The sequence below is a fragment of the Adiantum capillus-veneris genome, chromosome 14, assembly GCF_014529385.1.
Source record: "Adiantum capillus-veneris isolate H3 chromosome 14, ASM1452938v2, whole genome shotgun sequence".
NCBI lineage: Eukaryota > Viridiplantae > Streptophyta > Polypodiopsida > Polypodiales > Pteridaceae > Adiantum > Adiantum capillus-veneris.
Window position 1 is genome coordinate 10,194,901 of NC_140944.1, and position 72,089 is coordinate 10,266,989.

The window sequence follows — 72,089 nt, forward strand, 5'->3', positions numbered from 1 at the left end:
GCGCTCCCTTTCTTTCTCCCTCCTAGTCTCCTACTCTGTCTCCACCTGCCACCCCTCTTCTCTTGATCTCTCTCTCCCTCCCAATGCCCCCCTCTCTCTTCCCCTCCCGCTATCACTCTCTCTTTCTCTCCCCCTCTCTCCCTCTTTTACAAAAAAAGAGAGGCACTAGAGATACTACTAGTGCTTTGATTTTTTTAAATAGCTCTCTGCACCCTCTCTCTCTCTCTCTCTCTCTCTCTCTCTCTCTCTACTCTTGCCACCCTTCCCTCTCGTCCTAGTGTGTGTGTGTGTGTGTGTGTGTGAGAGAGAGAGAGAGAGAGAGAGAGAGAGAGAGAGAGAGAGAGAGAGAGAGGAGGGGGGGGGGGGGGCAGGGGGTGGGAGGGGGTGACAATGAGAGAGAGGGGTGGCGGGCGAGAGAGAGACACACACACAGAGGGAAGACAGCATGAGAGAGGGGTGGAGAGAGAGAGAGAGAGAGAGAGAGAGAGAGAGAGATAAGGAGAGGGGTTATAGAGCGACTAAGAAAAGAGAGAGGAAGAAGGGAGTAGGAGATAGGAGAACTTTAGGGAAGGGATGGTGGTTTCTAGAGGAGGAGTTGGAGGAAGGGAAGATGGTTAGAGGAGTAGATGGAGAGAAGAGGTGGAGGAGAGGAAAGATTTTGGAGGAGGAGGCTGAGGAGGAGGAGGAAGCACATGGGCGGCAAGAGGAGGTAGACAGGGTGGCACTCCAAAAAAAAAAAAAAAAGCTCGCTCCAAAGCTCGCTCGAAGACCTAACTCCAACACGGGAATTCAAAAAAACTTAGCTTAGTGTAATCCCACCTGTAATTTTGAGATTTACCTTTAAATTTTAAATTTGAGGATGAAAAAACTTTAAACTTTAAACTGCAATTATAGTCATTTTACCTTTAAACTTTCTCCTAATGTAAGATTTTTGAGCTTATCAAAAACTTCTTATTTAGCACTACAACAGCTGCTAGCCCTCCTCCCTAATGGACTGGCCTCTCCCCATTTAGTCCGGCCTCTGATCTCTCTCTCTCTCTCTCTCTCTCTCTCTCTCTCAACCTTGGATGCTCAGGCGAACCCATGCAAAAGCTAGCTTCGAATGCTAATTTCTCTCTCTCTCTCTCTCTCTCTCTCTCTCTCTCTCTCTCTCTCTCTCTCTCTCTCTTTGACGCAGCCAACGTAGCACCCAGCTAGATCCGTTGTGGCCGACCGGCAACGCAAGGAGGGGGGATAGGGGGTTTGCTATGGCAGTAAGGTCTCGAGGAGGAAGATGGGGGATGCTTTGGCGGACTCTCTCTCTCTCTCTCTCTCTCTCTCTCTCTTTGCGGCACCATGCGTTTGCACACTGTTTTGCTTTGCTGCAGGGCACACTCGTCGGACGTGCACTTGTTCAGCTAGCATTGCTTGCTCAATGACTGAAAGCTGGTGCCCTCAGAGGATGCCTCTTCTTGCCTTGCGCCTGCCTTTTCAACTCCCCACATGCCTGGCCTTTGTAGCAGCTCTTCTTTTGCCACGTGGAGGGCCGGAATGCATGTCCGCTTAATAGATAGTATAGATTTATTTGCAAATAGGTAGGCAGGTGTGTAAAACATGCCCGCCCACCCCAAAAAGAGGAAGGGTGCCTGCCCATTGGTGTGTAAAACCAGATATACTTTTGTGTGTAAAGGCCATTGTGATATCTCTGGCCAGCTTTACAACAGCTAGATTTTGTTTCACCAAAGTTTAATAATTAGGGGGAGGTTGCGCATTTTCCATCGTCCATGTGTCAAAAGGTCGAACTCTTGTAGTCTTGTAGAGTAGGTAGACTCTAGAAGCATTGTGCTTCCAACGTCGCAGCTTGTTTGAACTTTGAACACACAAGGTAATGTGAGCTCACATAAATGACCGGGCTTTGTCGATTTAATGAATATTCTATAACTGACGAATAATTTCGCCAAATCATTTTTGAATCTCCCGTGGTGGGTGAACTTCGCCTCCTTGATCTCCATTTGGCAACAGGACCCGCGAAATAGAACTGTTCTTTGTATTGGACACGCGCGCGCGCGCACACACACACATCCACAGGTCCACAACCCATTTCTTGCATTTCACAATTCTCGTCCCTTTCCATCACATTTGCGCGTGCTCTCTCTCTCTCTCTCTCTCTCTCTCTCTCTGACACAGGCGCGAGCCCACACATACACCGCATTTTCATTGCAGTACATGAAAGAATCCAGGAGCGATCTGTGTGGGTACAAGATTTGCTGGCCTCATCAAGTAAGTAATATTCTTTTCTGGTGCGCGCATATATAGGTTGTTGCTAGTTCTCCTGTGTGTATTTGGTGTGACGAGGTGTTTTGATCTATGTCAATCAGGGCCATCAGTTTTTGGGTAGCGCATTTTCGATTTCCAAGCAGCTGCATTGCAAGTGCTTTGATTGTGGGTGCTATTCTGTTTGTTGGGACTGCAGTAGCCTAGAGGTCATGCATACATTTACCTCCGCGGAGCACTCAATCCTGATTGAGAACGATAACATCAGGTGTGCATTTTAGCCTTCCAATCTCTCAGAAGTTTGAACTTTGAACCTTGTGTATGTGCCTCAGTTGGCATACCCTACGTGTTCATACGAGGCAGTCCTTTGTGCACACCTACACTCACACCTCACCAATGAGCATGAACACTCTTCACCTGTTTCGATTGTGTTAATGCATTTCTGTATGTGTGATCAAGCGAGTGCACACGCTCTGTGTGCATATAAAAATCAATTTTATTTCACTCATTTGAATTTGTTGTTGCAGGCTAGCTCACACCAATTTTACATATCTGAAAATGGCATTTTAGCCTTACCATGGTTAGCAATCCAGGTTTAGAAGTTAGTAGCATTGTCCTCTGAAATTTCATAACGGGGCTTATTTACAAGGAAGGGCGGACATTTCTGTTCACATAAATGATTTCAGGTAGGGGTCAGCATGTTCACGCTCTTTTCAACATGCTATGCGCTTTTTTCTGCCTCTCTTTCTAATTCCGAAATTTTTGTTGCTTCTTTTCTTGTGGCTTTTCTGTAGATGCAGAATTTTTATTTGGTGCATATGCATAAATTTCATCCTTATCATCCACATAATGTTGTCCATCTTCTTTGTATTGCTAGGCACATCAAAAAGTTCCACATCTAAAAGCTCAACATACGAATATGTGGTAGATTTATCAGAGGATGAGTATGAAAGTTATGCAGATTCTTATCCACTCATCGGGCTTTATGACAGGCCACTACCTTGCTTTGGATGTGGCATGGGTTGGTTCTCGTAAGTGCCTTACCATGTATGATGAATTAGTCAAGTCTCAAGCTCCAAATTTAATGCTTTCCGTCTACGGTGCAGTTGGCTTTGTTTGTCCTTTCCAATCTCCCACACAGTAGCAGTTGCTGTGTTTTAATTTATGAATTGTTTTTCAGCAGTCCTTGCACACATTGTTATGACTATTCTTTTGCATGACCATTTTGAGTTGGTTCCTGTTCTTCATAATCTAAGTGGTTTTCAGTGGGTTACTTCGATGTTCTAATTTCCTGCACTGGAGTTTGTTTCTCTCGATCTTGCTTTTCATTGATAAGGGGCACGTGGAATTTATTTTCAGTTTGAATTTGCAGAATATTGCATTATTGTATTGATAGTGGAAAAATTACAAATAGGAGGTGCACGGCCTTCTCTCCCCGACACAATCTATCATTGCTTGGGGCTACAATTTCATACAATGTAGGGAGAAAAGGGGAGAAAGGGTGGGTAAGAGGGGGGCCTCTCACATAAATGCTCATGAACTTGGCCATGATTAGAAGCTCCATGTAAAGAATAGCTGATGAAATGGTAAAAAACCATACTTTGTCCATGACTGAAAGAGTCATAGAGGCTGTTGAGGAAGGTCTGCTAGCACTAGAATTATGGGGACTTCGTCACAGTATCTTGGTAGAAACAAAGCATGTTCTTACTATGAGTACCCTGTGTTACATTCTAGAAGACTTTTGGTGGGCAAAACTATTTGTTTTGATCGTAAGTTCAGATCTTTCTGACCTTACAAAGGTATGTATATAATGCCCTGATCACTGCTCCATGGAGGCACCTGTTGGGAAGGCCAGCCAAACTTCCAAACGGTTTGCCACTATGCAAGAACTTACGAACCATGCAATAGTTGGCTATAAGCTATTCGACGAACACTTGTTTAGAGAATCCTGTTTGTAATGTTCTTGTTTAATACCAGTTGATCTTGTTTGGGTCTGTTTGACTTTGCTTAAACATGGTGTAGGGTCAAGTGCTTAAAAATTCGAGGCATAGCCTCAGTTGTAAAACTCAGATCTAGTGTGTGGTCGCACACAGTTGTAACTCTCATGATCAATTAATAAAGAAATACTACTAGGGGCGCTCGACTCGAGGGCCAACACTCTGATGAGGAACTCTGCCTCTTCCGTCTCATCTACAAGCGCAAATTGTTATCTTTTTTGTTCATTTCTCGTTTGTTCGGAGTCGGACTCTGCCTCTTCCGTCTCATCTACAAGTGCAAATTGTTATCTTTTTTGTTCATTTCTCGTTTGTTCGGAGTCGGCATAAGTTTATGTTTGAATTGATAGCTATCACTCTTTTAAGGGGAGGGAATGTCACAATTGTGAGGAGCTTGAGGTGCGTGAGGAGCTTGTTGACAACTTGACGTGGCAAGGAGCTTCAGCCATTGAACGAGCTGGAGAGGTGCTTGCTAACATTGCAAGGTGCTTGTTGACATGGCAGGCTGAGGTTGTAACAAACTGCTGACGTGTCGACCTACTGAAGAACGGAGCTACCGGCCGAGGGGCCTAAACCCTAAAAGGAACAAGCAACAGAAGAAGTGTCACAGAGTGATGACGTGGTTGACCGAGAGCAGAAACCCTAACCCTAATTTCTGCCCAAAACCCTAACTGCTGAAACCCTAATTCTGGAGACCCTAACCCTAAAACCTGCAAACCCTAATTCTGAAAACCCTAACCCTAAAACCTGCAAACCCTAATTTCTGCCAGAAACCCTAACTGCTGAAACCCTAATTCTGGAAACCCTAACCCTAAAACCTGCAAACCCTAATTTCTGCCAGAAACCCTAACTGCTGAACCCTAATTTTGGAAACCCTAACCCTAAAACCTGCAAACCCTAATTCTGCTGCCAGAAACCCTAAAACTGCAGAAACCCTAACCCTAACCCTAAGGACAGATTTCTGCGTTTTGCGACGTGGCAGGCTGTACGGATTTCCATGATTTACGCTGGCAGCTTTTTGGCTTTGCTTTTGAACCAGAAGCTTTTGAGTTTTAAAGGCTTTTTACTATAACTGCTTTTCAGGCCAAGGGCCTTTAAATATGAGGCTAGGGCTCATTCTCTGGCATGCTTCAGTACGAAGGTGCACAGTTTGGAGTACCGGCTTGTACTGTGTTGATGCAATATAAAGAAATACCGAAAGGGGCGCCAAGGTTTGGGGCCAATACTCTCTGGGGTGGAATTCCGCCACTCCGTGTCGCGTGTCGTCTCTCTCTCCATTTCAGTTCAGTTGTTATTTGAAGTGCTTAAAGTTGTTCAGTCTGTTCTTTTCTATTGGCACGTGGTGCCCGCATTTGTGACAGTGGTATCAGAGCATCAGGCGTGTGCTTTTCTGAAAGCATACCGGTCCTACAAAAGAGCAGACAGAGCTTTATTCGAGGATATCTTCGCCCTCCAACCCGGACTTATTAAAGAGCAGACAGAGCTTTATTCGAGGATATCTGCGCCCTCCAACCCGGACTTATTAGCCACCCCCACCCTTACTTCATCGCGCATCGGGCGCGCTCCCGTCTTCACCGCAGTGTCTTACAGGGCATAAGCCAATTAAGATCACTTGCAAGAGAAGGATCCATATTTGTTTCAAGTCACTGTTTTTCTCAGAAGCAGTGCTATGCAGATGTTGATTTCTACAGCTACCAAGCAGCATACTCCAAGTACTTGGCAAGCTTTCAAGAAAATTTTTGCCCGAAGTTGTATGGTTTCTGATATCTTCCTTCAGAGTGCAACTTCTGGCAAAGTGGGGTATCCTGAAATGCTTGCCATGGAAACCCTAGCAGATTATAAATTGAAATTTCTCGACATCTCTCAGTAGATGTCTCTTCACGAGCAGATGACCTTGGAGGTTCAGTGTGATTGCTATCTCTTGGGACTACCATCGACGCCAAAGAAACACTGTCTGTCCAAGAGCTGATGGACCATGTTGTGCTCGGCTATGACCTCATGGAAGGAACCTAACCCTAATTTTTGGTGCAGGTTTCAAGATGGAAAGTCAGTCTACTTTTCGAGCTCGATTGATGTCGAGATTGCTTTTTAAGTTTAAGTTTTGTTTGATCTTGTTTGGTGATCCTGTTTGGAATTTGTTTGAAATGGATGGTATCTATTTTGAACCTGTTTTGGTGCCGATTTGAATTGTTTGACTCTGGTTTGATACTGGTTTCAATGATTGGTGATTTTACTCCCGGGTGGAGAAGTGAGAAATACTGTTTTGGTATTGTTTGAACCTCGGAACCACGCAGGCCGATGCCTGGGGAGCGTTTCGTTGTATGTTTGAAAACCTCCGAACGACGCATGCCGATGCCTAGGGAGCGTTTGGTTGTATGCTTGTAAAATAATTGTTGGTGTGACTCCCGGCCCGGACCTGGATGGGTATGTGGGAGGAGTATTAAGAAGTCTGAGCAGTGGTTACTCTCAGCACCTCCAAACGACGCAGGCTGCGGTCTGGGGGGCGTTTGGTTGTAAAAGGCCTCTATATCTCCCGGCCCGGACCTTTCTAGGTTATGCGGGAGGAGTGATGAGGGAGTCGTTGAATATCTCCCGGCCCGGACCTTGTTAGGTTATGCGGGAGGAGTGTTCATCAGCGGCTTTATGTTTCTATGTCCTGTAACATGCATATGTGAGCATTTGTGTTGCATTGTGATGTGCCAACGAGTGAATATTCCTAATTGGATGAGATTGCCTGGGTATGTAATTTTAGTGCATCAAGACACTCGAGGAAGATCAGTACGGTCTGGGTGTGATGGCTAATTTTACTACGCCGGAATATCAAGAGTTCCGATTTGGACGAAAGGAGAAGCTAACTCCTTGATCAAAACAGCCGATAGGAGCAGCTAACTCCTTGATCAAAAGAGCAGAAAGGAGAAGCTAACTCCTTAATAAAAAGAGCAAATTGATTGTCCCTCGGAATGTCCCTCGGAATGACCCTCGGAAATTTTTGAACTAACTTGAGTTGTTTTGCAGATATGCTGTAATCGCGGACGATTATTCTCTTTCAAGAAGGGGAGATGTAACAAACTGCTGACGTGTCGACCTACTGAAGAACGGAGCTACCGGCCGAGGGGCCTAAACCCTAAAAGGAACAAGCAACAGAAGAAGTGTCACAGAGTGATGACGTGGTTGACCGAGAGCAGAAACCCTAACCCTAATTTTTGCCCAAAACCCTAACTGCTGAAACCCTAATTCTGGAAACCCTAATCCTAAAACCTGCAAACCCTAATTCTGAAAAACCTAACCCTAAAACCTCCAAACCCTAATTACTGCCAGAAACCCTTACTGTTGAAACCCTAATTCTGGAAACCCTAACCCTAAAACCTGCAAACCCTAATTTCTGCCAGAAATCCTAACTGCTGAACCCTAATTCTGGAAACCCTAACCCTAAAACCTGCATACCCTAATTCTGCTGCCAGAAACCCTAAAACTGCAGAAACCCTAACCCTAACCCTAAGGACAGATTTCTACGTTTTGCGACGTGGCAGGCTATACGGATTTCCATGATTTACGCTGGCAGCTTTTTGGCTTTGCTTTTGAACCAGAAGCTTTTGAGTTTTAAAGGCTTTTTACTATAACTGCTTTTCAGGCCAAGGGCCTTTAAATATGAGGCTAGGGCTCATTCTCTGGCATGCTTCAGTACGAAGGTGCACAGTTTGGAGTACCGGCTTGTACTGTGTTGATGCAATATAAAGAAATACCGAAAGGGGCGCCAAGGTTTGGGGCCAATACTCTCTGGGGTGGAATTCCGCCACTCCGTGTCGCGTGTCGTCTCTCTCTCCATTTCAGTTCAGTTGTTCTTTGAAGTGCTTAAAGTTGTTCAGTCTGTTCTTTTCTATTGGCACGTGGTGCCCGCATTTGTGACAGAGGTGACACTCCATGTATGGCAGGTGGATACATCGGTGGACACAGGCAGTTCATGCATGGTAGGTGCACACATAGGCAGTTCATGTGAAACCGGCCCGTAGGGCGGTAGGCGTTGGCTTTCACCCGAAATTCTTTACTTTATACACACACACAGAGCACTTTGCAAAGAGAACCTGCGACGGGAGTTAACACTTAAACACACACACGGCTCAGAAGCTAGAATGCTCCGAGCAGACGCCGACAACCTGTAGGCCCCAAAATTGGCGCCCCTTTCGGTATTTCTTTATTCTTTAGGAGGGTAAATTACAAGGTAAGGTCTTGGGAATCCTTCACGTGTATCCACCTAGATACCATTTGATTTGGCCAAATTTCGGCAGCATAACAGCCCCAAAACTTGCGCGAAACCAATTCCCCTGCTAGAACTCGCTTGCACTGTCGTATACCCTCTGATTCCTGTCCAAAAACAGTAAATTCAGCGTGCTGTATTTACTGGTTTTTGCCCTGTTTTCAGCCCCAAACAGTCCCCTAACTGTCCTCTGCCAGTGGGGCACGATTCCCAATGGTCCTGCCGTCCGTACGGCTGAAAAACAGTGAATTTACAGCGCATACACAGCGCTGATTTTGCACCTGTACGGTGAGGTTATGACCCTCACCAATGCCTGCTTTGGAGCAGCAGTCAGCTACCCCTGTTCCTGCTCAAGGAGGCTCTTGCCTCAGCACAAAAGCATGAACCCACACAACTGTACATCAGTCAAATGAGTAGCCCTCTTGTGGGGCATCACATAACTGCACGTAGGGGAGAGAGAGAGCAGTGTGTAGTGTGCAGGGCATCACTCCTAGCACCACACTGTACATGAGAGGGAAAGAAAGCACTCCATAGCTCTTAACCTGTGACAAAAGCTGAAATGAGGCCTCTCCCAGCATAAAAATCAGCGCCCATTTTTCTGCAAGAGGAAAGTTCACGAAAATGTGACACTTGGCGCATTTTCAAGCATTTTCCCGTTTCGGGTTCGCCACTTAAAAATATCCCAACCGACGCGTCAGTTGACTTCGCGGCAGAGTTATAAAATGTTCCCCTAGTCATACCGGAGGTAATGACGCGAACACATTTCACGGCCCAAAATAGCAGTTCCCTAAATTTTAGGAGATGCTTCCGTTGGGCTCCCACTGGTCTTCTGACCATCTATCCTCATTGGGACCGCATCCAAAAATGCAATGTGGCCCAACTGTCGGATACTTCTTGTTGGTAGTCCCACCTTGACTTTACGCCTTAATTGAGTTCACTTCCTAGTATCCACCAACTTGCTAAGTGCGACGGGGGGACCTATATGATCTTGCTCTGAGCCTAGACATCCTCTTACCATACGAATTCCAGTGCCGACCTCTTCCCGTCTGCGGGTGAATCTGCCGTTCACATTGGCCATACAATGTCCGACCGTTTGCTACTTCAAAAAGAGGGTCTCAAAACAAATAAAATAAACCCCATTGGAAAGAAACCAATAACCAAGGTTAGCAGTTGCCACATCTCTGTGACATGGTTAATAACTGCCACGTCCTCGTGACATACCCCCCTCTTGAAATCGCAAACGTCCTCGATTGCATTCCATAAATACACGCCACTGATGATCTTGTGCTATCAACACTCTTTTATCATCGCATGTATCCGCAAGAAAGGTCGTAACATACATAGATACAAATGACTTAATGAGGCCTTCATACTTTTGCCATTTCTATCTATGGCACTGAATTCATATGTACATTTGATGTACTAGCTCTATCATTACCCCTCCTTTGCACACGTTGGGTTGGGGCATAAGTAGGCTGTAACCCAAAGGCTTCAAGGTAAAGCTGCAATACATTTGGTGACTCTGACAGTTCATGCTCTTCCATCCACTTTGCATCCATAGAAGGATAGTTCTTGAACTTCACCAAATAGCGTCTTGCAACTTGTCCTTTAACTTTTCTGTCCTTATGTGCCAAAACTTGCTCAGGTACCAGGATCTCAAGTTCCTCAACTTCTGGCTGATCCTCAACTGACATATCTTCTGGCACATCACCCACGAAGGGTCTTAGAAGACTCACGTGAAACGCATTATGAATCTTCCACGCATCAGGCAATTTCAACCTATAAGCCACATCGCTGATCTTGTCAAGCACTTGAAAAGGTCCATAGTAACGCATGTTGAGCTTAGGAAACAGCTGTTCCTTGCCCTTCATCTTCTTTAACCTTGCCTTTTCGAACCTTAAGAGAACCCAATCACCAGGTGATAGTAGCAATTCACGACGGTGACGATCAGCAGCCTTTTTTTGTTTTGCCTGAGTCTTCTCCAAGGCAACTTTAATCTTCTTATACATCTCATCCATGTTCTCAACATATCGATCTGCCTTAAAGATCTTGTCCTTTGTGTGCAAAATGGGAGGAACCTTTTTGCCGCCTTCAACAATCTCAAAAGGTGCTTTGCCAGTAGACGAATGCACCGTATTATTGTACGCATACTCAAGCATAGGCAAATACTGTTCCCACTTGCCCTTATTATCTGACACATAGCATTTCAGCAGATCTAAGACAGTAGAATTGGCCTCTTCTGACTGTCCATCAGTTTGTGGATGAAACGAAGACGAGAACTTGAGCGTAGTACCCATGTTCTCAAACAATCCTCTCCAGAACAAACTGGTCATGCGAGGATCACGATCACTGATAATCGATTGTGGCATACCATGGTACTTAAACACATTGTACATGAACAAGCGTGCCATCTGATCAGATTTTATCTTCTTCCTAACAGGGATAAAATGGGCCTGCTTGCTGAACGTGCATATAATGGTCCATATACCATCATTCCCTGTTGGTGTCCTTGGAAGATCAAAGATAAAGTCCATAGCAATGCTTTCCCATGGCTTATCCGGAATCGGCAGTGGTTGTAACAACCCTGGTGCCTTTTGCCTGTCAAACTTGACCTTTTGGCAAACTATGCATGCTCGCACAAAGGCATCCACATCTCTCCTCAAGGTAGGCCAATAGAAGAACGTCTCTACCGCTTTAACTGTCGCATCAATGCCACGATGTCCTGCATACGGTGGGACATGACTCTCTTCCATGACCTTATGTCGCAGTGGCCTAGTGACACAAAGTCTGCCATGCATCATCATAAAACCATCTCTGAGGAGGTAGTAATCGTGATGTTGCCCCTCTTGTAACTGTTCAAAGATCCTTGCAAAATCTTCATCAGCAGTATACTGTTCCTTCATGTCATCTAACTCATGATGATAAGGAATTGACACAGCTGAAATTTGTGGCTTTCTTGATAACGCATCAGCCACAACATTCTTCTTGCCTTCCACATGCATAATCTGGAAGTGGAACATGGAAAGAATGTTTGCCCATCGCATATGCTTTTCGGATAACTTTGACTGTGTCAAGAAGTATCGCAAGGTCTGATGATCTGTTTGGACAACAAAATCATCACCTAAGAGGTAGTGCTTCCAGCTAGAAAGCGCATGAATCACGGCCAAGAGCTCTTTCTCATAGACTTGCATAGTCCTCTCTGGCCCTTGCAAAATTCGGCTTTCATAGGCTACTACCCGTCCATCTTGCATTAGCACTGCTCCGATGCTACTGCCACACGCGTCACACTGGACCACAAATGACTTCCTGAGATCTGGCAAAACAATAACTGGATCTGAAGTCAACTTTTCCTTTAAGAGACTAAAAGCTGAAATCTCTTTTTGGGTCCATCTGAAAGTGACCTCTTTCTTTTGCAATGCGTGAAGAGGCGATGCTATCTCTGCAAAATTTCTGATAAACCTTCTATAGTAGGAACACAATCCCAAGAAGCTCCTGACATCGTGCACAGTCTTCAAGTCTGGCCATGTCTTGATAGCTTCGACCTTTGCGGGATCCATTCTAACACCATCCTTTGAGACTATGTGGCCCAGAAAGTGGATCTCTTCAAGGAAGAATTCACTTTTCTTAGGATTGACAAGTAACCTGTGACTGCGCAGCTCTTCGAACACAATGGTCAAGTGACGCCTATGCTCCTCTTCATTCTTCGAATACACAATCATGTCATCGAAGAATGTTCCAACAAACTGTTGATGCGAGCGGAAAATCCGGTCCATCATTCTGTTGAACGTGGCAGGAGCATTTGTTAGCCCAAACGGCATCACTAGAAACTCATAAAGACCAAATGTCGTTCTAAACGCAGTCTTGTGCACATCCTCTGGGCTTATACGAATCTGATGGTACCCACTCTTAAGGTCTATCCTGCTGAAAATTGCAGCACCCTCTAAACGATCAAGAATATCATCAATGCGAGGAATAGGAAACCTATTCTTGATGGTATTCTTATTCAACGCACGGTAATCAATACACATGTGCCATGAGCCATCCTTCTTCTGCACTAGGAGCACTGGGGAGCAAAAGGGTGAAGAACTAGGCTGAATCAGCCCCTTCTCTAATAACTCCTCAACCTGGCCCATAATCTCTTTCTGTTGTGCCGCACTAACCCTGTAGGGAGGTCTATTTGGTGGGCTACACCCTGGCACCAAATCTATCCGATGGTCCTCAGGTCTCTCTGGCGGCAATTGCGACGGTAATGAATCAGAAAAACAGTCACTAAACTTTTGCAAAAATGCTGACCTTTCTTTATCTAACACAGATAAATTTGACTGATCATTATCTGAGACATCACGTGCAAAAATCAGGTACACAGAAAGATGATTCTTTATTACAGAAGTGATAGCAGAAGCAGATACAATAGGGACTGACTCTCCTTTAAGCTTAACATCCAAGATGCGAGTTTTGCCCCTATGCTGTACAATGATCTTTTTGTTGTAGGCATCCAAGACTCCATGCACTCGGAACATCCACGGGATCCCCAACAAGGCGTCACAACCTTCCAGCGGCATGATGTAAAACTCTTCAGTGTCCACATACGACTGAATATGCAGACGCAGTTTTCCAATGATGGGAGTAACACACTCTGAGTGGCCAGGACATGCCAACCCTGCCTCTGCGGTGTACCCCATCTCTTCAGCTCTGATGCCCAGCTTCATAGCTAACTCTAGTGAGATAAAGTTGGCTTTGGCACCTGGATCAAAGAAGATGAGTGCCGTCTGATCCCTAACTTTACCCCATGCCCTGCATAACTCACTGGCATCTGTGCTGGGCCTGTCACCCACCATGTCTGGCACTAAACCTGCCGTGGGTTTAGGCTTCTTGCCTTTCTGGTCTTCTTTATCCTCTGAGTCAGCTGGCCTTTTCCTTTGTGGACAATTGATAGAAAAGTGACCAGGCTGCTCGCATATAAAGCATTTGTTCTCAGCCATTAGGACCTTCTTTTCCTCGAGCGACTTGCGCACAAAAGGCTTCCTTTTCTGTTTCTTTGCCTGCGCTCCAGAAGTCCCAGCTGAATCCTTGTCTTTGGTGGCCTGTTCTGACCCCTGTGACGCATCAAGAGCCGTTTTCACAAAGGGCTTCTTCGCTGAATTTTTCTTTTGTTGCCCTCCTTTGTCACTGCTCGGAAATCCACTGTCCTCTCCTTTCAACAAGGCAAGACCAGTGTTTGCAACTTCCATAAGCTGAGTAAGGGTAGCCACTCTGTTCTTTGTACAGTAATCACGAAGCCCTTTAGGCAACCCACAACAATACTTCTCTATCTGCTCTGTCAGTGGCACAAATCTGTAGGAGGTCACTGAGAGTAACGCTTTACAAAACCTCCTATTGTACTCCAGCAAGCTCTTGCACGAAGCTGCCGTAAGCTGGTGCCAATATGTCAGGACATCGGCTTCAAGTTCATTTGATAGCCAAGCAGATGCAAACATTTGCTTGAAGTAAACCCAAGTGGCGGGTGCCTGTCCTTGCATTAACAATGTCGTCCACCATGTAAGCGCATTGTCCTTTAAGAAAGTGCCAGCTTTCCTGACCTTCGAGGCCTCTGTAAAATTCCCTCCCGCATAAGCTATATCAAACTGCTGGAGGAAAGTAAGTGCCTTTGTATTGTCCTCGAAACCACTGAAGGTACTGAACTTTACCGCTGCACCACCTTCTTTGTAAGCCTTCGGCTTCTCTAGTGCCCCCAAGTTGTCATACGGAATGGTCTGCAACATGGGCACTGTTCTAGGCATGATCGGCACGTGTTGGCCATTCACATTTTGCGTCAGAGGTGCGATATCTGGCTGCTGTCCAGAAAAACCAGCCATGCCAAAATGACCCTGTGGCACCCCAAACTGGCCCTGGTTGCCGTGGAAACCTTGCTGCATGCCGATAGTACCATACATGGGGTTTGGCATGATGCCTTGCATACCCCCGAACACTGTTCCTTGTATGTACGGCTGACTTCCAGATGCATAACTAGCCATACTTTGGAACACTGATCCACCCCCGAAATACCCAGGATGTACCGTGGGTGGTGGAAAAACTGAGTGCATAGCCTGGTATCCTGAAACCGGCCTGTTCAATCCAAAAAGGGCGGTAGACTTTACTTTAAACCTTGATTTAGCTTTCACCCATTATTAGTCGTCTATTTTACCTGTACTTTCAAGACACAACAAAGGGGAGAGGGATACAGGCTGCTAGATTGCACCTGTATGAGTAGACGGACACCAGATTGGCCCCTAACTTAGGCGCCCCTTTCGGTATTTCTTTATTGTTCAAAAGAGGGAATAAACGCTGTGGTTCCCTACAAGCTGCCCCGCACAAACTCGGCTGAATTTCCACTGTTCCAGCCTGATTTCGGCAGCATAACTGTACTAGAACCCTTCACGGTCAGTATTCCCACGCATTGACCGACTTTCCCGACGCATACGGGCACTTTGCAAAACCTGGCGAGAATCTGCAGCACGCTGAATTCTCTGTTTTCAGCCCTGAAAATGCTCCAGATCGCCTGTACAGCGGTCCCCTTGTGTCCCCGAACCTCCTGGGGGTATTAGGGTCCGTTTAGGGCCAAAACCCTAAACCTGCAAAAATACACAGCAGGCTGTAATTCACTGTTTCGGGCTCCGTTCCGCGTGCCGGTCGCATCCCTAGCAAGTCCTCGAGCTCCCGCACCTGTAGGGCTACTTGCCCTTTGAATCGGACGAGATTTCTGGCGTGAAACCTCTCCGAATTCACCTGTACCTGCGGGGGGATTAGCCGCTAGCTAATCCAGTACCTGTGCAAGAGGCTCTTGCCTCGGCAATCGCGCATGAACCCACACAACTGTACATTGGTCAAATGAAGAGCCCACTAGAGGGGCATAACATACTGCCAAAGGGGAGAGAGAGGGCAGTGCGTAGCGTGCAGGGCATCACTCCTGGCACCGCACTGTGCATAAGAGGGAAAGCAAGCACTCCATAGCTCTTAACCTGTGACAGAGACTTGCAAAATGAGCCTCCCAACTATAAATCACGTTTTTGCCTTCTCTATAAGTAGTAAACTGGCCTCAGAGTGCCAAGTGTCACTCATTGGTGCATTTTCCCGCTTTAGACCCTCGGGTCTAAAAATATCTCACCTGCAGCCTCTGTTGACTTGGCCACAGAGTAACAAAATGATCCCCATGTCAAACTGCACGTAATGACGCGAAGACATTTTCAGGTCCCAAAATAGCAGTTCCCTAAATTTTAGGAGATGCTGCCATTATATCTTTCTAGGTCATCCGACCCTCTTTGTACACTGTGGCCACATCCAAAACTGAAATGTAGCCTCTGTAGCAAAGGATTCCACTTTGGCTAGTCAATGACCCCACTTGGCTAACCATAGTCCTTGTCCAACCTTAGTGCTCTCTTGCCCTCAGGCCTGGACTCCCTCTGGACAGTTCCACACTAGCTATGCAATGCAGGGCAGTTAGATTTCCCGAGGGGTGTTTCCAAAAAGTGAAAGTAAATAGATAATAAGAAAGAAATCAACAAAAAGGATAGATAGTAGTCACACGCTGGTGACATACCCCCCTCTTGAAATCTCAAACGTCCTCGTTTGCATCTATGTCGTACAAGCTCCTAGTCAACATTGATGTATTCAACACCTGTCGACACATGTACGACACATACATGCTCATTGTCAACCCTGGTGTATTCAACACCTCGTCGACTCATGTATTGCCTGCGTGTGAACCCTGTCCCAATGACATAGTGGTAGCTTCGCACTCTGCCATTGCTTTGAGTCACTAACTTTCCAATGACAAAATGGTAGCTGCACATTTTGCCACTGTCTTATAGTACACGTTGGATCCCGTAACATTTTCGAGCATACCCAAACCGACAGTTTAAGAATGCAGTTACACATGTACTCCTGAATAGAAGCAATCATTGTATCCTTGACAAACTGACAAGAAATACTCACTTCTATAGCACTAACCAAACTTTTGGACATTCCATAAGAGCAATTGCCAAACTGACAATCTGTACAGCTCTAACATTCATGTAACAGGTATTTGATTTGAGCTCACTTTAAATACCATGTACATCATTTGTTTCAGAAGCCATTGTCACACTGACAATCCATGTAGCTTTGAAACTCAAGGGGTCAAGGTAGGTTGCAAATCGAAGGCTTCCAGGTAAAGTGATAACACAGTTGGTGACTCTGCAAGTTCACCTTCTTCCATCCACTTAGCATCCATTGGTGGATAGTTTCTGAACTTTACCAAGTAACGCCTAGCAACCTTGCCTTTCACTTTCCTTTCTTTGTGTGCCAAAATCTGTTCAGGGACCAAGATCTCGTCAAGTTCCTCGACTTCCGGCTGATCTTCAGCTGGCATATCTTCTGGCACATCACCCACATAGGGTCTGAGAAGACTCACATGAAACGCATTGTGAATCTTCCAACTGTCAGGCAATTTCAGCCTATATGCAACATCACTGATTATGTCGCACACTTGAAAAGGCCCATAGTAACGCATGCTGAGCTTTGGAAACACTCTTTCCTTGCCCTTCATCTTCTTTAACCTTGCCTTTTCAAAGCGTAAAAGCACCCAATCACCAAGTGAATATACCACTTCACGACGGTGACGATCAGCTGCTTTCTTTTGCTTTGCCTGAGTCCTTTCTAAGGCCACTTTGACCTTCTTGTACATTTCATCCATGTCTTGAACATACTTATCTGCTTCAAATATCTTGTCCTTTGTATGCAGTATGGGAGGAACTTTCTTGCCACCTTCAACTATCTCAAAGGGTGCCTTGCCAGTTGATGAATGCACTGTATTATTGTATGCATACTCCACCAATGGCAAATACTGCTCCCACTTTCCTTTATGCTCTGACACATAGCACTTCAGCAGATCTAGGACAGTAGAATTTGCCTCTTCTGACTGTCCATCTGTTTGAGGATGAAATGACGAAGAGAATTTGAGCGTGGTACCCATATTCTCAAACAAGCCTTTCCAGAACAAACTAGTCATGCGTGGATCACGGTCGCTAATAATCGACTGTGGCATGCCATGATACTTGAAAATATTGCTCATAAACAAGCGTGCCATCTGATCTGGCTTTATCTTCTTCCTGACAGGAATAAAATGAGCCTGTTTGCTGAATCTGCAAATAATGGTCCAAATACCATCATTTCCTGTCTGCGTTCTTGGAAGATCAAAGATAAAATCCATAGCAATACTTTCCCATGGTTTATCTGGAATAGGTAGTGGTTGCAATAACCCTGGTGCCTTTTGCCTGTCAAACTTGACCTTTTGGCATATTAGGCATTCTCGCACAAAGGCATCCACATCCCTTCTCAATGTAGGCCAATAGAAGAATGTCTCAACCGCTTTAACTGTAGCATCAATACCACGATGCCCTGCATACGGTGGGACATGACTCTCTTCCATAACTTTGCGTCGCAATGGCTTTGTGACACACAATCTGCCATGTATCATCATGAACCCGTCTTTAAGAAGATAGTGTTCATGACGTTGTCCATCCATTAGTTGCTCGAAGACCCTTGCAAAATCTTCATCATTTGCATACTGTTCTCTCATATCATCAAGTTCATGATGATAAGGAATCGACACAGCTGAAATTTGTGGCTTCCTTGACAAGGCATCGGCCACAACGTTCTTCTTGCCTTCCACATGCACAATCTGAAAATGGAACATGGACAAGATATTTGCCCATCGCATATGCTTTTCAGATAACTTTGTCTGTGTCAAGAAGTATCGCAAGGTCTGATGATCCGTTTGGACAACAAAGTCTGCACCTAGCAGGTAGTGTTTCCAACTTAAGAGCGCATGAATCACAGCCAGTAACTCTTTCTCATAGACCTGCATGGTCATCTCTGGCCCTTGCAAAATTCTGCTCTCATAGGCTACTACCCTGCCATCTTGCATTAGCACAGCACCAATGCTACTACCGCAGGCATCACATTGGACCACAAATGACTTCCTAAGATCTGGCAACACAATGACTGGATCTGAAGTCATCTTTTCCTTTAAGAGATTAAAAGCTGAAATCTCTTTCTGTGTCCATCTAAAGGTGACTGCCTTCTTTTGAAGAGCATGTAAAGGTGAAGCAATCTCAGCGAAATTTCGGATAAACCTTCTGTAATAGGAGCATAGTCCCAAAAAGCTTCGGACATCATGCACCGTCTTCAAATTTGGCCATGACTTGATCGCTTCGACTTTTGCAGGATCCATTCTGACACCGTCCTTTGAGACAATGTGTCCCAGAAAGTGAATCTCTTCCAGAAAAAACTCACTTTTCTTTGCATTGATGAGCAACCTATGACTGCGTAGCTCTTTGAACACAATGGCCAAGTGATGCCTATGCTCCTCTTCATTCTTTGAGTAGACTATCATGTCATCAAAGAATGTACCAACAAACTGCTGGTGTGGACGGAAAATTCTGTCCATCATCCTATTGAACGTAGCAGGAGCATTTGTGAGACCAAAGGGCATCACTAAAAATTCGTAAAGGCCAAACGTTGTTCTAAAAGCAGTCTTGTGCACATCCTCTGATCTAATGCGGATCTGATGATACCCACTCTTTAGATCTATCCTGCTAAACATAGCTGCTCCTTCTAATTTGTCCATAATATCATCAATTCTAGGTATAGGGAACCTATTCTTGATGGTATTCTTGTTCAGTGCACGGTAGTCGATGCACATACGCCATGAGCCATCTTTTTTCTGCACCAACAATACTGGAGAACAGAATGGAGATGAACTGGGCTGAATCAGCCCTTTTTCTAACAGCTCCTGTACTTGGCCCATTATCTCTTTCTGCTGAGCCGCACTAACCCTGTACGGAGGCTTATTTGGTGGGCTACAGCCTGGCACCAAATCTATCGCATGGTCCTCGGGTCTCTCTGGCGGTAATTGAGACGGTAATGAATCGGAAAAACAGTCACTATACTGTTGTAAAAACATTGACCTTTCTTTATCTAGCACAGATAAATTTGATTCATCACAATCTGACACTTCACGTGCAAAAACCAAGTACGCAGAAAGATGCTTTTTCATTACAGAAGTAATAGCAGAAGCTGATACAGTAGGAATAGACTCCCCTTTAAGCTTTACATCCAGAATATGAGTCTTTCCCCTGCTCTGTACAGTGATCTTTTTGTTGTAGGCATCCATGATTCCCTGTACACGAAATAACCAAGGAATACCTAACAACACATCACATCCGTCCAGTGGCATGATGTAAAATTCTTCAGCATCTACATAGGACTGGATATGTAGACGCAACTTTCCAATGATGGGTGTCACAGCCTCTGTATGGCCAGGACATGCCAAACCTGCCTCTGCTGTATACCCCATCTCTTCAGGTCTGATTCCCAACTTTGAAGCCAATTCTGGGGAAATAAAGTTGGCTTTGGCACCTGGATCAAAGAAGATAAGCACTGTTTGATCCCTAACCTTTCCCCATGCTCTGCAAAGCTCACTTGCATCTGAATTTGGCTTGTCGCCCACCATATCTGGCACTAGACCAGCCATGGGCTTCTTTCCCTTCCTGTCCTCCTTGTCTTCAGAATCAGCTGGCCTTTTCTTTGTAGGACAGTTGTAAGCAATGTGGCCAGGCTGCTCACATATAAAGCATTTGTTCTCTGTCCTCAGGACCTTCTTTTGCTCTTCTGACTTGCGAGGAAAACGTCTTTTCCATTTCTTTGCTGGTCCTTTTTCTGATTCAGCCGTAGCTTTGTCTTTCCCTGTGTTGGCCGACTCCTGAGTCCCTTTAGGAGCCTCATTGGGAACGTGCTTCTTGGCTGAATTTTTCTTGCCTGATCCTGCCTTGACGCCAGTGTTAAATTCACAATCTTCTCCCTTGAGCAAACCATTGCCAGTGTTTGCTACCTCGATGAGCTGCGTCAAAGTAGTGACTTTTGTCTTCGTGCAGTATTTTCTCAATCCTTTGGGTAGGCCACAACAGTATTTTTCAATCTGTTCTGTCAATGGCACAAACCTATAGGAAGTTACTGGAAGTAGAGCTTTCCAAAACTTCCGATTGTAATCATCCAGATTTCTGCAAGTGGCAGCATTAAGCTGGTGCCATTCTGTCATGACATCTGCTTCGAAATCATCAGATAACCATGCTGCTGCAAAAATCTGCTTGAAGTAAATCCATGTGGACGGAGCTTGCCCTTGAAGCAATAAAGTTGTCCACCATTGTCCCGCATTCCCTGTCAAGAAAGTGGCTGCCTTACGGACCTTTGAAGCCTCTGTAAAGTTTCCCCCTGCATAGGCCTTATCAAACTGCTGGAGGAATGAAAGAGCCTTCTTCCTGTCATCAAACCCTGTAAAGGTCGTGAATGACACACCTTTGCCACCTTCTTTGTACGGAGTTGGCCTCTCCAGCGGCGTTAAATTGTCATATGGAAGTGACTGAAACATGGGAACACTATTAGGGTTCATCTGTGTTCCTTGGCCGCTATTAACTTGACCTGGAAATGCCATATTTGGCTGCTGATTTGTAATTCCAGCCATGCCAAAATTTGCTTGTGGCATCCCAAATTGTCCCTGAGTGCTTTGAAACCCTGGTTGCATACCCATGACACTGTACATGGGGTTAGGCATCATCGTTTGAGCACCCGCAAACACTGTTCCTGGCGTATAAAACTGATTTCCAGGTGCATGACCAGCCATGCTTTGGAATACGGATCCACCTCCAAAATAGCCAGGGTGTACTGAAGGTGGTGGGAAGACCTGTTGCATAGCCTGTAAGTTGCTTCCCTGCCCATTAGAACCAGCTATAGGCTGCTGAAAGGTGGCGGGCTGAATTGGTACAGCTTGAAAAACTGGCATCTCAGCCACCTGTTCTTGCACCTTAGGCATACGTTGTGGAGACTGCATGTTCTCCGTCAAGTGTACAGGTGTTTCCATTGACTGTGCGGTATGAATCACCTGTGTTCGAGCCTTAACAGGCTTTTGAATATGATCCAGTGACCCAACTTGCTGAGACGGAACCGGAGGTTGCAAAAAGGCTAAAAACCTCGGATTCTGCATTACTTGTGTGAACATAGCCACAGCAGTAGCCAACTGGGTCCTGAATATATCATCATCAGTCTGTGGTGGTCTTGAGGACTCACCCACTTCATGTGTCTGTTGACCCTGTGAAGAGGAAACCTCTTCAGTCACATCATCTGGTCTGTCAGCCATAATTACAATTCCCTGTGTCTGGTCTATGATCCCTGTGTCTTCAAGCCCAAAACTGACCAAGGCTCACTTCTATGGGAAAAAGTGATTTAATCCCGTCGATGGAACCATGAAACCGGCCTGTTCAATCCAAAAAGGGCGGTAGACTTTACTTTAAACCTTGATTTAGCTTTCACCCATTATTAGTCGTCTATTTTACCTGTACTTTCAAGACACAACAAAGGGGAGAGGGATACAGGCTGCTAGATTGCACCTGTATGAGTAGACGGACACCAGATTGGCCCCTAACTTAGGCGCCCCTTTCGGTATTTCTTTATTGTTCAAAAGAGGGAATAAACGCTGTGGTTCCCTACAAGCTGCCCCGCACAAACTCGGCTGAATTTCCACTGTTCCAGCCTGATTTCGGCAGCATAACTGTACTAGAACCCTTCACGGTCAGTATTCCCACGCATTGACCGACTTTCCCGACGCATACGGGCACTTTGCAAAACCTGGCGAGAATCTGCAGCACGCTGAATTCTCTGTTTTCAGCCCTGAAAATGCTCCAGATCGCCTGTACAGCGGTCCCCTTGCGTCCCCGAACCTCCTGGGGGTATTAGGGTCCGTTTAGGGCCAAAACCCTAAACCTGCAAAAATACACAGCAGGCTGTAATTCACTGTTTCGGGCTCCGTTCCGCGTGCCGGTCGCATCCCTAGCAAGTCCTCGAGCTCCCGCACCTGTAGGGCTACTTGCCCTTTGAATCGGACGAGATTTCTGGCGTGAAACCTCTCCGAATTCACCTGTACCTGCGGGGGGATTAGCCGCTAGCTAATCCAGTACCTGTGCAAGAGGCTCTTGCCTCGGCAATCGCGCATGAACCCACACAACTGTACATTGGTCAAATGAAGAGCCCACTAGAGGGGCATAACATACTGCCAAAGGGGAGAGAGAGGGCAGTGCGTAGCGTGCAGGGCATCACTCCTGGCACCGCACTGTGCATAAGAGGGAAAGCAAGCACTCCATAGCTCTTAACCTGTGACAGAGACTTGCAAAATGAGCCTCCCAACTATAAATCACGTTTTTGCCTTCTCTATAAGTAGTAAACTGGCCTCAGAGTGCCAAGTGTCACTCATTGGTGCATTTTCCCGCTTTAGACCCTCGGGTCTAAAAATATCTCACCTGCAGCCTCTGTTGACTTGGCCACAGAGTAACAAAATGATCCCCATGTCAAACTGCACGTAATGACGCGAAGACATTTTCAGGTCCCAAAATAGCAGTTCCCTAAATTTTAGGAGATGCTGCCATTATATCTTTCTAGGTCATCCGACCCTCTTTGTACACTGTGGCCACATCCAAAACTGAAATGTAGCCTCTGTAGCAAAGGATTCCACTTTGGCTAGTCAATGACCCCACTTGGCTAACCATAGTCCTTGTCCAACCTTAGTGCTCTCTTGCCCTCAGGCCTGGACTCCCTCTGGACAGTTCCACACTAGCTATGCAATGCAGGGCAGTTAGATTTCCCGAGGGGTGTTTCCAAAAAGTGAAAGTAAATAGATAATAAGAAAGAAATCAACAAAAAGGATAGATAGTAGTCACACGCTGGTGACATATCCAGCTCCTTGTCCATTCAAGACAGCATGCTGGCTCTGAAAGGTGGCAGGCTGAACTGGCATAACCTGTGGAATAGGCGTTCTAGCCACCTGTTCAAGCACAGGAGGAACCTGCTTTGGAGCCCCCGACTCCGCAACATGCGAGTGTTCCCTTTCCTCCTGCGCCTCATGAAGTACCTGGGCTTGAGCTTCAACAAGCTCCGTACGCGGCGTAGGTTGCCTATTTTGCTGTTGCACTGGTGGCGCTTGCAAGAATTCCATAAACCTCGGATTCTGCACCAGCTGCGAAAAGACATTCACCGCGGCAACTAACTGAGTTTTAAACGCATCATCCTCAAGTTGCCCTATCATAAAGCCCTGTACTATTGGAGGGACATTCACGTTGACAGGAGGTACAGACTGACGTGGCCGTGAGCTCTCGCCAATCTCAAAAACCATAGGAATCTCCTGCCTCTCCTTTGGAGAGGAACCCTCTTCCATAATTCCCTTCCCCTTGTCGGCCATAGTGTAATCCCCGCATTCTTGCACTGTGTGTCTTTACCCTGAACAATCCAGGCTCACTCTTTGAGGAAAAAGTGATTGATGTCCCGGCAATGGAACCATGAAACCGGCCCGTAGGGCGGTAGGCGTTGACTTTCACCCGAAATTTTTTACTTTATACACACACACAGAGCACTTTGCAAAGAGAACCTGCGACGGGAGTTAACACTTAAACACACACACGGCTCAGAAGCTAGAATGCTCCGAGCAGACGCCGACAACCTGTAGGCCCCAAAATTGGCGCCCCTTTCGGTATTTCTTTATTCTTTAGGAGGGTAAATTACAAGGTAAGGTCCTGGGAATCCTTCACGTGTATCCACCTAGATACCATTTGATTTGGCCAAATTTCGGCAGCATAACAGCCCCAAAACTTGCGCGAAACCAATTCCCCTGTTGGAACTCGCTTGCACTGTCGTATACCCTCTGATTCCTGTCCAAAAACAGTAAATTCAGCGTGCTGTATTTTCTGGTTTTTGCCCTGTTTTCAGCCCCAAACAGTCCCCTAACTGTCCTCTGCCAGTGGGGCACGATTCCCAATGGTCCTGGCGTCCGTACGGCTGAAAAACAGTGAATTTACAGCGCATACACAGCGCTGATTTTGCACCTGTACGGTGAGGTTATGACCCTCACCAGTGCCTGCTTTGGAGCAGCAGTTAGCTACCCCTGTTCCTGCTCAAGGAGGCTCTTGCCTCAGCACAAAAGCATGAACCCACACAATTGTACATCAGTCAAATGAGTAGCCCTCTTGTGGGGCATCACATAACTGCACGTAGGGGAGAGAGAGAGCAGTGTGTAGTGTGCAGGGCATCACTCCTAGCACCACACTGTACATGAGAGGGAAAGAAAGCACTCCATAGCTCTTAACCTGTGACAAAAGCTGAAATGAGGCCTCTCCCAGCATAAAAATCAGCGCCCATTTTTCTGCAAGAGGAAAGTTCACAAAAATGTGACACTTGGCGCATTTTCAAGCATTTCCCCGTTTCGGGTTTGCCGCTTAAAAATATCCCAACTGACGCGTCAGTTGACTTCGCGGCAGAGTTATAAAATGTTCCCCTAGTCATACCGGAGGTAATGACGCGAACACATTTCACGGCCCAAAATAGCAGTTCCCTAAATTTTAGGAGATGCTTCCGTTGGGCTCCCACTGGTCTTCTGACCATCTATCCTCATTGGGACCGCATCCAAAAATGCAATGTGGCCCAACTGTCGGATACTTCTTGTTGGTAGTCCCACCTTGACTTTACGCCTTAATTGAGTTCACTTCCTAGTATCCACCAACTTGCTAAGTGCGACGGGGGGACCTATATGATCTTGCTCTGAGCCTAGACATCCTCTTACCATACGAATTCCAGTGCCGACCTCTTCCCGTCTGCGGGTGAATCTGCCATTCACATTGGCCATACAATGTCCAACCGTTTGCTACTTCAAAAAGAGGGTCTCAAAACAAATAAAATAAACCCCATTCGAAAGAAACCAATAACCAAGGTTAGCAGTTGCCACATCTCTGTGACATGGTTAATAACTGCCACGTCCTCGTGACATCATGCATGGCATGTGGACACACAACAGTTTCCTGGATGGAAAGACGATATAAATGAGGCTAATTAAACTCAGAACGGCAGCTATTTTTCTCTCTAGATTGAGTTGCAAGAGGCAGAATTGGACACATGGCACAATTTCCTAAACTATGCACACACACATCTATTTAAAGGGCTGCAAAAGCCAATTGCACACACATTCTCTACATCATTTCTTGGTGCCCTCTCTCTTAGAGAGCTCATTTTACTTTTAGCTGAACATTGAAACATTCAGATAGCTTGTCGCGCATATTTAGAGGCAAGTGCTGTGTAAGATTGGAACTCCTCCCCCTTTGTCTCATCATCTCTCTCTCTCATGGGATAGTTTCCTACGATGTTAAAACTCTCTTCCTCTGCTGTAGCTGTGCCACCCATGCTGCTGCTGCTGGCTGCTGTTCGCCTGCTGCGCCACCCCCAACACCCTCTCGCCCAGCCAACCCCCCCCCCCCCCCCCCAGGCAGAAATTCAGAATTACAGGAAATTCAAAAAATTCAGATTGGAGAATTTTTGGCAGAAATTGCAAGGACCTACAGATTTACTTTTACAAATACAGAACAGCTTTGACAAAAATTAGCAGAAAATCAGAAAATCAAATATCAAGAATGTATGATTGATATGAGGAAAACATATGTATGCATTATGCGGGACATGGATGTATGTGTGATGTGGACATAGTGGGTTGGCCTTGCAGAAGTGCAAATTGTGTTTTTGATGGAGGTCATGAGCGCTTCGCCAGTGTGTAAGCCCCATCCGAAGGCAACCTTTATGCTTACAAACAAGCGGATAACACAAATGGAAAGGGAGATGAAAGACTGGAAAGCAGATACGGAGAGATGGTGGAAAGAGAAGGCCAACCTTCTTTAAATGTTTCTCAACGAAGGCGCGCAGTGGAAGAAAGAGAAAGAGGACCTACACGCAGAGCTACAAGCACTTAAGGCGGACTCCAAAGCACTTAAAGAAGAGGTCTCAGCCCTCAAGCGAGAGCTTGCTGATAGAGCAAGTAGTGGACTAGAGGAAGGGGAATTCCAGCCTTCGGTGATAGAGGAAATCAAGGTCATCAAGGAGCAGGTACGAATGATCAAAGAGGAGGAGAAACAGAAGGTGGTAAAGACGTTTTCGTGGATGGATGTGATCATGAAGACGCAAAAGAAGGTGGATGAGGCCGAGAAATGGATAGAAGTCGCTAAGAAAGAGAAAGGGAAAGAAACCACATGTGTCCCCACTCCTACAATCATCAACATGACTCTAGAAGAAGAGCAACGAAGGAAAACTAGAGCTTTGCATATAAGAGTAACTTGTCTAAAAGACCGAGATGATGTGGAAGGGGAAGTCGAAGAACTTCTCCGCATGATGGGTAGTGAGGCTACTGATACAAAGGCATGGAGGGTGGGGAAGAAGACACAAGACAATGGGGAGACTTCAAAAGGGAGAGCTTGAATCATCCGTTTCCCATCCATGGAGGCAAAGAAGGACTTCTTGAAGAAGCGTCCTACACTAAAGAAAACGGGCATATTCCTTGGAGATGACCTCACTCTCACACAGCTTGCGCATATGAGAGAGGTAATGCTAGAGATTTAAGCGGCAAGGGAGAAGGGAAAGACGGCCTTCTACAGAGATCGTCGGGTGGTGATTGTAGAGCGGCGCTCCACATGACGGTGCGAGACCTATGGGACCACACTCAAAGTTGCCCGTTGGAATTGTAATGGATCTATGCGACTTGATGTGGGTGCTTTTGAGGATAGTTTTACGGGAAGAGACATCGTCTTCTACTCTGAGACACATCAGGCCCCTGGGCAGTCTATGCCTCACATTAGTGGATATAGATGGGAGACAGCCTGTAGACAGGAAACACGATCAGAGCACAGAGGGCGGGGCTCAGGAGGAGTGGCAGTGTTATTCAGAGAGGAGTTGCAGCCATTGATACATATAGCCCGCAGGGATGAGCAAGCTAGGTACATGTGGGTGAGATTGAGAGTAGAGACATACATATATCTTTACATTGCTATTTGCTACTTTCCCCCGAGTACGTCAGTGTATGCACCACCCAGAGGACAGTCCCCCTTTTCCATTTTGGATGATGACATATGGGAGCTCTCTAGAGATGGTGACATCATCATTCTAGGGGATTTCAATGCTAGGACTGCCCATCATCAGACATTATTTTATGATACTTCAGAGGAGATGCTGAGAGAGCTGGATGTTGCAGTGATGGGCCTATCCAGACTATCACAAGATGAAGACCCTATGGAGCCTGGGAATTATCGCACTATCATGATTGGACATACATTGGCACGGTTGTACGCATCTATTTTTGAGCAGCAGCTGAGTAGATGGGCAGAGAGGGAGAGGATATGTGCAGCCGGGCAGGCAGGGTTCAGGAGGGGTTTTTCTACTCTTGACTATATCTTGACACTCAAAGCCATCATTGAGGAGGGCAGATCGCGTGGGAGACGGATCTATTGTAGCTTTGTGGATTTCCGCAAAGCATTTGCACAGTGCCCAGAGCTAGATTGTTGCGTAGATTACAGCAAATGGGAGTACCCACAGAGCTCATTTGGGGGGTCATGGCATTATACAGGTCAATAGTGGGGCATGTACGCACCTCAGAGGGTCTATCCACACCGATTCACTCCACTATTGGTGTGAAGCAGGGCTGCCTGCTCTCTTCTACTCTATTTGGCATGTATGTGGATGAGGTTTCTGACTACATTGAGAGAGATGGTGATAGAGGTGCATAGCTAGCAAGGACATGGATTCCACTATTTTTATATGCTGATGATATTGTGTTGATCTCCGACTCTCCAGAGGGGATGCAACGTCACTTGGATGCTTTGCATAGGTTTGCTTAGGAAAGTGGTTTGTCCGTCAACCTTTGTAAAACCAAGGTCATGGTATTTAATACCACTCCACGGTGGATCAGGAGGTTAGCGCCCGCATTCACATACGGCCAGGAGACAGTGGAGTATACAAATGCTTACACTTACTTTGGAGTGGTTTTTAGTGGGCCAGCATTTTCATTGAGGAGGGCAGCAAAGACTAGATTGACCAGAGCCCATGCAGCATTGGGTAGATTGGAAAGGATGTGTTCACAGGTTCAGTTTCAAACTTTCAGGAGCCTCGGACGAAGCTCTGGCTCTTTGACACTTTGGTGGCTTCTGCATTGCTTTATGGAGCTGAGATTTGGGGACCTTCATTGGATCATCATGGGAGGACATGCCGCAATGATGGATGGGGGGACATGGAGAAGCCTCTGGTGTCTATGATCTCGCGGCTCATTAGAGCCAAGGCTTCAGTACCACGTGCTATTGTCCGAGCAGAGCTAGCTGCCCCCCCCCCCCCCCCCCCCCCCCCCACTAGTGGTTGAGGCGCTCACCAGATTTGTCTCCTTCATACACTGCATGTGGGAACTTCCCAGAGAAAGATATGCCCGCCTTGCACTTGAGTCCTCTTGACAGTTAGCCATGCAAGGAGATACAACATGATGGTACGGGGAGATGACATCATGGTTTCCGGCGCATGGTTTCAACATAGACAGATTGCCTCCCTTCCAGTACTCACTGGATGCACCCTCTCTGACTCTTACACAGTCCGAGATCACCAGGCTCATCCGCCAGGACTTGACTCAACTAGACACCAGGAGGACATGGATACAACCAGCACAGGAGCTGGGCACGAAGATGGCTTTCTACAGAGAGCATCTCCTTATTGTGGATGGTTTTGTGACGAGGCCCAGATACATGGATACCCACTTGTCTCATGGGATACGATGTGCTATTGGCCAGATACGCACATCTTCACACCAGCTGCGGATCGAGACTGGGAGATACAGCGGAGTACCAACAGAGGCGAGGACATGTCCCCTGTGTGACATCGAGCCTGCGCACTACACATGCCACTGCCCCGTCTACTACGAGATACGAGGCCGCTTCCATTGCTTGTTCAGAGAGGGCTTTGGACCATTTTCGCGGAGTACCAGCAGAGGCGAGGACATGTCCCCTGTGTGACATCGAGCCTGAGACAGAGTTGCACTACACATGCCACTGCCCTGTCTACTACGAGATACGAGGCCGCTTCCATTGCTTGTTCAGAGAGGGCTTTGGACCATTTTCCAGAGTCATGCGGTACAAGGATCAGAGATGCTTGGGGTTGTTTTTGCTCAAGCTGCGCAGACACAGAGAGAGCCTAATGAGAGGAGAGGCTAGCCAGTCTCAGAGACAGATCACAGCCTTCTTTAGAGCTGCCATTGGACACCCGGAGGAGTTACTACCACAGCAGAGCTCGTCGCTTAACACCAGAGGCACACTGATCGACCGAGTGACTGAGCTGGGGAGATCCAGACGCCCACGACTGCGGAGGACTACACAACATCGACGGAGGCTGCATCAGAGGATTTGGATCACTTTGGCCCGACATGCACGACGCCCGGTCAGACTACTGACCATGGAGGAGATTGATGAGATCCGCCAGCGGCCGATGCTAGATCTCTTGTGATCTAGCTATCCCAACTAGCTGCTTAGTTCACTCCTAGCAGTTTAGGATTCCATAGTATTTTATTTTGTCATTTTGTCATTTTGTCATCTTGTTACTCTGACTTTGTATTAGATCCACCACATTGTAACTTTCTGGTCTCATAGGTCACTTTGGCCTTTTGAAGACGTTAGTATAACATTTCATTTCATTTCATCTCTCTCTCTCTCTCTCTCTCTCTATTATGCTGTGTAGTAGCTGACTTCTCCCTTCCTCTACAGTGTTATGCTATGAGCTGTATATTCTCTCTCTCTATCCATATCCTGCACTAAGCTGTGAGTTGAACACACTCTCATTGAACATTCTCTTCTCAGGGCAGCCCACAGATGGACGATTTCATGAGAAGCAGGTTATCTCAAATGCATGCCTAGGAGAGCAGAGGATTTATTCCCTACAGTAGCCTTGAGTGGTGTATCCTCTCTCTCCAGATTCATCCTGCTGCCAAGAGAAGATACGGTTTGTTGTGATTCCAATTCTCCATGTGGATGTTGGCTATATTGAGACCGAGTTAGAGAGGTCTCGCATGCAGGAGCAGCTGGCAATAGCGTAGCAGTTGTGTGTACTAGGGGTCTATCCATCGAGGGCATGTTACTTTGTCACAAACTGAAGACATGGCATGCACATGGCATCACAAACTGATGACGTGGCCTAATTGACAAAACTCGGCCGAGGGAAGGAGAAGCCAACTTGCATATTCTGGCAGAGAGGCCAAAAGGGGTTAGGTTTTTAAACCTAACCTCTCGACTTACAAAAAGTGGCTGAGGGTCTAAAACCCTAAAAGAAAGCAACTAGCGAAAAACACTCACGCAACTTGTATATGCAGCTTTGTATCAGCATGGAGAGCCTTTCCTAGATCTCTCTTTCTTTCTTTGTTTCTCTCTCTCATTCTTGGATGTCTTGTCTCTTTCTACCTCAATGATCTTTGAACTGGCCCACATGGCATAGACTTTTACTTTCACCCGAATCTTTACTTGATAAACTTTTCTTGAACTTTACGACACAGAGAAACTTCACGAATAAATCTGTGAAAGGAATTAACACTTCAAACAAACCACCGCTTGGCTAGAGTGCTACCAAGCAGACAATGACACCGTGTAGGCCCCAAAGACTGGTGCCTTTATCGGTATTTCTTTATTCTTATAAAACTTGGGAGAAAATCTGCAAATTCCTACAAGCTGTCCCGCTTTTACCAGGCTGAAATTGGCCTACTCTAGCCTGATGTCGGCAGCATAACCGTAGGAGGAGGCTTCACAGACAAAATCCCCGTGCAAAAGGTGACTTTCCCGGGGCATACAAGCACTTTTCCAAACCTAGCGAGAATCTGCAGCACGTTGAATTCTTTGTTTTCTGCCTTGAAAATGCACCAGATCACTTGTACAGTGATCCCTTAGCTTCCCCGAAGCTCCTCAGGTTATTAGGGATCAATTAAGGTCAAAACCCGAAACCTGCAAAAATACACAGCAGGCTGTAATTTACTGTTTTGGGCTCCGTTTCGTGTGCCGCTTGCATTCCAAGCAAGCCCTCGAGCTCTTGCACCTGTAGGGCTACTGGCCCTTTGAATCAGACGAGATTTCTTGCATGAAATCTCTCCGAGTTCACCTGTACGTGCAAGGGATTAGGAATTAGCTAATCCAATACTTGTGCAAGAGGCTCTTGCCTCGGCAATCGCGCATGAACCCACACAAATGTACATGTAGATGAAAAGCCTTCGAGTGGGGCATCACGATTTTGTATTTAAAGGGGGAGAGAGGTGCACGAGAGCGGAATCATCATGCTACATAGACCAGGGGAGAAGGCAAAGTTTCCATTAAAGCTATAATTACTGCTCACACACACTGTGGTCTCACAATGAAGCTCGAGCAGCCCAAATCGACCCCTCTCAAATTGGGCACCCCCAGCTGAAATATCTTGTAGATAGGCTCTGGTGCCGCCAAGTGTCCAATTTGCCTCTTTTGAGTTAATTTCCTAGTACACACCAACTTATAAAGTGTAGCGAGGGGCCTAAATGACTTTGAACTGAGCCTAGACACTCTTTTATTGCTCAGATTTCAATGTCGACTGGCCCGACCATCTCGTGGCGACTTGTCCTTCACGGCTGCGGGTGAAACTCTCGGCCGTCAACCGTTTTACACTGGCCACACAATGTCCAGTCATTTGTGACTTCAAAAAGAGGGTTCCAAAATAAAAAAAAAATCAAGGGAAAGAAACCAGCAACTAAGATTAGTGGTTGCCACAGCCTCGTGACATGCCCCCCTCTTGAAATCGCAAACGTCCTCAATTGCATGCCAAATATACATGCCATAGATGATTTAGTGTGATTAGCACCCCTTTATCATCACATGTATTGATAGAAGGACATGAAACATGATATAAATGACTTAATGAAATCTTCATACTTTTGCCATTTCTATCTACAATAGAAGTGAACGTTATACCTTTAACATTTGTAGAGGAGTGTACACTTCTATTGATCTGAATCTATTTGTACGTTTGATGTGCTAGCTCCATTATTATCCCTCTTTTGAGCACGTTGAGTTGGGGCATACGTAGGTTGTAACCCAAAGGCCTCAAGGTAAAGCTGTAGTTGGGACATACATAGGTTGTAACCCAACGGCCTCAAGGCAAAGCTGTAGTGCATTCGATGACTCTAGCAATTCGCACTCTTCCACCCACTTTGCATCCATAGGTGGACAGTTCGTGAACTTCGCCAAATACCGTCGTGCAAACTTTCCCTTAACTTTTCTTTCTTTATGTGCCAAAATCTACTCAGGTGCCAAGATCTCATCAAGTTCCTCAACTTCTGGTTGATCCTCATCTGGTATATCTTCTTGCACATCTCCCACGAAGGGTCTTAGAAGATTCACGTGAAACGCATCATAAATCTTCCAAGTATCAGGCAATTTCAGCCTATAAGCAACATCGTTGATCCTATCGTCAAGTACTTTAAAAGGCCCATAATAACTGTCACAAAATGGTGATGTGGCATGTCCAACCGTCGGACCAGATAAAGACGTGGCGGAACAGTATGACGCTAACAAGTTGATGATGTGGCAATTTTTTCGCAAAAAGCGTTGACTGTACGGACGTTGCTGACATGGCAGAATGTACGGATTTTCACGTTGGCTGCGGATGTGGCATGGTTGTACGGATTTCCGCAATTTGTGTTGGTGCTTTTGAAGACCAGTTGCTTTTTGGAATGAAGCTTTTGAGTTTTACTTTTGGGGCTCTGCTTTTAGCATCCCTTTGTAAGAATAAAGAGGGCCCAAGGGCCTCACTCCTCAGAGCATTTGGACGCAGAGTCTGAGAGCAGAGCCCCCGCGGGTAGTCATAACTTTGCTCAAATTGTTAATATAAAAAGATATACCGAAAGGGGCGCCAGCTTTTGGGGCCAATATCTCTGGGCACAGAACTACGCCGGGCCGTGTCGTTTCGAATTGAACTGTGATCTAAAGTTTTGAAGTGTTTAAGTTAATCTCTCTCGTGTCGTGACAGATTCTAGACTTGGGGTACCCAAGTTTGTTACAGTGGTATCAGAGCATTAGGCGTGTGCTTTTCTCAAACATACCGGTCCTATCAAAGAGCAAACAGGGCACTTGGATAATTGCTATTGAAGAATCTTCGTGTCCCGACCCTGGACTTATTAGCCACTCTTACCCTTACTTCATCGTGCATCGGGCGCGCTCCTGTCTTCATCGCTTTGTCTTACAGGGCATAAAGCCATAAAGAATCCCAGATTACATATGGATTTCGAAAAGAATCAGACGACTCCATCTCCCATCTCCGAAGTGGGAGGCGGTACGAAAAATTCAAGTGAATTAGCAAGGAACGAGTATGGGCCACCTCGGCCTTCACAGTATGAACTCATGGAGATGCAACGTCAACAGCAGGTTGACGAGTGTGCAAAGCAGATGCTTCAGTTTGCCAAGGATCCACTGTATGCAAAATTTTTGACCCGGCACCTGATGGATGAAATGCATACTCATTGGCAGAAAGCCATTAAGTCGCCAATAAAACCGGCAATCAACAAACCTCCTGTCCCACGGATGTTTACTGAAGATGAACTCTAGGACATTGTTGAAAAGCGAATCAACTTTTTGGGTCGAAGGAGAAGCAATTGAAGAAACGTAACAAGAGTTGACTTCCTTGGTTACTTGTGCCGAAAAACCTCTTTTGAGAAAGCAAGAAAACAGAATCGAAGTATTGTCCAGTTCTTCGTCATCTTCTTTCGGTTTCAATAAGTCTAGTACCACTGAATTGGCAATCTCAGATTGCCTGTTAGTCTGCGGGTAGAAAGATGACGAGAACTGCAACCGCGTGCCAATGTTCTCCCAAATAGCCTTCCTAAAGAATCGTGGATTTGGGGTCCTTGTCGGAGACAATCGTCTCGGGCATGCCATGTAATCTGAAGATCTCGGCCACAAACAGTCTTGCTAAGTGATTCGGCTTGACTGTTTTCTTCACTGGAATGAAATGAGCCTGCTTGCTAAATCTGTCAATAACAGTCCAGATACCATCGTGACCACTCTGTGTTCTCGGGAGATCAAAAATGAAATCCATTGCAATACTTTCCCAGGGGCGGGGGCTGTAACAATCCCTGTGCTTTATGCCTGTCAAACTTGACCTTCTGGCATACCAAGCAACTGTGCACAAATTCGTCCACATCCTTCTTGAGTGTCGGCCAAAAGAAGTATCTCTCTACCTCTTTCAAGGTGGTAGCAATGCCGCGGTGACCCGTAAAAGGCGGACAGTGGCATTCGGTCATAACCTTTTTCCTCAACGGTTGTGTAACGCACAACATGGTTTTCCTCATCAAGTAGCTACCCGAATGGAATATCCCGCTACTATCTCCCCATTCCGTATTTGTGTGAAAATGTCTGCAAAATCTATAACCGTGGCATACTGATCAACCATATCCTCGAAGCTCCTATAATGTATCGCGGAAATAGCCAGAACCAACAGCTTCTGAGACAAAGCATCCGCCACCAAATTCTTCTGTCCTTGCACACGGACAATCTGAAAGTGAAACTGTGACAAGATGTTCGCCCACCGCATCTGCTTTTTCGATAGCTTCTTCTGTGACAAGGAGCGTAAACTTTGATGGTTTGTGAAGACAGTAAAATCCGATCCAAGTAGGTAGTGCCGCCACTGAGTAAGAGCATGGATAATCGCCAAAAGCTCTTTCTCATAAATTTGTGCTCTCAATTCCGGCCTCGAGAACAATTGGCTCTCGTAAGCAATGACATGGCCTTCTTGCACTAAGACCGCACCCAGACTACGACCACAAGCATCACAATATACTTCAAATGACTTTCTAGCAAAGTCAAAACTGGTCCTGTAGTCAATCTCTCTTTCAATGTCTAAAAGGCAGTCACCGCTGTGGGTCCCTACGAGAAAGGTACTCCTTTCTGTGTCAAGATATGCAAAGGGGAAGCAATCTCTGCAAACTTTCTAATGAACCGCCTGTAGTACGAACACAAGCCCAAGAAGCTTCTAACTTCATGGACATTCTTCAAATCGGGCCAATCACGGATAGTCTCTATCTTGGCTGGGTCCAGCTGCACTCCTGCTACTGACACAATGTGTCCCAAAAAGTGTATCTCTGGTAGGAAAAATTCACTTTTCTTCTCATTAATCACCAACTTGTGATCTTGTAATGCTTGAAAGATCTGAAGCAGATGTTCTCTATGTTCTGTCTCACCCTTGGAGAAAACAATGATGTCGTTAAAGAAAGTGCCAACAAATAGTCTATACTCTCAAAAAATCCTGTCCTTCATCCGGTTAAGGTCACAGGAGCATTGGTTAGACCAAAAGGCATCACCAAAAACTCAAATAACCCAAAAGTCGTCCGAAAAGCTGTCTTGTAGACATCTCTCGGCATGATTTGGATCTGATGATATTCGCTCTTCAAATCGATCCTGCTAAAGCACGAGGATCCCTGTAGTCTGTCATGTATATCATCGATCCTCGGAATCGGAAATCTGGACCTCTATAATCAATGCACATTCTCCAAGATCCGTCTTTCTTCAAAACCAACAACACAGGAGATCGGTACAGTGAAGTACTAGGATGGACAAGAACCTTTTCCAAGAGGTCTTTCACTTGGTTCATAATTTCTTCATTTTGGGCTCGGCTCACACGGTAAGGTGGCCGGTTTGGTGGTGTGCTTCCAGGTATCAGATGAATGGTATGATCCTCAGGACAAGCGGGTGTCACAAGGCGGGCACCACGTGCCAATAGAAAAGAACAGACTGAACAGACTTTTAGCACTTCAATAACAACTGAACTGAGAGAGAGAGAGAGAGAGAGAGAGAGAGAGAGAGAGAGAGAGAGAGAGAGAGAGAGAGACGACACGCGACACGGAGTGGCGGAATTCCACCCCAGAGAGTATTGGCCCCAAACCTTGGCGCCCCTTTCGGTATTTCTTTATATTGCATCATCAAAGTACAAGCCGGTACTCCAAACTCTGCACCTTCTCCAGGAAGCATGCCAGAGAATGAGCCCTAGCCTCATATTTAAAGGCCCTTGGCCTAAAAAGCAGTTTACATGAAAAGCTTTCAAAATCAAAAGCTTCTGGTCCAAAAGCAAAGCCAAAAAGCTGCGAACGCAATTTACGAAAATCCGTACAGCCTGCCACATCATCAGCCAGCGCAAAACGCAGAAATCTGTACAGCCTGCCATGTCATCATGTCAGCGCAATTTTTGGAATTTGTCTGTTGCCTTAAGGTTAGGGTTAGGGTTTTTGGCAGAAATTAGGGTTTGCAGGTTTTAGGGTTAGGGTTTTCAGAATTAGGGTTTGCAGTATTAAGGGTTTCCGGCAGAAATTAGGGTTTGTAGGTTTTAGGGTTAGGGTTTCCAGAATTAGGGTTTGAGCAATTAGGGTTTCTAGAATTAGGGTTTCTGGCAGATATTAGGGTTAGGGTTTTGTGCACTCGGGCAACCACATCATCACTTTGTGACACTTCTTCTGTTGCTTGTTCTTCTTAGGGTTTAGGCCAATTGGCCGGTAGCTCCGTTCTTGAGTAGGTCGACACGTCAGCAGTTTGTTACATCTCCCCTTCTTGAAAGAGTTATCGTCTGCGATTACAGCATATCTGCAAAACAACTCAAGTTAGTTCAAAAATTTCCGAGGGTCATTCCGAGGGACAATCAATTTGCTCTTTTTATTAAGGAGTTAGCTTCTCCTTTCTGCTCTTTTGATCAAGGAGTTAGCTGCTCCTATCGGCTGTTTTGATCAAGGAGTTAGCTTCTCCTTTCGTCCATATTGAAACTCTTGATATTCCGGCGTAGTAAAATTAGCCATCACACCCAGACCGTGCTGATCTTCCACGGGTGTCTTGATGCACTAAAATTACATACCCAGGCAATCTCATCCAATTAGCAATATTCAGTGGTTGGCACATCACAATGCAACACATCACAATGCAACACAAATGCTCACATATGCATGTTACAAGACATAGAAACATAAAGCCGCCGATGAACACTCCTCCCGCATAACCTAACAAGGTCCGGGCCGGGAGATATTCAACGACTCCCTCATCACTCCTCCCGTATAACCTAAAAAGGTATGGGCCGGGAGATATAGAGGCCTTTTACAACCAAACGCCCCCCAAACCGCAGCCTGCGTCTTTTGGAGGTGCTGAGAGTAACCACTGCTCAGACTTCTTAATACTCCTCCCGCATAACCATCCAGGTCCGGGCCGGGAGTCACAACAACAATTATTTTACAAGCATACAACCAAACGCTCCCCAAGCATCAGCCTGCGTTGTTCGGAGGTTTACAAACACACAACGAAACGCTCCCTAGGCATCGGTCGGGCTGGAGTCACAACAACAAAAATTTTTACAAGCATACAACCAAACGCTCCCCAGGCATCGGCCTGCGTCGTTCGGAGGTTTACAAACACACAATGAAACGCTCCCCAGGCATCGGCCTGCGTCGTTCCGAGGTTCAAACAATACCAAAACAGTATTTCTCACTTCTTCACCTGGGAGTAAATGAAACCGGCCTGTTCAATCCAAAAAGGGCGGTAGACTTTACTTCAAACCTTGATTTAGCTTTCACCCATTATTAGTCGTCTATTTTACCTGTACTTTCAAGACACAACAAAGGGGAGAGGGATACAGGTTGCTAGATTGCACCTGTATGAGTAGACCGACACCAGATTGGCCCCTAACTTAGGCGCCCCTTTCGGTATTTCTTTATTGTTCAAAAGAGGGAATAAACGCTGTGGATCCCTACAAGCTGCCCCGCACAAACTCGGCTGAATTTCCACTGTTCCGGCCTGATTTCGGCAGCATAACTGTACTAGGACACTTCACAGTCAGTATTCCCACGCATTGACTGACCTTCCCGACGCATACGGGCACTTTGCAAAACCTGGCGAGAATCTGCAGTACGCTGAATTCTCTGTTTTCAGCCCTGAAAATGCGCCAGATCGCCTGTACAGTGGTCCCCTTGCGTCCCTGAACCTCCTGGGGGTATTAGGGTCCGTTTAGGGCCAAAACCCTAAACCTGCAAAAATACACAGCAGGCTGTAATTCACTGTTTCGGGCTCTGTTTCGCGTGCCGGTCGCATCCGTAGCAAGTCCTCGAGCTCCCGCACCTGTAGGGCTACTTGCCCTTTGAATCGGACGAGATTTCTGGCGTGAAACCTCTCCGAATTCACCTGTACTTGCGGGGGGATTAGCCGCTAGCTAATCCAATACCTGTGCAAGAGGCTCTTGCCTCGGCAATCGCGCATGAACCCACACAATTGTACATTGGTCAAATGAAGAGTCCACTAGTGGGGCATAACATACTGCCAAAGGGGAGAGAGAGGGCAGTGCGTAGCGTGCAGGGCATCACTCCTGGCACCGCACTGTGCATAAGAGGGAAAGCAAGCACTCCATAGCTCTTAACCTGTGACAAATTTTGAAAATCAGCCTCCTCTCCCATTTTAGGCGCCCCCTCCTCTGGCCAGAAGTAGCAGAAGGCTCACAGAGTGCCACATGGCACATTTTCCGACTTTGGGCATTCCCTGCTAAAAATATCTCAATTGGTGCATCAGTTGACTTTGCAGCAGAGCAAGAAAATGTTCCCCTTGTCATTCCGAAGGTAATGACGTCAACACATTTTCAGGTCCCAAAATAGCAGTTCCCTAAAATTTAGGAGATGCTGCCATTGTATCTTTCTAGGTCATCCGACCCTCTTTGTACACTGCGGCCACATCCAAACTGAAATGTAGCCTCTGTAGCAAAGGATTCCACTTTGGCTAGTCAATGACCCCACTTGGCTAACCATAGTCCTTGTCCAACCTTAGTGCTCTCTTGCCCTCAGGCGTGGACTCCCTCTGGACAGTTCCACACTAGCTATGCAATGCAGGGCAGTTAGATTTCCCGAGGGGTGTTTCCAAAAAGTGAAAGTAAATAGATAATAAGAAAGAAATCAACAAAAATGATAGATAGTAGTCACACGCTGGTGACATACCCCCCTCTTGAAATCTCAAACGTCCTCGTTTGCATCTATGTCGTTCATGCTTACAGTCAACACTGATGTATTCAACACCTGTCGACACATGTACGACACATACATGTTCATTGTCAACCCTCATGTATTCAACACCTCGTCGACTCATGTATTGCCTGCATGTGAACCCTGTCCCAATGACATAGTGGTAGCTTCGCACTGTGCCATTGCTTTGAGTCACTAACTTTCCAATGAAAAAATGGTAGCTGCACATTTTGCCACTGTCTTATAGTACACGTTGGATTCCGTAACACTTTCAAGCATACCCAAACCGACAGTTTAAGAATGCAGTTACACGTACTCTTTAATAGAAGCAATTACTGTATCCTTGACAAACTGACAAGAAATACTCACTTCTATAGCACTAACGAAACTTTTGGACATTCCATAAGAGCAATTGCCAAACTGACAATCTGTACAGCTCTAACATTCACGTAACAGGTATTTCATTTGAGCTCACTTTAAATACCATGTACATCATTTGTTTCAAAAGCCATCGTCACACTGACAATCCATGTAGCTCTGAAACTCAAGGGGTCAAGGTAGGTTGCAAATCGAAGGCTTCAAGGTAAAGTGATAACACAGTTGGTGACTCTGCAAGTTCACCTTCTTCCATCCACTTAGCATCCATTGGTGGATAGTTTCTGAACTTTACCAAGTAACGCCTAGCAACCTTGCCTTTCACTTTCCTTTCCTTATGTGCCAAAATCTGTTCAGGGACCAAGATCTCGTCAAGTTCCTCGACTTCCGGCTGATCTTCAGCTGGCATATCTTCTGGCACATCACCCACATAGGGTCTGAGAAGACTCACATGAAACGCATTGTGAATCTTCCAACTGTCACGCAATTTCAGCCTATATGCAACATCACTGATTATGTTGCACACTTGAAAAGGCCCATAGTAACGCATGTGAGCTTTGGAAACAGTCTTTCCTTGCCCTTCATCTTCTTTAACCTTGCCTTTTTCAAAGCGTAAAAGCACCCAATCACCAAGTGAATATACCACTTCACGACGGTGACGATCAACTGCTTTCTTTTGCTTTGCCTGAGTCCTTTCTAAGGCCACTTTGACCTTCTTGTACATTTCATCCATGTCTTGAACATACTTATCTGCTTCAAATATCTTGTCCTTTGTATGCAGTATGGGAGGAACTTTCTTGCCACCTTCAACTATCTCAAAAGGTGCCTTGCCAGTTGATGAATGCACTGTATTATTGTATGCATACTCCACCAATGGCAAATAGAATCAGCCCCTTTTCTAACAGCTCTTGTACTTGGCCCATTATCTCTTTCTGCTGAGCCGCACTAACCCTGTACGGAGGCTTATTTGGTGGGCTGCTGCCTGGCACCAAATCTATCGCATGGTCCTCGGGTCTCTCTGGCGGTAATTGAGATGGTAATGAATCGGAGAAACAGTCACTATACTGTTGTAAAAACATTGACCTTTCTTTATCTAACACAGATAAATTTGTTTCATCACAATCTTACACTTCACGTGTAAAAACCAAGTACGCAGAAAGATGCTTTTTCATTACAGAAGTAATAGCAGAAGCTGATACAGTAGGAATAGACTCCCCTTTAAGCTTTACATCCAGAATGTGAGTCTTTCCCCTGCTCTGTACAGGGATCTTTTTGTTGTCGGCATCCATGATTCCCTGTACACGAAATAACCAAGGAATACCTAACAACACATCACATCCGTCCAGTGGCATGATGTAAAATTCTTCAGCATCTACATAGGACTGGATATGTACACGTAACTTTCCAATGATGGGTGTCACAGCCTCTGTATGCCAGGATATGCCAAACTTGCCTCTGCTGTATACCCCATCTCTTCAGGTCTGATTCCCAACTTTGAAGCCAATTCTGGGGAAATGAAGTTGGCTTTGGTACCTGGATCAAAGAAGATAAGCACCGTTTGATCCCTGACCTTTCCCCATGCTCTGCAAAGCTCACTTGCATCTGAATTTGGCTTGTCGCCCACCATATCTGGCACTAGACCAGCCATGGGCTTCTTTCCTTTCTTGTCTTCTTTGTCATCAGAATCAGCTAGCCTTTTCTTTGTAGGACAATTGTAAGCAATGTGGCCAGGCTGCTCACATATAAAGCATTTGTTCTCTGTCCTCAGGACCTTCTTTTGCTCTTCTGACGTGCGAGGGAAACGTCTTTTCCATTTCTTTGCTGGTCCTTTTTCTGATTCAGCCGTAGCTTTATCTTTCCCTGCGTTGGCTGACTCCTGAGTCCCTTTAGGAGCCTCATTGGGAACGTGCTTCTTGGCTGAATTTTTCTTGCCTGATCCTGCCTTGACGCCAGTGTTAAATTCACAATCTTCTCCCTTGAACAAACCATTGCCAGTGTTTGCTACCTCGATGAGCTGCGTCAAAGTAGTGACTTTTGTCTTTGTACAATACTTTCTCAATCCTTTAGGTAGGCCACAACAGTATTTTTCAATCTGTTCTGTCAATGGCACAAACCTATAGGAAGTTACTGGAAGTAGATCTTTCCAAAACTTCCGATTGTAATCATCCAGATTCTTGCAAGTAGCAGCATTAAGCTGGTGCCATTCTGTCATGACATCTGCTTCAAAGTCATCAGATAACCATGCTGCTGCAAAAATCTGCTTGAAGTAAATCCATGTGGACGGAGCTTGCCCTTGAAGCAATAAAGTTGTCCACCATTGTTCTGCATTCCCTGTCAAGAAAGTGGCTGCCTTGCGGACCTTTGAAGCCTCTGTAAAGTTTCCCCCTGCATAGGCCTTGTCAAACTGCTGGAGGAATGAGAGAGCCTTCTTCCTGTCATCAAACCCTGTAAAGGTCGTGAAAGATACACCTTTGTCACCTTTTTTGTACGGAGTTGGCCTCTCTAGCGGCGTTAAATTGTCATATGGAAGTGACTGAAACATGGGAACACTATTAGGGTTCATCTGTGTTCCTTGGTCGCTATTAACTTGAACTGGAAATGCCATATTTGGCTGTTGATTTGTAATTCCAGCCATACCAAAATTTGCCTGTGGCATCCCAAATTGGCCCTGAGTGCTCTGAAACCCTGGTAGCATGTCCGTGACACCATACATGGGGTTAGGCATCATCGTTTGAGCACTCCCGAACACTGTTCCTGGCGTGTAAAACTGATTTCCAGGTGCATGACCAGCCATGCTCTGGAATACTGATCCACCTCCAAAATAGCCAGGGTGTACTGAAGGTGGTGGGAAGACCTGTTGCATAGCCTGTAGGTTGCTTCCCTGCCCATTATAACCAGCTATAGGCTGCTGAAAGGTGGCGGGCTGAACTGGTACAGCCTGAAAGATTGGCATCTCAGCCACCTGTTCTTGCACCTTAGGCACAGGTTGTGGAGACTGCATGTTCTCCGTCAAGTGTACAGGTGTTTCCATTGATTGTGCAGTATGAATCACCTGTGCTTGAGCCTTAACAGGCTTTTGAATATGATCCAGCGACCCAACTTGCTGAGACGGAACAGGAGGTTGCAGAAAGGCTAAAAACCTCGGGTTCTGCATTACTTGTGTGAACATAGCCACAGCAGTAGCCAACTGGGTCCTGAATATATCATCATCCGTCTGTGGTGGTCTTGAAGACTCACCCACTTCATGTGTCTGTTGACCCTGTGAAGAGGAAACCTCTTCAGTCACATCATCTGGTCTGTCAGCCATAATTGCAATTCCCTGTGTCTGGTCTATGATCCCGTGTGTCTTCAAGCCCAAAACTGACCAAGGCTCACTTCTATGGGAAAAAGTGATTTAATCCCGTTGATGGAACCATGAAACCGGCCTGTTCAATCGAAAAAGGGCGGTAGACTTTACTTTAAACCTCGATTTAGCTTTCACCCATTATTAGTCGTCTATTTTACCTATACTTTCAAGACACAACAAAGGGGAGAGGGATACAGGCTGCTAGATTGCACCTGTATGAGTAGACCGACACCAGATTGGCCCCTAACTTAGGCGCCCCTTTCGGTATTTCTTTATTGTTCAAAAGAGGGAATAAACGCTGTGGATCCCTACAAGCTGCCCCGCACAAACTCGGCTGAATTTCCACTGTTCCGGCCTGATTTCGGCAACATAACTGTACTAGGACACTTCACAGTCAGTATTCCCACGCATTGACTGACCTTCCCGACTCACACGGGCACTTTGCAAAACCTGGCGAGAATCTGCAGCACGCTGAATTCTCTGTTTTCAGCCCTGAAAATGTGCCAGATCGCCTGTACAGCGGTCCCCTTGCGTCCCCGAACTTCCTGGGGGTATTAGGGTCCGTTTAGGGCCAAAACCCTAAACCTGCAAAAATACACAGCAGGCTGTAATTCACTGTTTCGGGCTCCGTTTCGCGTGCCGGTCGCATCCGTAGCAAGTCCTCGAGCTCCCGCGCCTGTAGGGCTACTTGCCCTTTGAATCGGACGAGATTTTTGGCGTGAAACCTCTCTGAATTCACCTGTACTTGCGGGGAGATTAGCCGCTAGCTAATCCAGTACTTGTGCAAGAGGCTCTTGCCTCGGCAATCGCGCATGAACCCACACAACTGTACATTGGTCAAATGAAGAGCCCACTAGTGGGGCATAACATACTGCCAAAGGGGAGAGAGAGGGCAGTGCGTAGCGTGCAGGGCATCACTCCTGGCACCGCACTGTGCATAAGGGGGAAAGCAAGCACTCCATAGCTCTTAACCTGTGACAAATTCTGAAAATCAGCCTCCTCTCTCATTTTAGGCGCCCCCTCCTCTGGCCAGAAGTAGCAGAAGGCTCACAGAGTGCCACATGGCACATTTTCCGACTTTGGGCATTCCTGGCTAAAAATATCTCAACTGGTGCATCAGTTGACTTTGCAGCAGAGCAAGAAAATGTTCCCCTTGTCATTCCGGAGGTAATGACGTCAACACATTTTCAGGTTCCAAAATAGCAGTTCCCTAAAATTTAGGAGATGCTGCCATTGTATCTTTCTAGGTCATCCGACCCTCTTTGTACATTGCGGCCACATCCAGAACTGAAATGTAGCCTCTGTAGCAAAGGATTCCACTTTGGCTAGTCAATGACCCCAATTGGCTAACCATAGTCCTTGTCCAACCTTAGTGCTCTCTTGCCCTGAGGCCTGGACTCCCTCTGGACAGTTCCACACTAGCTATGCAATGCAGGGCAGTTAGATTTCCCGAGGGATGTTTCCAAAAAGTGAAAGTAAATAGATAATAAGAAAGAAATCAACAAAATGTTAGATAGTAGTCACACGCTGGTGACAGCAAAATCACCAATCATTGAAACCAGTATCAAACCAGAGTCGAACAATTCAAATCGGCACCAAAACAAGTTCAAAACAGATACCATCCATTTCAAACAAATTCCAAACAAGATCACCAAATAAGCTCAAACAGAACTCAAACTTAAAAAGAAATCTCGACATCAGTCGAGCTCGAAAAGTCGACTCACTTTCCATCGTGAAATCTGCACCAAAAATTAGGGCTAGGTTTCTTCCATATGGTCGTAGCCGAGCACAGCATGGTCCATCAGCTCTTGTACAAACAGTGTTTCTTTGGTGGCAATGGTAGTCCCAAGATAGCAATCGCACTCGGTCTCCAAGTTCATCTGCTTGTGAAGAGACATCTACTGGGAGATGTCGAGAAACTTCAAGTTATAATCTGCTAGGGTTTCCATAGCGAGCATTTCAGGATACCCCACTCTGCCAGAAGTTGCACTCGGAAGGAAGATGTCAGAAACCATATAACTTCGGGCAAAAAAATTATTGAAAGCTTGCCAAGTACTTGGAGTATGCTGCTTGGTAGCTGTAGACATCAACATCTGCATGGCACTACGTCTGAGAAAAACAGTGACTTGAAACAAATCTGGATCCTTCTGTTGCAAGTGATCTTAATTGGCTTATGCCCTGTAAGACACTGCGGTGAAGACGGGAGTGCACCCGATGCGCGATGAAGTAAGGGTGGGAGTGGCTGATATCTCAAATATAATTCAATTCCAATAGCTCTGTCTGCTCTTTTGTAGGACGGGTATGCTTTCAGAAAAACACACGGCTGATGCTCTGATACCACTGTCACAAGGCGGGCACCACGTGCCAATAGAAAACAGACTGAACAGACTTTTAGCACTTCAATAACAACTGAACTGAGAGAGAGAGAGAGAGAGAGAGAGAGAGAGAGAGAGAGAGAGAGAGAGAGAGAGAGAGAGAGAGACGACACGCGACACGGAGTGGCGGAATTCCACCCCAGAGAGTATTGGCCCCAAACCTTGGCGCCCCTTTCGGTATTTCTTTATATTGCATCATCAAAGTACAAGCTGGTACTCCAGACTCTGCACCTTCTCCAGGAAGCATGCCAGAGAATGAGCCCTAGCCTCATATTTAAAGGCCCTTGGCCTAAAAAGCAGTTTACATGAAAAGCTTTCAAAATCAAAAGCTTCTGGTCCAAAAAGCAGTTTACATGAAAAGCTTTCAAAATCAAAAGCTTCTGGTCCAAAAGCAAAGCCAAAAAGCTGCCAACGCAATTTACGAAAATCCGTACAGCCTGCCACGTCATCAGCCAGCGCAAAACGCAGAAATCCGTACAGCCTGCCACATCATCATGTCAGCGCAATTTTCGGAATTTGTCTGTTGCCTTAGGGTTAGGGTTAGGGTTAGGGTTTTTGGCAGAAATTAGGGTTTGCAGGTTTTAGGGTTAGGGTTTCCAGAATTAGGGTTTCAGCAGTTAGGGTTTTCAGAATTAGGGTTTTTGGCAGAAATTAGGGTTAGGGTTTTCTGCACTCGGGCAACCACGTCATCACTCTGTGACACTTCTTCTGTTGCTTGTTCTTCTTAGGGTTTAGGCCCCTCGGCTGGTAGCTCCGTTCTTGAGTAGGTCGACACGTCAACAGTTTGTTACAGCGGGTGGTAACTCGCCTGGCAAGCCCTCTGAAAAGCAATTGGCATGAGTGGAGAAACTCCTGATGTTCTTTATGAAGTTTAGACATATTTGTCCTATTCTCATCATTCATTTCTCTCAAGAAGATCGAGTAAACAAACATACTGGATTTCATTAATTTTGAAATGGCTTAAGCCGATACAATAGGGACAGACTCGCCCTTAAGTTTCACATCAAGTACAATGGTTGTGCCCCTTCTCTATGGTCAAAGTCTCTTTTCTCGCTCGATAGTCGACCAGGCGTTGTTCTTGTGGTACCAGGGAATTCCCAAGAGGACATCACAACCTTCCAAAGGCATTATGGAGAAGTCCTCATGCTCAAATGCCCCTGACAATGCAATCGAAGTTTGCCAATGACAGGTGTAATGGCTACGTCTATGTCGGGTGCCTGTAGAACTGCCTCTGCTAGTGGTCCCATCCAATCAGGTGTGATCTCGAGGCGCGCCGCCAATTCAGGTGAAATGAAGTTGGCCTTGGCTCCTCCATCAAAGAAAATTAGGGCTTCTTGGTCTTTCACTTTGCCCCAAGCTCGGCAAAGTTCTGTACTCTCATCAATCGTGCTTGGGTCAGTACCCATGCAATCTGGAACCAGTCCTGCTTTCATCTTGCCTTTTCATCCACGTTCTTCAGCTGCTCTCGAATCTTCAGGCCTGTCTTCATCCTTGTTGTTCTGTTCTTTCGGTGCCTTTTTAGGGCACTTCGCGGAGACATGCCCAGTTTCCCCGCATTCGAAGCACTTCCCCTCTTTGATATAGAGAGCTCTCTGGGAAAGAGTAAGCTTGGGTCGTGCATCCTTTTCTTTCTTTTCTGGGTTACTCTTCTTCGTTCTACTTTCATTGTTCGAAGTCTGTTCATTTCTTTGTGTCATGATTCCATCTTTGGGGTAGGTCAATTTGCCTGAGTGAATGACAAAACCCCGTTTCGCATGACTCATCAATTCCTGAATGGAATCTGACTTTTGCTCTAAGCAGTGATCTCGGATCTCTGTAGGAAGACCCAAGGTAAACCGCTCAATCTATCCTTTGAACGAGATCTTCTTAAATGAAGAGGTTGGTAGAAAAGAGCTCCAGAATCTCTCGCAATATGCGTCCAATGAATCTCTCTTGGTCATCTGAAGATAGTTCCAAGCAGTTCGTATGTCGCGTTCGTACTCTCGAGTCAACCAGGAAGAAATAAAAAGCCTTTTAAATTTCAGCCATTTAACTAGCGCTTTCTTGTTCAATAGAAGCGTGGACCACCAAGTTTGAGCATTTCCCCTGAAGTAGGAAGTACCCCTCCGAATCTTGGAGTGCTCCGAGTAAAGCCCTCCAGAGAAAGCTATGTCAAACTGATGTATGAAGGCCAAAGCCTTTGAAGCATCTCGAAAACCAGAAAACGCGTTAAATTTAACTGACTGTCCACCTTCTTTGAACTCTCGGACTTGCTTGCTCTTATCTTCCATTAAGGCATACTGGTTGGCTTTATAAAAATTCTTCTTATTCGCATAGAATCTGTGGTCGTCGGAGTCCGAATCATCCGAATAGGAGTCCTCTGTAGAACTGTCCGAAACTGGGTGAGATTTAGACTTCTTTGCCTTTTTCTTGCCCTTTTGCTTTTTGCTTCGCTTTTTGCCTTTTCCGTCTTCTCCGCTCGAATCGGAAGAGCTAGAAGAACTCGAAGAAGAAGAAGAAGAAGAAGAAGAAGAAGAAGAAGAAGAAGAACTAGGTAATCCTTCAAATCGCACACGCTTCTTTTGCTTTCTTGTCGAGGCAAAAGTAGATTGACGACCCAAATATCCCAGGAAGTCAGTTCCTTTCTTTTGCTTTTTGTCGTGCTTTTCTGCTTTGTTCTGCGCGTCAAAAAGTTGAGAAATTCGTGCATCAACCCTCTTTTCTAATTCTTGCTCAATAAACATCCTTGGAGTAGGAGGTTTCTTGAGTACTGGTTTGGGGGGTGGTTTTGTGGTTTGTTGCCACTGTGCATACACCTCGTCGAAGGAGGTCTGAGTCATAAATTTTGCAAATTTCGGGTCCTTCACAAAATTTAACATTATCTTGCCTGCGTTGTCGATTAGTTGTCGACGCTCCATCTCTTCAAGCTCCGCCGGAGTAGGCCGAGGCAGGCCATACTCCTCACATGAATCTTCTTCGTGATCTCCTCCCGCATCTCCGGATGCAGAGGGAGTCGACTGATCTCTGTCTGAAGCCATAAGTGCCGCGTAGAAAGGATTGGATTTCCCGGTAGAAGAGAGATCGGCCGCGCTCTGATACCACTGTAACAGACTTGGACACTCCAAGTCGAGAGTCTACCACGACACCACAAGAAATCACTTCAAAACAGTTCACAATTGATTCGACACTGGCTCGACGGAGTTCCGTGCCTAGAGATGTTGGCCCCAAAGACTGGCGCTCCTTTGGGTATTTCTTTTTGTATTAATCTGCAACCCAAAGTACAAGCGAGTGGTCAGACTCACTCTTAGACTCTGCGTCCAGATGCTCTGAGAAGTGAGAGCCCAAACCACTATTATATGGATTTACAAGGGATGCTAAAGCAGAGCCCAAAAGCTTCAAAATCAAAAGCTGGCCACAAATAAAGCACTTTCAGTTTTCCTCACACAAGCCCTCTTAGGGAAATTAAAGCAAGGCTTAAAAATTAAAAGCTCTTTCTCTCTATCTCCTTGAGTAGAATTCCAACGTAGCCCAAAGCAGGCCAAAAACTGCCGTAGGAACTGCTGTATGGAAAATCTGCCACGTCAGCTTTGCAGCGCATTTTCCACTAGTGCCGTACGGGCCTGCCATGTCAGCAAAACATCGCAAGATCCGGATCCGTACAGGGCAGCCACGTCATCATTCCTGCCTGCAGCCGGGAATCCTTGCCAGAGGGTGTGTGTGTGTACTGGGCAGCCACGTGACTGAGTTGTGACATTTATACCTCCCAGTGTAAGTCCTTTTACTGCTCCAATTCTTTTTGTTCGTAAGAAAAATGGCTCATCGCAGTGTGTCTGGTCTACGGTTCAACTTTCTAGGAGGCCATGTGTGCTCAAGATGGCAATCTTTTTAGGTGCAGGTTGGCGATTTCAAATCCTAGGTGTATCCAGTGGAAAGGATCCTCTGCTGGGATGTTCGTGGTAGCTTCTTTGATGACTTGATCTTCCTACATATGTCCACCATGAGTTGCAGAGCGGGTGTTAAAGTTCCTGTATCTCCAGTGAATGCCCAATGTGATATTAGTTATTAATGTCTTTTAGGTGTTTATTTTACTTATTAAACAAGATTCTTGGTAGGGCAATTTCCTTTGGTTAGTATATAAGCAAACCCAACCTCCCATTGTAAATCAATTAATTCATTGCTTTGGTTGGTTGGTTCAGCAACTCTCTCTTGTTCATTCTCTCCCTATCTCTACGCGTCCATTGACAGCCCATTCCAATCTTCGTGGGCAAGGCAGTTCTTTTACTCTCACCTCGACTATTGGTATTAGGTTGTGTATTGGATGCTGATTGGACTGTTGGGTGGGTACATTTTCTGAAGCACAAATGGAAAAGGCAGGTTTGACTGAGATTTTAAGGAAGCAAGTTACCATGAAATGTTTTAGTGGTAGGATCTCCCAGCTATCTGGACGGCCTATGGACATGTGTTAGATGAACCACTCAACCACAACCACTATTCTGTAGCACCCTTTGGTTGGGGCAGCATCTGAGGACGTACAGTCTGTTATAATCAATATTTTAAATTAGTACTTGGGTGATTCTGGTTAAACCTCACCATGTGTTTTTTGGTACTCAATGAATTACTTTGAATTTGGTCAGATCAGGTTTTGAATGCTAAACTACCCAATTCAATTGCATGTCTAGTTGTGTAAATTCAACTTGGAGAATTGAAAATTAACATTAATGGACTGCTGTTGTCTTGAGAGCAACCATAAGCATTTAAGTTAAAATTTGATATTAGGCAATAGCAGCTACAGGAATTGATAGGAAAAAGCTGAGTCGCCTTGCTTGGATTTGAGAGCAAATGTAGGCATTGCAAGGCCCATGAATTTAGCCAATGCTAAGGGGTTAAGTAAGCAGAAATTTTTTGAGGGAACTTGATTATTCTGGGACTACAGCCAGATAGCAGCACTGTTTAAGTCTACTTGAGCAATGGTTTGTTATATGTGATGAAAGGTGCCTCAGCTGTCTGAGGAGATGGGTGCAGTAAAATTGGACACTTCTACTTTACTGAATGAAAATGAAGAGAGAGAAACAGGAAGTATAGATGACCTTTTTTAGTACCCTCTCATATTAACTTATTCTGTCGTGTCCTTATCGCAACCAGATATGACACAACAGCTTGACGTGGGATTTCATATGGTAATTGAAATATGTTGAGAAATTTACATTGGAAGTATGGAGTTTGGAGCATCCTAAGGGTCACAAGTGCAAGCGGTTTTCTCATGACAGTAGCAATCTGGTTTTTGCTATAAGATGTGCACACAATAAAGTAGGTTGCAGCTCGGCTTACCATTTCACTGCCTTACTGTGCTTGTACAGTTTGTAGATTGCAAAGACGGTCTGCATATGACCTCAACCATTTTGAGTGTTGATGAGGGTGGATATTTAGCTACTAGCACACTACGTTTTGTACAAGTAATAGCGTGTGCAAGCTGAATCATTTATATGTATGTTTTTATTCAGGGTTATTCTGGGGTTCGTTTTCCCCCCAGCATGGTACTGTGGAGCTTTCTTGTACCTCACAAACTATTACGAGTTTGATCCTCGGGAACGGTCTGGCCTTGCTGCTGCTGCTATCATGGTGACTTTTCTTGTTGGGCTGTCATAGAGCGCACTCGAAGGAGAAACTTGCTAGCTTGTGTTCTTTGAAGTTTCTATAGATTGCCTGTTAAGGGCACATGGTTTCCGACCTTGTTTTTGTTTTGTCTGATGTTTTTTTTCATGTGCATGCAGGCTCTCATCCTTTCAGCAGTGTTAGTCATCGTTTTGCTGGTAGTTTTTTTGGGTTGAAGGCAGATAAGGAATGATAGTTGGTTTGCAGAATGAAGCAGCTGGATGAAGAATGAGGTTATCACAGCTTTGGTTCCAAGGTCTTTTCAAATTCGAGAATGGCAGTTCATTGGTTTTCAGCTTAGCAACGGTGTACAAAAATGCTGAAACCCATCAAATTTTGGGTGAGATCTCTCTGTACTCGCGTTATTTATAAGAGTTCCATAACGAGAGCTATGAGCTGTAAAAGTGGGTTTCAGGTGGTTTAGCAGAGACTCTTAAAATTTCATTGATTCATTCCATTATCGTTCTTCCATCTTCCTCCCCATTAGTGATAATGCTTAAACTCAGCGGGTGGCCTTTCCTGATCTGAGATTGGTGTGTTCGTTCAACCGGGGGGATATGCTCTTTTAACCTGTGCTTGCTTAATGTGATGTATTCTATATTCGCTATGGCTCAAAGCAGATTCCCTTTCATTGGTCAACTCACATTTTTGTGGGAGATCATATCATCTCTGCATTCTTTTTGACATATTTCAAGTCCGTATATACTCGTTGTTTGCCTTGAAATCTGATGTAGGCTAATGGTGTATGGAAAGGTCACTTGAGGTCTCCAAGTGACCTTTCCCTGTAATGCGAGCGACTGCATGGCGACCTGCGGAGGCCGGGAGCCGTGCGGGAGCACGCATTGGTGACCTTTCCCGGGCAATGACTGGTACATGGCAGTTGACGAATGCCTTCGGGCTCCAATAATTTGAGTGAAACTGCAAGTTGACAGTTGCCTTGTGTCAAAATGGTGTGACAGTGGATTGACTGTGTGCAGAAAGTCTAATGACGATAGTGCAGGAGTTCAGCATGGACATCCTTATTATTGGTGCTGACATGTCAAAATTTTGTGCGTTGGCTTGGCAAACAGGAGATGCTCGATACAACCTAATATTCCCTGTGCTGATGAGTCGGCCGAAGCATTAATTTCGGCAGCTGATGTGAGACTGTGATTGGGAGCATGGAAAATATTCCAGCAGCCGACGGAGGCGAAGGGCGCATGAAAGGAGGTAGACCTTCAGTGTCACCCTGGGGAAGGCCCACTAAATGTGGATTTTGAGCAATAGTGAGGAAACACGGAATGGTGTTGGGATCCAGCAGCTGCAAGACTGAATTCTGTGAAGGAAAGGGCAGCAGATGGACGGTCGAGAGGGGCTGCCCCTAGACCCCCGACCATGATGGTGTAGGGAAAGGACACTGAGTGTCCTTTCACGGCCGTCAAATGTCCAGGGAGAGGGGGGCCAGACAGCGACAGCGTATGAAGTGGATCCCTGCAACGACACTGAACCCAACAAATTCCATGCAGCGACAGCCACCCGCTAGCAAATTCCAGCTTCTGATAGTGATGGATGGGGTTCCGTGTGCTGATGTGTCAATGCAGTACAAGCTTGCGTTCCAGGTGCCGATTTGGCAAGCATCGAAGCATGCAGGTCTCATATTACGAAATTTAACTGCCACTAAACGGATGGCCCAGATTGGCGCCCCCCCTCCCCTGGACTTTGACGGAGAGGAGAACATGCTCGAGAATTGTCTGAGGGAGGTTTTGAACATGGTGAGCCTCTTGGGGCACTAGACTTTGGGCAAGGAGAATAGACGGGTGCACCTTGTTGTAATTCAAGCAGAAGCAAGAAGGGCAGCTAATTTAAGGCATGACGCTGGATGCGTATGCTACTATGGGAAGTGTTTATTTCCTCTGGGATTCGTCCTTTAAATGGCTCCATTTCGCTCCACCAGTATTTTACTTGCATAGAACATGTATATGAGCAAACCTAGTTGTGTGTGAGAGAGAGAGCTTTTTTGTGGGTTGTATGCAACATGTGTATACATATGTACATTTGTATGCACATGTATAACCTTGCCACCTTGTGTGCATAGAATTGTACACACACATTGTTTCTTATGTATGATGAGGTCCTTTCAAGCAATTCCAATTATCCCAAAGTCTTTTGCTTGCAAGGATCGAATCAATAAACATCGTAAGAACAAGCTTGTAGAAGAGGGAGTGCCACAGATTAGGTGTGGTGCACAACTCCAAGAAAAAGAGCAAGCATTCAAGTAGCAAGCACTAGAAACCTTGACTAATGATTTCCATGCTTTAGACCAAGGAAGTGTGTTTGTTTGTTTGCTTATGTCAAGCTTGATGTTGTTTTGTCTTCTATCGTATGTAATATATGAGCATATGAAAACATTAGCATTCTTGTGAAAGAGTAGGTCGTGGTTATTGAGGTTGTGGAACTCCGCACCCTCGAACAAGGCTCCACCAAGGAAAGAGCAAGGTGTGGGACCCGAGCCCTACAAAACGCGTACAAGGCAACTAACATGCCACCAAAGGTTGAAAATGCAATGTACCTATTGGCAAATAAGGGGGTGGTCGAAGACTGAAGGGGAAGTCCTCAAGACAATGATGGTAGAAGGATTGCAAAGCCTTGTAGTTAGAAGCTCTGTGCATCTTCGTGTTGTGCGTTGATGGAAAGTTTGCATGATATACTCTTAGTTTCAAATTTATTGGCCTTTAGATGTTTACATTGTAAGAGTCTTGAAGTATCCACATACATTTTTGTGATTAAGAAGGTGCTTTGAATTTATTCCCTTCAAAGATTGTGGTGCCTTGAATCTCCCCCCACCTCTCTCTCTCTCTCTCTCTCTCTCACACACACACACACACACACACACACACACACAGCCTAACACCCCCCCCCGGGCCCACTATTGGATTAACCATGGCGGTTGCCGCAGGATAGTATACTCCTTGTGATGATGACAGATCAAAGACGATTTGCCTAGATTGTGGCTCCTCAAAATGTATACCAAAATGGGTATGTAAAACGAGGTGAGGGTTTCTCTATGTCCCTCACTTAGCTTTGACTCTTGCAATTCTTGTGTGTATGTGAATGAGAGTTTTTTGAGGGCCTGAACATTTGATTTTTGTGTGGATATGGAGATGGTTGAACACAAGGAGGCATCACAGGTTGGTTCTAAGGTTGAAAATTTTGTTTTTAAACTATTGCATTCTTAAAAGTATTCTGCACCCCCCTAAGGTTGTCAAGGTGTTGATATTCCTTGGCATTGATAGCAATTGGTGACGGGAAACTACGATCGTATGGTTTGGATTAATGGTGTTTTTTTCATGAACAAAGGAATCAGACGTGTAAAATATACATCGTTTTTGGACCTTTGACATAACACTATGTAAAAGAATTGTCATTTATTGCTTGATAGTTTAATCAAACTCATCCACAAAAGATTTGTCATTTATTGCTTGATAGTTCAATGAAAAAAAAAATGGGGAAGGTTGTGTGGTCAAAGGTTGTTATTGTTTGACCATAGCACTTGCAATGACAGCATTGTAGTATTAAATAGTGGTGTTCCTTGGTCCAAAGGGCGTCAGGTTTGCCTCCTCTGGTTTATGTCTAATGGCTTATGCTGCTCTGTTGTCTACGTTTTGTTGAGACCTTATATTGAACTAAACTATCGGGCTGCTTGTGTAATAAGGTTGCCCCCTTTTTCTTTTTGGAGCACCTCTAGTTTAGGGTTGTCCGCTTATGGCGCGCATATTGACTTTGTACTATTGAAACCATCTCATATTGTTTTAATTGTTCGGTTGCTTATGAAATAAAGATATCAGCTTTTTTTCTTTTGACTCACCAAAAGTTGGCCTTTCACTTTAGGGCCCTATGATTGAGTAGAATAGGAAAAGTAAAATCTCCTCATTTTGGTATAACACTTATGGATGTAAGCCAAGGTATGGTGAGGATATCTTTGACCCAAATTGAGGACCTTTTTTCAATTCAATTTTTTACTTAATTTAATCAAGCTAAGTCTAATGACTAAACCATGCAAAGATATATCTTAATGGGTGTCCAATGCCAAGGATTAGGTCACTTTTAACTGATTTTTTTGAATTTCCTCGAATGAGTAAAAAATTTGGACAATGTCGGCAAGGTTATTGAAGGGTTGATTCTTATGTGCCGATATGAGTATTAGGGCACATAACAATTGATATAGTTCATTGACACTTGTAATACGCACTCAAGGTTAACATATATGTTGTCTTATTTGAATGAATGTAGATGAGGACTTAAGGATTTTTTTGGGTTTGAAGCAAATGTTTGTCCTTGACACCGTAGGCTCACTTATTGGAACATACTTTTTAGATCAGCTATTGTACTTTTACACTAGAATGAGCCCTCATTCTTATAGCAATGTACAAAAGTAATTCTAAGATTCAATTCTTTTTGCACTAATCATTGTCACTTGTTTAAAGCCAACTGTCTTTTGAACTTAAAAGTTCATTTATGTTTTATTATAGAAGTAAAGCAGCTACACACACGAACACAGATATTCATTTCTTGAACACAGATACACTCTCTCTGCACATCTTGGCCATTTTGCATGTGTGCACAAAAAAATCTCTAGATTAAAACCAATAATATAAGATGGAGAAGGGTGATGCATCCAAAGAAGTTATATAGGAAGTATGGGGCAAAAAAATAGAAAGAATGTTAGCATCAATAAGTATCTTTCCCATCGATAAACTAGACGTGAATATAATTCTTCTAGATTAACAAAGAGTTGAGGAACAATGACAATTGTACCCAGATAACTTTACCAAGTTAAATCAGGGTGAAAGACTTAGTATAGACATAAGGCTTTCAAAAGGAGGAAACTAGATACTTGGAGGAACCAAACCAGATGGGGTGGACAAAAAAAAGGTAGTAGATCACACAAGCACTTGAATGCAATAAGTAGATATTTGTACAGATAAAGAAGCTACATCCATGGCCAAACAAAAAGGGGAGGGAATGCCAAATTTGGTTGTTATCTGATGATTAAGAAATAGAAGAATGAAATTTGGGTTTAGAGTCGGATCTTGAGGTAATAAAGATCAATAAGCATCTAAAGAAAAGGCTAGGTAACTATTTTAAAAATATCGAGTTATTTTACATACATATATGAAGGGCGTTGATCCATAAGTATGCTAGCATTGAATACCATTAAAAATAGATGCACGACCAGTACGACTACATAGGTACAAGATGGTTCCAAATTATGCAAAGAAGGTTAATGGAAAGATTGATAAGGTGGGTTTCATCACTAAAGTAGCAAGCAATAATTGGTTATTCCCCATTGTGGTGGCTTTAAAGAAGAATGGAAAACTCATGGTATGTATTGACTACAAGAAACTGAATGCTCAGACAATTAAAGACCCATTCCCACTACCCTTTATAGATGTGATGTTGGATGAAATAGTTCGATGTGAAATGTATAGCTTTTTGGATGGGTACAATGCGTATAATCAGTTGAAAATAGCACCAAAAGATTGAGCAAAAATAACATTCATTATTGAATGGGGAGCTTTCATGTATCTGGTTGTGTCATTTTGTCTATGTAATGCTCCAACAACTTTTCAACGATGTATGATGGAGATCAACTAGTTCTTGCACAAGTTTCTAGAAATTTTTGTGGATGACTTCACAATCTTCTCGTCAAAAGATGTGCATCTTCTATTATTGGAGATGGTATTCGAAAGATTCAAAGAGGAGAGGATATGTTTAAATCCCTTTAGATCAATATGTTCATGGTATGGAAAGGACAACTACTAGGATACGTTGTGTTTAGAAATCGTATTGAGATGGCTGAAGATAAGATCCAAAGTGTCCAACAAGCCAGAGCACGAATGAATGTGTCTCAAATTACTTCGTTTTTGGGATACATCAATTTCTACTAGATTTTGTTGATATGTTTTCAATAAAGGCCAATGTGAGAGAGAAGTTCAGTACATTTGGACTCTTGAGTGTGAAGCCAGTTTCCAATCTCTGAAAGAAGCCATTAGTTTGAAGTCGATTCTTTGCTAGCCAAATTGAGATATTATTTTCTATATTCATGTAGATGCCTTGGCATGACAATGGGGGCTATTCTGGCTCAACTCGATGGAAGAATAATTACCCATTTCACTTTGCCACTCAATCAACAAGGTAGAGAGAGGGTATTCAACCACAAAAAGAGAGGTATTGGGAATGATATTTAATGCCACAAAATTCAAAAATTATTTGTTGGGGAAGCTATTTCATTTCTATATTGATCATTAGACTTTGAATTCTTTAATTAATAAGTTCCATCATCGAAGGAAGATTAATTAGATGAATGATGTACCTTCTGGAATTTGATTTCAAGATCTTTCATAAGCTTGACAAGACTCATTGTGGTGCAGACTGCCCATCTAGAAGTATAGAAGGTATCTCATCAACATCCATGAAAGATGAACTAGCGGATACTGAATTATTTCAAACAATGACTACTTGAGGATCCAGATCCACAATGGCATGGTTTACGATTTCCTCTAGTATGGTGGAAAACTAGAACAGGCTCTCATTGTCAAAAGTCTGAAATCATGATGCTTATGATTTTCTGCAGTATGGTGGAATACTAGAAGATTGGCCTCAATCCAGTAAGAAGGCCCTCATGATCAAAAGAATGAAGAAATCAACAATTATAGTTGGATCTTTATATAGACTGGGTTTTGATGGAGTGGTAAGCAGATGTGTGCCTATGCAAACAAGGATGCAAGTAATCATTGAGGCACCAACATGAAGTTCTGGAGGACATTTAACTATTGATATCAATTATAAGAAAATATTATAGGCCAAATTATGATGGCAGAGTATGATGCCGGATGTTTTGAGCTTTTGCCAAGAGATGCGATATTTGCAAGAGAGTGGAAAAACCTAATGCAACCAAGGTAAATAGACAACATGTATTTAAGGCTTGGTATACATGACAATATTTCTAATGCACAACGTTTATTTAAGGCTTGGTATACATGACAATATTTCTAATGGAAAACCTATGAACCATGCCATCCTAAGCTTCTCGCATTGAAGTTTAAGGAATTAGCAGAGAAGTAGGCACAACTTTAGAATATAAACCAACTCAATCTACACTAACCAAAAAGACGCATGTACTAACTATTGACAGGGTAGAAGGATTTGAGAAGGTTGCAAAGAAACCTCGGTTAACAAAAGACTATTGGGAACAAATCAATGCAAAATCCAAGAAAGCACACACTTTATCCATGGAAATGCAATCTGAAGTCACCATTGAAATGGATGTTTGAACATCACAAGGAAAAACCATGGTAGTGGTCCAAGTACTACCCTAGGACCACTACTATAGACTACCCCAAAAATTTCCATTGATCTCCAAAAAATCCTAACCTAGATAGTTGAAGAGCAAGAGGCATCCATATAGGCTACTATTGGCACAAGACAAGCAACCATACTCACCACAATTGTGCTTCAAAGGGCATCAAATTGACTGTAGACTCTTTCAAAGCACCCGTCTGTGGGAACATGATCATTGACACCACCCAACGCATGGCGGTTCCATATAATGTTCTATTCATCAAATATGAGACCACAAGCACAAATGTAGACATTATTGCATATGGTTTCATTGCCACAATCCAGACATGCTAGAATACTATTGTTGATGTTGTAGGCAAATTGTTGGAAGCTCAAGCAAGCATTCAAAGCTCTGATATAGCTTACCTCCAACAACATTTAGAACAAGACTCAATCCCAATACGTATAGGCTAGATGTTCTCAAACTCAAAGAAAGTCTGATTGAAGAAGAATTCAAAAGAGGAAAACACACGAAGACTATTAAAGAGTTGCAAGAAAAAAATGAACAACTAAAGATGGTTAATTTGAATGTTAATAGTGAAAATGGAAATCTCAACAAAGAATTGAAATACTGTTGGGTTCAAGCCAGTCCCGTGGGATCATGCTTTGTTAGTAAACTGATACACACCACCCTTTGTGTTTAGTACATGTACGGTAAAAGGATTGGTTAGTATAGTTAGCTCTATTCTATTTATATGTAATGGATTTCAATATTTAATCATAGCATTACTTTTATTATGACCAAGTCTCTCTCTCTCTCTCTCTCTCTCTCTCTCTCTCTCTCTCTCTCTCTCTCATTGTTCTCTATTGCTACACACCCATCCCATCTCCTACCATGGTATTCTCTGCCAAGATCCGCCATAGCCATGCTGTTTCCCAACAATGGTATAGAGTGCCAGGAGCCTGCAAATGACATTCTAGAACGTTTCCTCACAACACTACTAGAGTCCGTGGTGTAGAGGCTGCGGCTGCAACAAAGCACCAGGAGTTGCCCGTGCTATGGCATTTTGAAGCACCGTCATTTGTTGTGGCAAAAGCAAGATGGTGGCAGTAAGATCTAGCGCATCACAAGCATTTTAAAACGTTGCCCTTGTTGGAAATTCTACTAGAGCGTACAAAAACGCTGCCAAACATTGGTGATCCCCTTGATGATCGCCTAGGTCGGCAACCCTGCACTATTACTAGCATATCAAAACGCTGCTAGGTGGTGGTCTTGGTGAACTTAATGGATTCAAAGAAACAAAGTAAGGTGTTGACGACATTTGTAGCTTATCAAAATGATGTATAATGGTTTTTCCCAAGCAATTCAAAATTCTATGCAAAAAATGAAAAATTATGGTGACAGAGAGAAAAAAAGGACGTGTTTGCCATTTTGCTTTATATCATTAACTTCTACAAATTTTCTTTGGGACTCATATTCAGAACCACCATCTCTCTCATAATTGAAGCCAACACTTGATAGTTCTTGGTATTTGAAGTCTCACTGCTTTCCAAACAAATCAAAAGGTATAAAGTGCATTCAATCTTGTCAAGAGTACTCCACATATAGGTGTAGTGCTCAACACTAGTCATCATCATCATCAAGTTCTTTGAAGATTCAAATATAGAATCCAAAATCCACAAGTTGGCATGATCCCATCTTCACACATGGAAAATCACAGTTAAAGGATATCTAATGTGGAAAACCTTTGGAGTGCCGTGAAGCCTCTTTCAACAACAAACAAAGCAGGTACAACGACTGTAGTTATTGGAGCTTTATTTATCAAACAACAAAGGAAAGACAAGCTAGCATTGGGTACTATTCCGACTTCTCTAGAAGACTATTTTATTCACTATTTAGATGATATCACATCTTCGACTGGCTGCTTGGATATAATTAGAAACTCTTTTTGATGCCAAAGCCAAATATTCAAAGATGAGCTTGAACAAGGAATTATCTAACCATGCATGCTGATGAAAATATAGCAAGAGCATTAGAACCCAGTTAGTGTATGTTGAAGCTCTATACCTGATGAAGATCTTATAGTTGTTTTACTCAATAGATTAACTGCTGAACTTTTTCAAAGTGTGACCGCTTTAAAGCAGAAAGATCCTCTGCCTTCTTTGGATGATACTGTTTTAAATTCCTTTCAGGAAAAGGAGAAAAGAGCATTCCATGCTACCTCTTCCATAGTTCCCATAGCATATGCAGTCACTTGTTGCACTTCTACCGCAACTTCAGCCAAATCATCCACTGGTTCTAGATCTTGTGCAATTTGTAGGTCAAATAATCATCAAACAAAGGATTGCTTCACCGAAAGTCTTTATGTTTATTGTGGTAAGACAAAATATCCTTCCAATACGTGTTTCAAGAAGAAAAAAAGTCAGATAAATATTTCAATGGTGCTGAAGCACAAATGCTTCTAGTTGAAAGTGATGTCCTTTAGCCTCAATTTCGTTATGTTGGTCATGTCAACAAAGCTTATACATATATAGACATTGCAACCACGGAGAAAAGTGGTAAGACCTCCCATATTTGTTTAATTGGATAAGTTTTCGTTGTCGCCACTTTGATTGTTGTCCAAGGGAAGTACACTAATTCCACATGCTTTGTGAACTATGCCATATGTTTTTTTCAAGCCTTTGTCAATGGTTTGTGCTTCATGGGGGATTGTTGGGTTCAAGCCCGTCTTGTAGAATCATGCTCTATCACTAAACTAGTACACACCACCCTTTGTGTTTGGTACATGCATGGTAAAAGGGTTTGTTAGTATAGTTAGCCCTATTCTATTTATATGTGCATCGGTAAATCATTTTGGATGAGATGTATATCAATCAGACATTGTTACTGCTTTCTTGAATGGTGATATATTTGAGGAAATTTATGTAACTCATCCTCACAGTTTTTTCATGAAAGGATAAGAAGATAAAGTGTAAAGAGGATTTTTCACTACTTGAGTGGCACTTTACATCTTGGATTGCTTTATCCCAAGGGGGGATCATTGCTGCCAGATTTACATGATTTTTTGGACTTAGATTGGGCTAATTGTTATGACACACGAGTGTCCATAAGTGGCTTTTCTTTCATGCTTGAAACTTCATGCATATCATGGTTAAGCAAGCAAAAATCTCATGTGGCCACTTCCAGTTGTGAGGATAAGTATAGGGTAGTCTTCACAACTATGATTGAGTATGTATGGCTCAGACACCTTATGGTTGATTTGGGTATTGGATAGGACACTGCCAATATCATCTACATTGACAGTCAAAGCACATTGGCAGTTGCAAGGAACCCAATTTTTCATGCTTGCACAAAGCACATTGATGTGCATTATCATTATGTGTGCGAGAGACTCTCAATAGGAGAGATCAACTTGGCTTATGTGCCGAGACAAGACAACCTTGCATATCTTTTCACAAGGCATTGCATCATTGAGAAGTTCAAAGCTTTCTGCAAAGCTTTGGGCTTACTCCCCTTTGTGGATTGATCACGCCCTCAGGGCATGGCACTACCCTATACACTATGTGCTAGCTCTCATTCACCACATCACTCTTAGGGGGAAATTTTTACTATATATATGTGGTAGTGATGTGTGTGAACAAACTTAGGACCTCCATGGTATTTTTCCCTCCCTAGGAGGTTTCCCCCCATGCATTGTATATACGCCCATCATTCTAGGGCTAACTTATCTTTCCATTGTGCACTAAGAAATACATACCTTTTGTTGTGTGTCTTTAGATTCTTCATCTTCTCCAAGCTGTGTGTGTTTCCTTGCAACCATATTTTCAATAGGGATGAGGTTGGACAAGAATATATAAAGATACGTGGTAGCCCATCTCATTCACATAAAGTTGTGATAGATTGCACTAGAGATCAATAGTGCATAAAAGATGATGGATATATCTATGAGATGCTTCCAATTGATGAATCTACACAATTCTGTAGGAAGTCAAGATACAAAAAAGATCAAAGAGAGAAAGACATGCAGTTGCAAAGGGATCTTGAATATTTGGAGAGATTGTAAGAACTTGAACATATACATTCTATTCAAGACTATCTATTGGTGCCTCCCATGGCTAAAGTAGAGGAGAATCAAGCAACAATGTGGAACCATTACCAATTCAAGTGCCTCAACATCATACTCCAAAAGGAGAATGAAAAATCAAAGTTGTGTCGAACTCGGGTCAAGGTTGATGGTCAACAATGTCATCACACAATTACGATTTCTTCATTATCAAGGCTCATGGGTACAAAAGAAGATTTTTTAGTTCTAATGTACATACTAAGAGATGAAAAGGCTTACATCCAACATGACTTGATGGTTTCCAAAGTAAGAAGAGCTCCATCTAAGAAGATCATGGCTACACAGATCAATAATCCTCAAATGAAGTATATTTAGGGCGACAAAAAATACCATTGGATTACCTTTACTTTGAAGGATCAATTTCAAAAGAGGTACAACTTACTTTGATAAGGACTTGGAAAGTGGAGAAGATATAATTGGTGACAAACAAAGAAAATTGTGTGGTGGGTTCTTTCCACCAAGGAAAGAAGATCATTCAACACCTTCACTTGTAGTTCCCACACTACAAGAGATCAAGGCGGAGATAATAACATCACTAAAATATTCTCTACACTTCTCTACAACCAAAGCTAGTGCAATGGACACAAGCTTGTAGGAGAGGGTGTTTACCCATTAAACAAATTATCCATCATTAAAAGTATAAGAGAGAAAAATAAGAATGAAGTGCTGGATCCCTTTATTGATATTCAAGTCGTAGATCCAATTTGGATACCAACGAGTTAATTGTGTCATGAAGATAGACCTATAGGATGGATCATATGATGTCATTGCAAGCACAAGGATACCTCCAAGAGGAAATGCAGACATGTGGGTTTCCACAAAAGCAACAAAGGAATACAACTTATCATCTAGTCAAATGCATCAAGGATATATCAAGAAAGCACCAACCAAAAGGAGGAAACCAAAAGCAAACAAGAAGGCTAAGAAGAATGCTACTATGCACCATCCCGACAACAAAAGGTTAAGCAGATTTGGGTTCCAAATTAGGTGGAATCAAAAAAGATAAAAAATTATCTTTTAGTTAGGGGTATAATAAATGGGTGTAATGTTATCCGAAGACAAAAAAAGGCCCTAATGAAGCTACTTGAAGCACAACGGTTCTACAAGGGTAGCACACATATTTGGGTACTCGAGATTAACCACCAACAACCTCCTCAACAGATGCAAATAACTCTTATTACAAAGTTAAGCACATTGATGTTAAGTAAAAATGGATATTCAAAGAAAAGGAGATGCCACCAAAGTCAATCAAGTACCATGCCAACAAAGTTAAGAAGGAGATATTCAAAGAAGGAGATGCCATCAAAGTTAATCAAGTACCATGCCAAAAAATTTAAGAAGGAGAGAACACTGACAACCAAAAGGGTATGGAAAAAGAAGAAAAAGATTCCACATTGGTCTCTAATCTTTCTTTGTTTGAAGGTATGAACTTGCCTATTATTGAAAATGCCTTTGATACAAGCTCAAGTCAACTTTCTCAAATGCAAAAAACATCCTTTTGCATAGTCAAATTTGCGCAACTAAGTCGATAGATGAGCAAAAAATTAGTCCTAAATATTAAAGTAATACTTCTAATGGTCTATGATGCTTAGCTATTCTACGTACAACTCAAGTAATATTTCTAATGGTCTAAGATGCTTAGCTATTCTAGGTGCAACTCAAGATAGCAGTGTTGAGCATATCGAGTTTGTGCCTCTCATGGTGGTATAGGTGAGCATAAGAGTCTAATTCTATGTATTTCAAGTCCAAAAAACTGAATGAGAAAATCCCAAAAAATACTCACACACTTAGCACTATGAGATATGAATAGAGAAGCTTCTACATCAAAACCCTTCTTGGAAAGGCGGAAGCTATTGAGACATCTTTTGATGTTATATGTGCTATGTTTGTTCCATGAAGTACGGATCAAATATATCATTGCACTGCATTCTTTTCTCGATAATTCTCTTGTTGCATATAGAGTGTCTCATAATTGGCAACTGCATTATACACTCTTCTTTTGTTTCTCCCAAGCACTCACCTTACATGAATAGGTACTTAAATGCCCAATGTTCAAATTAAATAAGAGCATATACCAAAGAATAGAGACTCTCACCACTAGCCTCTTATACATATTCCTTCTACAAGGCACAATGGGAATTAGGAGGCTTACTACAAGTGTTCAATGGTAAAAGAATCAAATTTGGGCCATATATTTTTTAGCTATACTTTGCAAAAATTTGATCTAAGCTTCAAGGTTGGCAAAAATGCCCCAACAAGGAGAATGGACAGTAAATGAAGAGTAAAACAAGATAAACTCCAAGGCCAAGAGACGCATTTTAGAAATCAACAAGCCATGCATACTTCCTACAAAAGATCTAAAACTTCAAACTATTATAAGGGGTATCAACAGTTTATAGTTCAAATGATAAGTTTTAAGTTTAAACATCAGATACTTCTACAAATTGAACCAAGCTCATTGGTATCACTTCTAGGTCAAAATGGACATGGAAGCATAACACAAGGCCAATAATTGACATTTCTAATATTTCATATCAAAACTGCTACTACAAAGGCGTAATTTTCAACATTCAAGTTTGTATATAATTGCATGTATGTGTTCTATAGAGCCCGAGGGGGATGTGTGGGACACATATTATTTTGTCTTGTGATACCGGTCTCATCTTCAAAATTGGTGGATTTTGATCACCAATGGGCCGTGCAGGGCACTCCAATTATGCATAGCAATTTTTACCAATGAATCACAAAATCACCCTTAAACCCTAGGAGGTCCAACTTCAGAGCCTCAAAGACGATTCTAGGCATAACTTCTCATTAAGAGGTTCAAACTTATCAAGAATTTCCAAATAGCCTTGTAATAGCATGTATATTAAAATTTTATTTCCAAAATACCATGTTATGAGCAAATGTTTAGTATTCTAGTAATGGACTTTTGTTCACAAAGGGGGAATTTTTTCATCAATAGAGTGTTGGCACCTGTTTGCTAAGTCTCTTCATCAAATCTTAATGTTTTTGAGCCAATAAATCATCACAAATCCTCCACAAATCACAAGATAAGCCAATTTTAAAGTCTATCATCGTGTTTTGGGGATTTACACCAACTTTTCATGCTCCAAATCACTTAAGACTTCATGTACAACATCAGGGGAACGTTGATACCTAACTTATGTAAAAAAGGTTTAGTGCTTTGATACTGGTATAATGTGTCTTTACAAGTCCTGTGCATTTCCCTATGCCCATTATAGTAGACATGATTTGCATCACTATCTTAAATTTTGAAGTTGAAAACAAGCACACATTTTTGAAGTCTATTCATGACATGGATAATTTTGGACTAGCAAGAACATCTCAAGGAAGAAATCACTCAAGGAATGGATATCAAGTCTCAAATCATATCAATTGAACACAAACTTTTGAAGCTCCTCACCCAAAGAAAGACAACCAACCTACATATGGTCGTGTCACAAGATGGCACAAAATGGAAGGGGGAAATGTTAGTAGCTAAGTTAACACATGCCACTAAAAGTGGGACCACATGCAATCAACTAAAAGTTCACAACTATAATTATCATTTTTATGTTGGTATTTGTGAGCCCTTATTGAGTAGATTGGAGCCGATGGCTTCAACCTACTCAATTGCCCAGAGCACTAAGTTTTCCACTTTTATGAGCTATATTAGCAAGAGGACCAAATTTTGACAATTGGAAAATTATAAAGGCCAACTTTGGTAAATTGAACCTAAGGTTTTGTATAATGAAAGTGAGCGCTTTTTCATTTTGAGGACTCGATATAGCCTCTTACTTCTCATGCTCATATCTCCTTCATGTTATTGCAAATTTGCGATTGATATTGCACCCACAAGTAAAAGATCTTCAATTCAATGTAAGTCTCTTGTAGAGTTCTATGTTTTTATTGTGGCTTTTACCAAGAGCAATAAGTTTGCCACTTTTATGAGCTATATCGGCAAGAGGACCAGATTTTGACCATTGGAAAAGTATAAAGTCAAACTTTGGTAAATCGAACCTAAGTTTTTGGATAATGAAATTGAGCATTCTGTAAATTTAATTACTCGATCTGGACTCTTACTTCTCGTGCTCATATCTCCTTTGTGTTATTGCAAATTCATGACTGACAATGTGATAACAATTGGAGCTCTTCAATTCAATGTAAGTCTCTTGCAAAGGTTTTGTGTTTTTGTCATGGCCATCTTCTTGCTATTTTGGATTGTTCTGCTTGATTTTTGCATCCACTTGTATGCAAGATAGAGCTTCCTTACAAAAATCTATTGAGTGTATTAGACATCAAAATTGACTTGTTAAAAATAGGCCACTGCTATTAGAGATCTTTTTTTTTGGAGTGTTAGACAAAAAAATTGAGACCATAGAGAGGTTCTATTTGGTCTTGTCTACCTTGCTAGCAAATTTGGTTCCATTTGAAGCACTTTAGCTTAGTGAAGCACACATGTTTGCTTGCGACTACTAGAAGGCTAACTTTTGGTAACTAGCACTAACTATAGATTGACACTTGAGAGTAGTAAGTTATGGCTGGGGTTTTCAAGGTATTGAGAAACTCTCATAGCATCCATGCATTAGTTAGGTCAGCTACATCATCCCACAGATTGACATACTAGTGTTTGTGGTTTTTGCTCTACTAACATTAATATGGGGTGAGGCTTGGTAGCCCAACCCAAGTAGAAAAAAAATGCTAAACAACAACAAGTTGCTGACAAGATTCTAGTCGAAGATCATTGATATGGTAAGGCTTGACCGGCACAAGTACAATGCACTTACTAAATCAAAACAAGTTGTTGACAAGCTTCTAGTCCAAGATATTGTCTGTTGCTTTGAACTTGAAGGGTATATCAAACATAGATAAGGGAAAAAAGTCTTTAGGTTGTTTTTGTTGCATGAAAAGTGGGGGTCATTGTTCAAATTCAATCACCCCTACTTGTAGAATGAAAGAATGTGGTAATAAGAAGCTAACATAATATATGTGTGATGGATAACTTGAAAATGACATATAACTCAACAATGTGTTAATCAACATGTAGCCTAAGTGAGGTGATATTTTTAAAGAACATTGTTGGGGTTTTAGGCCAACTAGGCTGGAAACTCACTAACCCATCACTAAAATAATTATTTATTGGTTTAATCAAACAATAAGGAGTAGATCATCCTGCACTCCACCACATGTTGTGTGTGTCTTCTCCTTCTTGCACTCACCACACACATGCTTTGCACACATTCAAACATGGTATTAGAGCTCATTATGGAGAGAGAGAGAGAGAGAGAGAGAGAGAGAGAGAGAGAGAGAGAGAGAGAGAGAGAGAGAGCGAGCTAGCTGAAATTCTTGTCTGCATAACATGCATTATGAACGTAGAATTTCAAGCCCAATTTTGATTTCCGTTATTGCTCGAGCTTCCTCCTTGTGCAAGGAGTATTCGCAGCAGGCCTCTTGGGATTTTGCTCCCCTTGCTGCTATTAGAGTTGTTTTGCCTACGGTAGAACAAGCTCGTTGGGATATAAAAAAATGCGCAGGCTCATGCATTGATTGCATTGTCTATGAAGCGCACGATTACTCCTCACATTTGTTCAACGAAGTTTTTAGAAGAGGCTTGGGATATTCTGGCTGGTCTTTATGCAAGTTGCAATGAGGCAAAAATTGCATTGCTGTGTAAAGAGCTGGAGTTGAAGATTTTGCATGAGGAAGATGATATGTACACTTTCCTTGCTGGTGTCAAGGATATCAATGAGCAACTTATTTTTGCACGTGAAGTCATTTCAGACAACTCCTTTGTGCAGACTATTCTTGATGCCTTGCCAGATTCTTACTTGACTTTTGCTAGAACTTGGAGACTTATGAACCAAGGAAATCCTAAAGTTTTCAAGTTTGATGCATTATGCACATTGCTATTGCAAGAGTCTCTTTCCAAATAACAGGACTAGACAGCATGCAGTTGAACATGTCTTTATTGCTGCTCAAAGAAAAGATGGTAACAGTAATGCAGCCACTTCTCATGGTTCTTCTACGAGTGGAAAATCACCTGTTCCTAATGCTTCTATTGGCAACAATTCGTCTGGAAATTTTGGTGATAAGGGCAAAAAGAAGATGTGTTGCCATTATTGTAAAGCTACTGATCACTTGATCAAGCAGTGTCCTAAGTTGAAGGCCAAAGAGGCTAAGAAAGAAAGAGGCTGGTTCCACTACTAATGCTGATTCCACTAAAAATGTAGCTATTGTTGAGTCTTCTATGAAAGGAGACTATGATGTTGATGTTGATGCAGAATGGGCTTTTAGTGTAGAGTGCACTTATAATCCTGCTGTCCATGATGCATGCATGTTAGTTGCTATAGATTCACACATGTGGTATTTTGACAGTTGTGCTACAAAGCACATACCTCACATCGTAATTTTTTCACCTCTCTTGAGTCTGTCCCTCATGGGAATTCAATTACTTGCACCAACAATGCCTCTTATCCGGTTCAAGGAGTTGGAAAGATTGTGCTTACTGGTGCAAATGACAGTTCTTTTACACTTGTTGATGCACTTTATGTATTTGCAATCAAGAAGAGTCTTTTATCTGTATCTGCACTTGCTAGACTTGGTCTCGTAGTCAAATTTGTGGATGACAGATGTACATTACATAATCTCAATTTTGGTGAGGAAATTGTTGCATTTGGCATTTTATGCCATGGAATGTATAAGCTCACTTTGTATGACAAGTGTGGGTAGAATTTTGCAAATGCAATTGTGGATTCAAAGGCTATTTCAAATGCAAAATTTTGGCATGTACATTTTGGTCATCTGAATTTTGCCAGGTTGCTGCGTTTGCAGAAATCTGATATGGTTGCTTCTTTTCCGCCTCTTGAAGCACCTGTCAAACATTTTTGTGAAGGCTGTATTTTGGGTAAGATGCAACGTTCAAAGCATATTCTAGTTTCACGGGATGTTGTGTGGGTCCATGCAAACTCCATCCTTGGGCAATTACCTTTACATCATGACTTTCATTGATGATTAATCCATTGGCTATTTCCGCTTAAAGCAAAGTTTGAAGTATTTATGTGTTTCAAACAATTTTTGGTTATGGCTGAAAATGTCTCAAAATGTACTATGGACACCGTCCGTTCCGATCGAGGGGGGGAGTATACGTCTCATGAATTTAATGCATTTCTAGCTAGTTGTGGGATAAAACACCAATGTATAGTGCCTTATATGCGTCAGCAAAATGGTGTTGCTGAGAGGAAATACAGTCACTTACAAAAATGGCACGATGTATGGTCAAAAGTCAACCTTTTCCGCATTCATTTTGGCATGAGGCCATCATGAGTGCCACTTATGTACTTAACATGTGTCCTACAAAATATTTGCACTCTATGACTCCATATGAAGCATGGCATGATAGAAAGCCTTCTATTGAGTGCATGCATGTTTTTGGCTGTTTGGCATATGCTTTGGTGCCACAAACACAACGCAGAAAATTGGATGATAAGGTTGTCAAATGTATTTTTGTTGGTTATAGTGTTGAAAGCAAAGGTTACAAGTTGTATCATCCACAAACAAAGCATATTCTAGTTTCACGGGATGTTGTGTTTGTGGAAGATTCTGTTCAGCCCTTGCTGCCATCTACTAGAGACAATAATGTAAGCTCACAGGACATTTATGACACATTGTTGCCTCTTTTCAGTGGTTGAAGTTCAAATGTAAATTCCAATGAGGCAAATGTACAGCCTATGGGGGTTTCTAAAAATATTACAGATTAGCCTATTACTGATGCAGATGTACATGATGTTCTTGATGAGGAAAAGGCTGAAATGTTAGGAAATAAGACGTAGCTAAATTGATAATTGAGTAGATTACTTAATGGAGAGAGACAGATTTACATACACGAGATTATAGAGTAGAGAGAGAGAGAGAGAGAGAGAGAGAGAGAGAGAGAGAGAGAGAGAGAGAGTACACACGATATACGTGGTTCACCCAATGTGGGCTACGTCCACGGGAAAGCAGCCACTCAATGGCTTTAGTACTTCAAAACAAGAAGTAGTTTACAAAGGGATTATACCCTTAATGGAGCTCCCGCCTTGCTTCACTCTCACCACCTCACACTCACCTTGTTGCATCAACTTCACACTATAAAATGTGTGTAGAAATGGCCTCCTTTTATAGGCCAAAAGGGCTGCCCTCTCTTATGAGAGACAGCCATGTGTAGCCGCCCTTGTGCGAATAAGTCCAAATCGGACCCTCCAATCCGCCCATGTGTGGCCGCCCTTGAGAAGACAAGTCCGCTTTTGAATTTGGCCACCGGCCATTGAATTCGGCCACCGGCCACCGGCCATTGACTTCCGACCACCGGCCAACCGACCGGTTGTTTTCCGACCACTTTTCGGCCGCCGTCCGGCCATAATACAAGCTCTTCTTTAATCTGCAAACCATTTTCTCCTTACCTTTTACTTCATACCCCTTTGGTTGAAGCATGTAGATTTCCTCCTCTAAGTCACCGTGAGGGAATGCCGTATTTACATCCATTTGCTCGAGATTTAGATCATGAGCAGCCACAAGGCTCAAGACAAGCCTAATTGAGTTCATTTTTACAATAGGAGAAAATATTTCATTGAAGTCAATACCTTTCTTTTGAGAAAAACCTTTTACCACAAGCCTAGACTTGTACCTTTTCTTCCCACCTTCTTCTTCCTTTATCTTGTACACCCATTTGTTTTGAAGTGCCCACTTACCTTTAGGCAACTCAACCAACTCCCATGTTTGGTTGTGATGTAGTGAGTCCATCTCCACTTGCATGCTCTTCGTCCATTCTTCTTTGGATTCATGTTGCATAGCTTCTTCATATGATTCCGGCTCTCCAGAATCTGAGATCAAGAGATGGTTGAAGGAAGGAACAAACCTTTCTGGAGGTCTACTTGCTCTTATAGATCTTCGGGGAATAGGTTGAGGCTCCTCATTTGGTTGACGTTGTTGCACATTGTCACCGTTTGCAGTCCTTGAGTCTTCACCGTCCTCAAGTTTTTTATTTTTTCTTTCATTTCCTGATTTTTGAAATTTTACCCTCTTTTGTTTACCATAAACACAATCTTCACAGAACTCTAAGTCCACTTCTTTCAAACCTGGTAGAAGCTTCTTTGTTTGAAGGATTTGCATTCCTTTGGCACTCATATGCCCAAGTCGGTAGTGCCACACCGCACTGTCAACTTCTGTAGTTGTTGCACAAGCTGAAGGTTGCGTGCTAACAACACACAAGTAAAGTGTACCGACTTTTTCACCCTTGGCAACCACCAAAGATCCCTTTGAGATCTTCCACCGTTTGTTTCCGAATGCAATGTTGTGACCTTCATCGTCCAATTGTCCTGTAGAGATCAAATTTTTGCGAAGAGAAGGAACATGCCTAACATCTTTAAGCTTCCATTCATTTCCGTTAGCAGTTTTGACCGAAACTGTACCTTTGCCGACAATCTCACAAGCTTCATCATCTC

General features: G+C 43.8%; 1 protein-coding gene across 1 annotated transcript; it reads left to right on the forward strand.

Annotated features, from left to right (window-relative positions):
- The first annotated feature begins 1,940 nt into the window (after positions 1 to 1,940).
- Positions 1,941 to 54,028, forward strand: LOC147441884 (uncharacterized). Its single transcript, XM_086528283.1, has 7 exons — positions 1,941 to 2,259; positions 2,781 to 2,939; positions 3,131 to 3,284; positions 51,013 to 51,130; positions 51,283 to 51,321; positions 51,407 to 51,503; positions 52,234 to 54,028. The coding sequence occupies exons 2-7, from the start codon at positions 2,930 to 2,932 to the stop codon at positions 52,287 to 52,289; spliced, it is 474 nt and encodes a 157-aa protein (XP_086384409.1). The 5' UTR covers positions 1,941 to 2,259; positions 2,781 to 2,929; the 3' UTR covers positions 52,290 to 54,028.
- The last annotated feature ends 18,061 nt before the right edge of the window (positions 54,029 to 72,089 follow it).

Bases quoted from the DNA above. Each gene is read 5' to 3' on its own strand.
- LOC147441884 (XM_086528283.1), top strand. The intron at 3,285-51,012 runs GTAAGTGCCTTA...GTTTTTATTCAG, and splicing joins TGTGGCATGGGTTGGTTCTC to GGTTATTCTGGGGTTCGTTT. The intron at 51,131-51,282 runs GTGACTTTTCTT...ATGTGCATGCAG, and splicing joins TTGCTGCTGCTGCTATCATG to GCTCTCATCCTTTCAGCAGT.